Below are 72,089 nucleotides of genomic sequence, written 5' to 3'. Positions count from 1 at the left end.
TCCTGTGTGATTAACTGCTAAGAAGTCAACATGAAATTGATTCATTTTACTTTTTAATACACATTCCCAGTCTTGCTGTGCAAGAATCATTTGTTCATCTAAGTGAAACAGAGAAACTGGGTTGATTTTATCCAGTCTGAATTGACTAAATGATGAAATGTGGGCGTTCCCACATTTCCCTCCTGAAACATCCTTGGTGACATAAGCTGAAAAATAACATTGTTATATATGAGCAATATCCGTTTATACAACAGTTCGATGGCACGAGTGTGTAAATGCATAAAATGCAAAACGGATTGTCTTTAAAAGCAGTCTTTGTGCAGAACTACTTTGTTCTGCCATGGATTCAAATCTAAAGTTGAGCGTTTAACAGCTGAGCCCAAGCCTCCGTTACTAATGTCCAAAGCATTTACTCTTTATTTACTCAATATTTACGATTAGTTTGAATGTCCGCTGAGGAAAGCGCCATCTTTGTCATAACTTTAATATAATTTCTGAAGACAGCGGTGCTCAGTGCACTTGTTAGCTGATGTTGAAACTAAAAATAACTTCCACTTATGACTGTGTTCATTTTTTCAGTGTAGAAGTCTTTACTGCTGACTAATAAAAACAGTCTCTTGTCGACATCTAATGGCGGAATAATGTAACTAAAATCACCATCACGAACACGTGCACCATTAATAAATATTGCAATTATTTATATGAAATACAGAATTAATTACCACTATTATTTTTATTACAACAACAGCCGTCATAAAAGTTGCTAGGCAATTCAGTCAAAACTACAAAGGCAGCGCTCTGATATACAGCACTGAATTTACATAAACATGATGAGATTCTGCCAAAAGGATTTGCTCAGGAACAAATAATAGATTAATGAGACCAAAGACTTCCCATTAGATTTGCCCAAAACTAATTATATCTCATGTTTAACCACTACAGAGACAGAGCCACCGGAAAATTCCAGAAGATCTGGTTGAAGTGAGGTGCTCTCAGGTGGATTCATGAGGGCAGAACAGCTGCTGACGATCTCACGCGTCCGAAAATGTGCTTGCTGGCAAGTTTCATTGTTAAACGCGGCTAAAGTAAACATTACAGCTCGTAATCCCTAAACAGATAGGGGCGGGGCGAGCGGAGCTCATTTGCATTTAAAGGGCCCATGCAATAAAATGAGCTGATATTTTGCAGAGCTGATTTTGACAAGGTAAAAGGGTGTTTTTTTGATACTACTATTAAGACTTTTTAACCAAAGCATATTAGAGACTTTTCATTAAGACCCAAAAGAATCATATGAACTTGTGGAAAATGGGCATCCGATGACCCCTTTAATAATGCCTGAGTTACTTCTTCAAAACAATCACATAGCAATATACTGTCATTAAAATGTTAAAATAAAACATATATTTTAAAACACAGAAACAAAATCATTTTAACTTGCAAAGATTCTGAAAGCATTGAAGGAGATCCCATAGTAATTTAATATAGATATACAGTAGTAACAACAAAGGATATTTTATTATATGATATGATTAATAGCATGATGGTTTCATTCTAAACATGGTGATTATCTTTAAGATGGACACCCAACATAATATATGATATCTACCATCTGAATCTAACAATGTCAGGCCAACAAATATAAAAGTCAGCCTTCTATTAATAGCCATGTTAATTGTGCCTTTTAGTCCCAGCAGCAGGGGTGCTTTTTACCCCATACTTTTACATATTCTTTTGTTGTTTAAAAACTGAACTGAAAATCATTAAGAAGGCCTTTGTCTCAAGATATATTCAAGAATTTTAGGGGAATATTCTCATTTGCTAATTAAATCTACCACAAATATTAAATCAAGTATGCACAGAATCAGCAAAATTGCACATGTATATTGAAAAGCAGATGTTTTGGAAAGTGCTACAGCACATTTTTCTGGCATCTAGTGCTTCAGAGGAAAATAAAGCCTAATATTTATAAAATGATACTGGATTTGGGCGTCCACCATGACACTTGTAAGAAGTAGCTTACCGCAAGCGCAGTGATACAATTACAAACTGTGCAACGGCTGTTGGAGATCTGGTATCGCTCTAATATTGCTGATTTTGACTTGACTTTGAGATTCGAGAACCAGAAAGAACTGCTGTATAAAAAATATTAAAGATAAACTTTCCTTAAATGTAATAGTGTGCATTGATGAATCACACGCCGCAGTAAGAGCAGGAATGCGTATGTAAATAATAACAAGGACAGTGACAATCCAGAATTCAAAACAAGCCTGTGTCATTTTCAAAGCTCAGATGCTGGGAAATGTCATGCAACTACTAACCAGAACACTCTTGAGTGCAGCGTTCACATCTCCGGACAGTCTGACTGGATTTCTCGTAAGAATTTCTGTCACACTGACGGTTGTGTCCGTTAGAACCTACATGTGAAACAGAATGCAAACAACAGACATCAAAAGTGATCTTGTATCTTCAAGCTTTGCAAGAGTAAAAGTACATGCAGCTTGATTACAAGAGTTTTGAAGTGACTGGCATCTGATTTCTAAGTACACACTCTTACACAAATTACAGACATTTTGAAACTCAAGGGAAAAATCGACAACTTAAAAGCTGAGTAAAAAAACTCCCTACAGTCAATTTGCGTGAGTCTTACAAAGGATGCAATACTTTGGTCAGTAAGGGACATGAGGACGTTGTAATTGCCAGTTAAGTTTTAATAGGGACAGACTGACTGCTTTTAACCAACTCATCTGTTGCTTTAAACCTGCATGAATTTTCAGTTTCACAATTAAGCATGAGTGTTGCACAGCTCACCACAACCAAATGGCTTGCGAAGGTGTTTTCAATGGTTGTTAGATGGTTAAAAGAGCCAACCCCCAAGAATTTTAAGCTAGTGATGCTTGCATCCAAACACAGAAAGTGATGCAGTACAAAATTACAAGAAACTAAATGGAAGTTTAAGCAACTAACCACAGGTTTTTATTTAAAAAAAAAACACACTGGGTCATGCTTACTGTCTAAATTTGAGTGTATTTTCTTCAGACTTTACGGACAAATTAACGGTTGCAAAGCGGTGAGGTAATAATTTCTGGTAAACTACCCTCAGAAAGCTGAATCACAGGGATTGCATTTAGCTCAGTGGCTACCAGTTAGTCTACAACACAAATACGGTTGAATATGCACATATCAAATTGGGTTAAAACATGTTTAGCTATGTGTTCATGGAGGTTCAATCAAGAACATTTAACATCCATGGAAGCCTTTCAGGTTCCTTAAATTGGAAAAAGATTCTTAAAATGTTCACACACACATACACACAAAAATCCAATTTTAAAATAATGACCTAAATATGTGAGTCACTAGCAGACTAATTGCACACCATTGCACAGAATACTTTGGAAGTAGGCAGACTGTGGATTGTATTTCAGACATAAGGTAAGTGGCATAAATAAAATGGGAGTGGTATAAACTTACCATTAACGTTGACATGTAGAAATGCAAAAAACTGTAAAAGAAACACAACAGTGGAAATTTTTAGTCTGAATGTCTTACATCACGGTTAAATAAAAATAAACGTGTTTGAAAGAAATCAACCAAAGGTTCTTCCATCAGTTGTCAGATTGCATACTCAATTCACAAACAAATAGGCAACACCATAGAGTAATTCTGACCCAAAATGAACCCCAGGTAAGTGCTTTATCTCATGGGTGTGCATTTTAAAGTGTCATTTAACGGTAGGAGCTATTATTAAGAAATGTTTGTTTTGGAGGTTTGTCAACCTGTTTGTCAACCTTCTAGTTACAAATGCTTTTAACTAAAGCTAAAATCTATCATTACGTCAACCCAAGCAAGTTAAAGAGGAGTCAAAGATTGATTAGATCACAAACAGACATTCTGGGTCGCCCAATCGCAGCGTAAAAACAACTACTATCCCGTTGAGGGTCAACTAAGGTCAAGGAAAAAATGCTGTTGAGGGACAACCTGGATGTTTTGATGGAAAGCTTATAATTGCACAACAGGAGGTCTGACAAAATCACATAAGCACGTAATCAGTTTTTGTGTTTTGAGAACAAACAGATAAGAGACAGGTCACAAAATGGAAATTCTTCTACGAGAAAAACACCCACAGAGAAATTCTTATCAAGCTTGCTTCTATGGCCAGGTCACTACATAGGAAACCACATAAAATGTACAGGGAAACAAGCTGCTAGGTTTCAAAGTGGCACGGTTGTAAGTGGGTGGGATGCTTCTGCGCTGGGGATCCCTGAATGTCCTTTCTGTCAGAGTTCACCTCAACTGATCTGTTTTGAGATTTATTTTCATAGATTGGTCTTAATTTGGTCATGGTGTGATTAAACCATTAAAAGTGAGGGCAGAAATGACTGCAGACTGTTACTAGCAACTGACATGCTTTGTTTTATTACTAACCTGGAATTTCTATTGTGACTAAATTCTGAAGTGAACCAGAGGCTGAAGGCTCAGAGGGTCAGTGCACTGAAAGCGAGAAGCAGCTTTTTCCATTTGGTTGACTCTTTCATATTGACTGTTATTCATTAACATATAAATATATTCATTACAATGCAGCTGATATTCATTGGATGTCATGAAACCCCACATAAAATGGCACAAGATTGTCTCAAAACTTAAACAATAAAGCTTCTTTGGAACACGCTTCCACTCCTTAACAAGAACTATTTACGTTTTAAAATCGCTTTGAGAAGTGTCCAAGGTTGAATTACAGTTTTCTGAAAAAGCTACTGAATTAAAATATCTTTGTTAAACGCTGTCAATAAATGTTTTGGCGCTAATTGGAACCTTTATTTTGAAGCTCGCTTGGTCTTTAGAATGAATTCTAAAACTGACAATAATAAAAGTCCCTTGGTTTAACATTCATCATAAATTAACATGAAAACAAAACGCCAAGTCGAAAAGAGAAATAAAAGCCTCACTCACCAGATAAAACAGCAAAATAAAAGTGTTTCTTGTTGAGGTAGATGGTGTCATGATTAACAGCAGATGCAGAGGCTGAGCGCTGCAGTAAATGTGTCATTCAGTTTAGTCCTTTATAACGTTATTTAAAATGCGTGGGGTGCAACGAACCACTCAAACCAATAAGAGTGAGCCTTGACAACAGTGAGGAGTGTCAAGAAGACTAAACTAAAAAATGATCAGCAACAGGTTCAAAGTAAGTGCACATTTAGAAATTAATACTACCTTTCCTTACCTTTATCCATTTAAAAGCATTCATTTAATAACAGCACAGTAATGTTAAATTAACCATTAAGTCTATGGATATTAAGTAATGTACTGTAAAGTGCATTTAAGCCTTTCAAAATGTGCAATTAATGTAAGTGAACTAATGTAACATTTTAAGGTGCATTTAAATTCTATAGCTTCACATGAAGAACTTGCATTAATATTTTATTGTTTAGTTAACATTGAAAGACTGTTAAAGTCAGATGATGCAGAAAAAACTATTACTACTTTATATTCTATTTCATTCATTTATATTAAACTTAACAAGCATGCCATTGGTAGTCAACAATTCACATGTTCATACAAAATTATTAATGTTTTCCATTATTACATGTTACAAAAATGCAATGTGTCACAATCACTCATTTGAGTAAATCCAGAAAATGGATGCAGAAACTGTGTTTTGAACAACTTCGGCAATCAGTCAAGAGCGTGAGAGCCGCCGTGGGGTTCTGGCCTCTTTGGATCTGAATGCTGAAAGCGATACCGTGGTAAACGAACCACATTTTGAAGCTGGTCAGAATGGCGATGTCTTGATGCACCGGGAGAGGATGAATCCTGAAAAATTTGAATGTTACTTACAGAAAAGACGAATATGAACCGCCACGGACATCTGAATGACGTAAACGTTATTTCTAATATACAAATATGCTTCCAGGTCTTTCCTTGATTTTCTTCTTCTAGCATATGCACACAGATGTATTCTTAGAAGAGTGCAATGAAACAAACAATACAGATTTGACACACAAAATTTCCATGAGTGAAAATGCCTGAAAGACAGTCTCAGGTTTACGTTCTGTTTTTTCTTTCAAATCAATTGGTCATCTCAGTTCCCTTTTTTTTTGCCCTTGTTTCATGTTAAGTTCATTTTCTTTAGATGAGGTTTTTTCTAATTATTCTTGTGTTTGTCATTTAGGTTACTACTTATTCCTTGCGTTGATCAGATGTTTGGTTTATTTAAACCCTGTGTATTTTACTTGGTTTATCTGTCATCCAATCGCAGTAGTGTTATTATAAAATCCAAAAATCAAACCCTAGGGCACAAACTGCAAGTGTGCATAGACAAAAACACAAAGAGACAAAGGGCTCCAAGGGTTTTAATTGCACTTGTTGGAATTTCAGAAGAAAATGCTCAGATTTCTAAATAAGATTAAAAAACTTTTCCTAGAGTTTCCTGGGAAACCACACTCTTCAGATTATATTTCAGATATGCATTTTGGTTGGAACAGGAACCTGATGGCTGATTTAAGATCACTATCTAAAGCAGGTTTAATTATAAAACACATACAGGGTAAGAATATATATATATATATATATATATATATTTTTTTTTTTTTTTTTTTTTTTAAATACATTTTTTCCCTCTATATTGTCTCACCAGTTCATTGCCAAACCAGGATGAAGCTGAACCTCCTGTAGCCCCTGGTTTTGCCATGGAGCTCCGCAGATCCAGACTATTCATCTGAGAGCCGGAGTTCAGTGTAGGATTGGACCATCCGGACAAACAGTGCTGTTAAATTCGTATTTGCATATGTTATGGGTTTGAGAATAACACTGATCAATAAAACTAAAGGTGATAGGTCTATATAGTAAGTGTATATATGTACTGTGTGTGTGTGTGTGTGTGTGTGTGTGTGTGTGTGTATATATATATACATACATACATATACACAGTATGCACACATATATTATGCACAAAAAAACTTTTATTTCATATGCAATTGTTTGCAAATAATGACCTAATTCAAACACTAAAAAATATGTACTATCCATTAGCAATCCTGTCACGTGCATTATTAGTAAATGCTGATAACCTCAAAGTCTAAATAACACCAACGCAATTGGCCTGGGATATATTTAGTCTGTCACTTGAGAGTTCAGTGTTAATGCTGATTTGACTATATGAAACCTACCGAGGGCAAACCCAGGCTGTCGGAGGGATCAAAACTGCTGCGGCGATGGGCTTTGTATTTGTACGCTGGCTGCAAAGTTGAGCGAGGAATACTGACCCTGAAACAAATGCATAAAGATAGTCAGAAATGATACGAACGCTCAAACAATCACTTAACTGCACACAAACTAAAATAAAATAATCAGAGCCATGAATCAAAACTTTGTAAACTGCAATTAAAGTACTTGATAGATTTAGAATCACTAAAAAGCATTTAGTTTAAAATGAAAACATACAAGAATTTAAAATATATATATAGATTATTTTTCTCTCATGCTCACAGAGGCTGCATGCATTTGATTAAAAATACAGTAAAAATGGTAATATTGTGAAATATTATTACAATCTAAAAGAACTTTTTTCTGTTTGAATATCTTTTATAAAGTAATATATATCGGTGTCGCAAAGCTGAATTTTTCAGCATCATTACTCCAGTCTTCAGTGTCACGTGATCCTTCAGAAATCATTCCAATACGCTGCTCAAGAAGCATTTATGTTTCACGTATAAACCATTTCTCAATACTTCCGTTTCAGGGCGTTTTGATGACTAAAAGGTTCAAAGGAACACTATTCATTTGAGATAAAAATTTCGTAACATTGAAAATGGTCTTTGGAGTCACTTTTAATCAATTGAATGCGTCCTTGATGATAAAAGTAATAGTAAGTGGGCTCTCTGACACATGCACCTGATTATAGCAGGCTCTCTGTTAGTATGCGGGTGTTCAGATTTGGGCATCTTGCACACTGGACAGGCAGTCTGTGCATCCAGCGGAACCGCAAACAGTCGACTGTTTATTCTGTAGCAGAATGTGCCTGTGGACCAAGGGCCAAAGGGTAAATGAAGAAATCATCATGATTTTAAAATGCATGACAAAGCGATGTCACGCAAACCTAAATCAGCAGATCTCTTACACTGATGTGTGTCTGCAGCTGGCTGTGGCTCTTCAATGTTAAGGGTGGAAGATGCAAGATCAGCAACAGGTGGAAGTCTGTGGGGGAAATAAGCATTTGCATTAGTAAGTCATCTTTTGACATCTCGCAGGATCAAACGTATGATTTGTGAGATATAATAGATTTAGCCAGCAGTGTTTCAGTGGTTTTACTAGAGTTAAGGAACATCAAAAGTAAAGATGAATGTAACCTGACCCTGATAACAAGCTGTGGATGCAATCATCTCGATTGGTCTGACGGAAGCTGCGAAGATCGCTGAAGAATTGCTCCGAGCGATCTTCAAGAGAGCTCTCAGCGTCCAGTAGCCCTAAAAAATAAATCAAACTGTAACCTGGTTGGAAAATGTGGTGTTTTCCATCAATGCAAATTAAAACGGGAAAATCGCTCATTAATTTTTTTTTTATACGTTATTCAAATTGCCCACCTGCTATCCAATCGTAGCCTAGTAAAGGCTTTATGTTTCTCGATGATATGGTATCCATCTCCAACCCAGCAGTTGATGAGCTGTCAGTCGCTCTCTGCAGTCCCAAGAAAAGAAAAAAACCACATCTGATACTTTTGAAATGAAAACACCATGGCTAAACGGTAGCAGATGGGGATTTTTATCTACGTAAGTGTTTTTTTCACTTCTTTGGAAATCATGCAAACCATCAGATCTCCATAAAGATTTTGTAAATGTTTTTTCTCTGCTGTATGCTGGTTACCTGGCGCCATCTAGCAAATATGATCCAAGTCTTCACCAGTTGACTAATGTCCTGCGAAAGTGCACATACCTGGTTACATGGGCTGAGAGCTGCAGATTTGGGCAGCATGAGTCTCACAGATCTGCTCTGTCCTTTCCAGCGACTGTTCGCTGTGTCTTGTAGTAGCGTGTGGTACGTGCTCAATTCTGAACTTTGGTTGGGTTTGGGTTTACGTGGGTCTGGCGAGGAGTCCTCAAAATCTCCAGGACGCCGTTCATCTGAAGATACAAAGACATTTTGTTAGCAAATCAGTCAAACGTTTTTTGAACTGTAAGTTTTTTAATAATCAGCTCACCAAGCCAGCAGATATTTTTATTCAAAGTACAGCAAAAACAGTGCATTTAGAAATATTTTTTACTATTTAAAACAACAGTTTTCTTTTAAAATATGTTTTAAAATGTAATTCCTGTGCTTCAAAGCTGAATTTTCTGCATCATTACTCTAGTCTTCAGTGTCAGATGATCCTTCAGAAATCATTCTAATATGCTGATTTGCTTTTGTAGAAACATTTTATTATTATTATTAATATTATCAATACTTAAAACAGTTGAGTATATTTTTTATCCAAGATTCTTTGATGAATAGTAAGACCCAAAGATCAGCATTTATCTGAAATAAAAAGCTTTTGTAACATTATACACTATACCATTTAAAAGCTTGGCGTCAAATGTGATGATATTTGTATTGTTAAAAGATTTCTATTTCAGATGCTGTTCTTATAAACTTTAAATTCATCAAAGAAACCTGATACTCATTTTTACTCAGCTGTTTTCAACATAATAATAATAAATGTTTTTTTTTGAGCGGCAAATCAGAATATTAGAATGATTCCTGAAGGATGCTAAGAATTCAGCTTTGAAATCAAGAATAAATTACATTTTAAAATATATTTAAATAGAAAACAGTCATTTAATTTAATATATAAAATAATGTAAATTATTTTAAATAGTTAAAATACTTTTTTTATTTGAATTAAACACTTTTTTACATTTTACTTCAAAATCTTACTTTTTAGTTAGTTTAACCCTTTAAAATATAATAAGAATTAGTATAAGTTTTACATATTTTAATAAATACAGATCAGAATTTAAGTATGCCGTTTCATTTTTACGTAAATCTATTTTCTCCCCTGAATTATGGTGGAACATTGTTTGACTCATATTTTGACCATTTATTTTCACAAAAGTTGTTTAAAACTTTGTGTGCGTGTGTGTGTGACAATGGACCAGAAAACCAGTCATAAGGGTAATTTTTTTAATTTTTTGAAAATCTGTAATCTGAGGGAGCAAAAAAATCTATATATTGAGAAAATCGCCTCTAAAGTTGTCCAAATGAAGTTCTTAGCAATGCATATTACGAATACAAATTTATGTTTTGATATATTTACGGTAGGAAATGTACAAAATATCTTCATGGAACATGATCTCTAGCTACTTAATATCCTAATGATTTTTGGCATAAAAGACAAATCGATCATTTTGACCCATTGTGTATTGTTGGCTATTGCTACTACAAATATACCTGTGCTACTTATGACTAATTTTGTGGTCATATACACACACAGGGGTACAAGAGAACTAAATAAACACACTGTCCGTGCATCACAGCTCAGTTTTTATATTCTAACCGTGTATGTTGAAGGTTTTCACTGTTGTCGATAGAGAAACACGCTGAGGCTGCTCTCCGTTTCTCTCCGTTAAAGGCGCTCGATGTGGGCCGCTTTCCCCGGTAAACGCTTTGTTCACCGATCTATGACTTATGTCCACCTTATCCGGGCGTAAGAGAGTCAGCTGTCGTAGTTGTTCTCGTTGTTTCTTGAGTTTATCCAGTAAATCTTTGTTCTGCTTTCGCAGAGCGTCGACCTGCCCAAACTCTGCCATTCTGTCGCCATAGCAACGAGTTAAAAACCCCAACACTCGAAGCAGACTCGAGTCAAATTAAACACACAACACGGGCTAGACTACGTTCACATCTCTGGTAGCTAAATATTAGCTCATGTAAATATGTTGTGTTAAGTACGATAATATTAAAGAACAAGAGAAAGAAAACTTCCGCCACAAGAGTAAAACGGTCAAAATCAAATAGTACAGAGGAAACTCTGATTGGCTCCGGACAATTCCCACAATGCATCTGTGTGACCACTTGGGCTTGTTTAAAGGGACAAGCACATCAATCTATCTATCTATCTATCTATCTATCTATCTATCTATCTATCTATCTATCTATCTATCTATCTATCTATCTATCTATCTATCTATCTATCTATCTATCTATCTATCTATCTATCTGTGTATGCAGAACTGTGTACTATTTTAAATTTTAAAATGTATTTTAACTTTTTTAAATTTAATTAATATTTTTATAATTTAAAATAATTGTATAATTTAAAATAAATTATCTATCTATCTATCTATCTATCTATCTATCTATCTATCTATGCAAAAATACTAGATTAATTTGATTTTTAAAATATATTGTAATATTATTTAAATTATATATTTTTTATTTAACATACTTTTATAATTTAAAATATCTATCTATCTATCTATCTATCTATCTATCTATCTATCTATCTGTGTATGCAAAAATAATGGATTATTTTTAAAATGTATTTTAACTTTTTTAATTTAATTAACATTTTTTATAATTTAAAATAATTGTATAATTTAAAATAAATTATCTATCTATCTATCTATCTATCTATCTATCTATCTATCTATCTATCTATCTATCTATCTATCTATCTATCTATCTGTGTATGCAAAAATACTAGATTAATTTGGTTTTTAAAATATTAAAACTTAGATTTAATTACAGATTTTTTTTATTTAAAATAATTTTATAATTTAAAATAAATTATCTATCTATCTGTGTATGCAAAAAATACTAGAATATTTTACATTTTAAAATGTATTTTAACTTATTTAATTTAATTAATATTTTTATAATTTAAATTATTTTATAATTTAAACTATCTATCTATCTATCTATCTATCTATCTATCTATCTATCTATCTATCTATCTATCTGTGTATGCAAAAAATACTAGATTATTTAGATTTTAAAATGTATTTTAACTTATTGAAATTATATATTTTTTATTTAAAACAAGAAAAAATCTGTTTTTGTACCTTTTATTTATTAAAGAATCCTGAAAAAAGGTATCACGTGTTTCAGGAGGCACAAATGTTTTCAAAATTGATAAATCATCATATTAGAATGATTTCTGATATCAACTGGAGTAATGATGCTGAATTTTCAGCTTTGCATCACATGAATAAATTACATTTAAATTCACATAGAAAACAGTTATTTTACATTTTGATTGAATAAATGCAGGCTTGATCAGCATAAGAAACTTCTTTAAAAACATTATGTTTAATATATGAATAACAATAATTTATAGAACTTTTTCAAAAACAATATTAGCGCATTTTGGAATAAAATCCCAGCATCAATATGCTTTCATAAAGCTTATTTGCTTTTACACCATAATCAAAACAAAATTAGAGTATGCTTTAAATCTCTCAAGTTAATGCACATTTAATTGTGCATGTGCCTCTTCATCTTGTGTTTTGATTCTGAGTGTTCACTGGACTCTCAGTTAGTGCTGTCCGGACATAATGGCAGTAATCAAAGCACAGCATGTGAGCTCCAGTGAGGCCCTTAATGATATGGACGCTGTCCTGCAGCGCAGTGCACACTAGTGGCTCTCCATATTCAGAGCACGTTTCTCATGTGTTCGGAGGTGTCCAGGCAAATGCAATGACATTAGACTGACCACTGCACTGTTGTGCTGCATCCCATTAACATTAAACAGCGCTGGTCATGGAGTCGGGTCACCCCTAACTGTCCCTATAATTTCTCGCTTCACAGTTTGTGCTGTGGACAATTAATGCGTGCTGCTTGAATACTTTATAGCTCATTAATGGCGGGTCGTTTATCACGGCGAAAGGAAGAAAAACAAACATGAGGGGGAGATGTAAATAGTGGAATGAAGAGTATAGGCTGCTTTGGGTCTAACAAAACAGTTTCTTTTAAATGTTAGAGAATTATGGATATGTTTTAGTTAAAGTCGCGTTATGATTTGCAGCTGGATTTGTGTATTAGATATTCCAACAGAGGGCAGTGTTTGGCTAATTTCAGTTGGGCTGTTATGCTAATTGCTAAAAATGTTGACGTTCGATGAGAACAATTATAAGAAATATTTCATTTAGATTCATATTTTGAACTGTTTCCCATTAAAGTTAAAACGGTAAAACTCGATTTCTATAGTCCTATATTGTAGGTATATTAATGACAGGATGAAATCTTAATAGTTTCCCAATACAAAAATACACGGGAATATATAGGAAAGAGTCAGTATACTTTTTTTTTTTAATAGAAATGAATACTTTTATTTAGCAATGATGCTTTAAATTAATCAAAAGTGAAGGTAAATACATTAAAGGCACAACGGTAAAACTCGATTTCTGTAGTCATATATTGTATAGCTATAAATGACAGGATGAAATCTTAATAGTTTCCCAAAAATAACGGAAAATACTGGAAAGAGTCAGTATACATTTTTTTTATATAAATTAATACTTTCATTTAGCAATGATGCTTTAAATGAACCAAAAGTGATGGTAAATACATTAAAGGCACAACGGTAAAACTCGATTTCTGTAGTCATATTTTGCAAATAAATGATAGGATGAAATCTTAATAGTTTCCCAATACAAAAATAACGGAAAATACTGGGAAGAGTCAGTATACATTTTTTTAATAGAAATTAATACTTTTATTTAGCAAGGATGCTTTAAATTAATCAAAAGTGATGGTAAATACATTAAAGGCACAACAGTAAAACTCGATTTCTGTAGTCATATATTGTATATTAATGACAGGATAAAATCTTAATAGTTTCCCAATATAAAAATAACGGGAAAATACTGGAAAGAGTCAGTATACTTTTTTAATAGAAATGAATACTTTTATTTATCAAGGATGCTTTAAATGAATCAAAAGTGGTGGTAAATACATTAAAGGCACAACAGTAAAACTCGATTTCTGTAGTCCTATATTGTATAGCTATAAATGACAGGATGAAATCTTAATAGTTTCCCAATACAAAAATAACGGAAAATACTGGAAAGAGTCAGTATACATTTTTTTAATAGAAATTAATACTTTCATTTAGCAATGATGCTTTAAATGAATCAAAAGTGATGGTAAATACATTAAAGGCACAACGGTAAAACTCAATTTCTGTAGTCATATATTGTATATTAATGACAGGATGAAATCTTAATAGTTTTCTAATACAAAAATACATAGGAATATACTGGAAAGAGGCAGTATACATTTTTTTAATAGAAATTAATACTTTTATTTAGCAAAGATGCTTTAAATGAATCAAAAGTGATGGTAAATACATTAAAGGCACAATGGTAAAACTCGATTTCTGTAGTCATATTTTGCAAATAAATGATAGGATGAAATCTTAATAGTTTTCTAATACAAAAATACACAGGAAAATACTGGAAAGAGGCAGTATACATTTTTTTTAATAGAAATTAATACTTTTATTTAGCAAGGATGCTTTAAATTAATCAAAAGTAATAAAAAAAAAGTATACTAAAAATACTTTTGTGAATGAAATCTTAATAGTTTTCTAATACAAAAATACATGGCAATATACTGGAAAGAGTCAGTATACTTTTTTTTTAATAGAAATTAATACTTTTATTTATCAAGGATGCTTTAAATTAATCAAAAGTGAAGGTAAATACATTAAAGGCACAACAGTAAAACTCGATTTCTGTAGTCATATATTGTATATTAATGACAGGATAAAATCTTAATAGTTTCCCAATACAAAAATAACAGGAAAATACTGGAAAGAGGCAGTATACATTTTTTTTAATAGAAATTAATACTTTTATTTATCAAGGATGCTTTAAATGAATCAAAAGTGATGGTAAATACATTAAAGGCACAATGGTAAAACTCGATTTCTGTAGTCCTATATTGTATATTAATGACAGGATGAAATCTTAATAGTTTCCCAATACAAAAATAACGGGAAAATACTGGAAAGAGTCAGTATACTTTTTTTTTTTTTTTAATAGAAATGAATACTTTTATTTAGCAATGATGCTTTAAATTAATCAAAAGTGATGGTAAATACATTAAAGGCACAACAGTAAAACTCGATTTCTGTAGTCCTATATTGCAAATGACAGGATGAAATCTTAATTGTTTTCTAATACAAAAATACAAGTGAATATACTGGAAAGTAGTACTTACATTTGTCAGTATACTCATGAATATCTATATATTGATGCATTATGCGTTATAATTTTCATTATATCTACACTAGCAGTCAAAAGTTTTTGAACAGTAAGATTTCTCTTCTGCTCACCAAGCCTAATTTTATTTGATCCAAAACAGCAAAAACTGTCAAATAGTTTTACTATTTAAAGTAACTAATTTATGTTTGAATATATTTTTAAAGTGTCACATGATCCTTCAGAAATCATTCTAATATTCTGATTTGCTGCTCAAAAAAACATTTATTATTATTATTATTATTATGTTGAAAACAGCGGAATTGTAAACCTGTGATGAGTTAGAGAACAATTCTAAGAAATATTTAAGGACATTTAAATATAAGATTTATATTTTGAAACGTTTTCTGATTTCTGTAGTCCTATATTGTATATAAATAACAGGATGAAATCTTAATAGTTTCCCAATACAAAATACATGTGAATATACTGGAAAGTAGCACTTATATTTGTTAGTATGCTCATGTATTGCTATACATTGATGCATTATGCATTATAAATTTCACTATGTATATATCTACACTAGCAGTCAAAAGTTTTTGAACTGTAATATTTCTCTTCTGCTCACCAAGCCTGCTTTTATTTGATCCAAAACAGCAAAAACTGTAAAATTGTGAAATATTTTTTTTATTTAAAGTAACTAATTTCTATTTGAATATATTTTAAAATGTAATTTGTTTCTGTGATTCAAAGCTGAATTTTTTGCAACATTACTCCAGTCTTCAGTGTCAAAAAACATTTATTACTATTATGTCGAAAACAGCTGAGTAGAATTTGTTTGGGTTTCTTTGATGAATATAGAGTTCAGAAAAACAGCATTTATCTTAAATAGAAATCTTTTGTAATATTATAAATGTCTTTACCATCACTTTTGATCATTTTAAAATAAAATAAAATATTAATTTCTATTAAAAAAAAGTGTACTGACAAATTTGTGAATAGTATATTGTATAATATTACAAAAGCCTTTTATTTCAGATAAATGCTGATCTTTGGATCCATCAAAGAATTCTGAAAAAGTGTACTCAAATGTTTTAAATATTGAAATTAATAATAAAAACGGTTCTTGAACAGATAATCAGCATATTAGAATGATTTCTGAAGGATCTTGTGATAATAAAGACTGTTGTGATGATGCTGAAAATGCAGCTTTCATCACAAGAATAAATTACATTTTAATATTTAATAAAGTAGAAAGCAGTTATTGTAAATAGCAAAATATTTCACAATAATACTGCTTTTGCTGTATTTTGAATCAAATAAATGCAGAAACATTAAAAACCTAACTGTTCAAATACTTTTGACTGATAGTGTATAAATGTACAGTATATTTCCATATAAATGTGAATATGTATTACTTCAACTTTCAATATACATTATATATATATATATATATATATATATATATATATATATATATATATATATAATATTATATATATATATTATATATAGTATATATGCTCAAATATTTAATATGAATTTAAAGGTGTAACTTTTTACCAGAATAAAAGTATTTAGCATGAAAATGTGAACTTGTCACAGTGCAAAATCCTGATAAACAGTTGAGTCACAGTGATAACATCAGCCGAGGCGGTTTCTGTAGAACAGGTATCCCGATATTGAACAGGCTGATAAAAGAGCACTTTTGGGTCGATTGTTTCTGCAGTGTGCCAGATAGAGGGTGGATGTTATTAAGATAAGACGGATTAGCCGGCTAGATGAAAAATCTCAAGCAAAGTGCTGTTGAATATGGCAAGAACACACCAGATGACGAGCTCAGGGCAACAAGGTCTGACAGTTCACTTTCAGAATGATCAAAATCACTTCACTGCTATATAAGACAACAGTAAAGTGACTGTAATGATGCTAAAGAAAAATCCACAACGTGCATTTTCTGGAGAGGGGTCAACCTCGACACAAGGGAATTCACGCACTTCCTCGCATTGCCTTGGTAACATGGGCAGTAATAACAGGTTAGCAGACGCCTAAAGTACAGCATAATTATTTTGTTGTGCATGTGATTAAAAGTGCTACCGCAAGGCACTTTTGGGAAGTGCAGCTTAGTGGTTAAAGATCTTGGCTAATAACCCGAGTGTTGTGGGTTTAGACCCTGAAACCTTGCGCAAAGCACATTGTCGTACTAGGAAAATTGGAGTCACTTTGGATGAGAAAAACTCTGCTAAATGGCAAAAATCTTTTTCAGAGAATTTTTTGAAATGTTCAATCTTACAATATTTTATAGCATCACAACAGTTGGATCTGAAAAGTAGTTTGTTTATTTATTAAATTTTTTATAACAGGTGGTTGGAGAAGCTGAAAAATAAAAATTATGGATTTATGTACTTGCCGGATGCAAGGTTTTTTAAATTAAAAACATTTTAATGATGGATTTGTGTCTTACAAACATGCAGCTTTTGGCTTCACATGTTAAATGATGGACTGAAGTAGTGTGGATTACTTGTGGATTATTGTGATGTTTTTATCAGCTGTTTGGTCTCGCATTCCGACGGCACCCATTCACTACAGAGGATCCGTTGGTGAGCAAGTGATGTAATGCTATTTCTCCAAATCTGTTCCCATAAACAAACTCATCTACAACTTGAGGCCTGAGGGTGAGTACATTTTCATCAAACTGTCATTTTTGGGTGAGCTATTTCTTTAAGAAAGCAAGTAGGCTCCACTTTGGATTCAATTTATGGATTATCTACTTGCCGGATGCAAGGTTTCGGGATTAAAAAAGTTCTTGATGGATTTGTGTTTTACAAACATGCAGCTTTTGGCTTCACAAGATGTTAAATGATGGACTGAAGTAGTGTGGATTACTTGTGGATTATTGTGATGTTTTTATCAGCTGTTTGGTCTCGCATTCCGACGGCACCCATTCACTACAGAGGATCCGTTGGTAAGCAAGTGATGTAATGCTATTTCTCCAAATCTGTTCCCATAAACAAACTCATCTACAACTTGAGGCCTGAGGGTGAGTACATTTTCATCAAACTGTCATTTTTGGGTGAGCTATTTCTTTAAGAAAGCAAGTAGGCTCCACTTTGGATTCAATTTATGGATTATCTACTTGCCGGATGCAAGGTTTCGGGATTAAAAAAGTTCTTGATGGATTTGTGTCTTACAAACATGCAGCTTTTGGCTTCGCAAGATGTTAAATGATGGACTGAAGTAGTGTGGATTACTTGTGGATTATTGTGATGTTTTTATCAGCTGTTTGGTCTCGCATTCCGACGGCACCCATTCACTACAGAGGATCCGTTGGTAAGCAAGTGATGTAATGCTATTTCTCCAAATCTGTTCCCATAAACAAACTCATCTACAACTTGAGGCCTGAGGGTGAGTACATTTTCATCAAACTGTCATTTTTGGGTGAGCTATTTCTTTAAGAAAGCAAGTAGGCTCCACTTTGGATTCAATTTATGGATTATCTACTTGCCGGATGCAAGGTTTCGGGATTAAAAAAGTTCTTGATGGATTTGTGTCTTACAAACATGCAGCTTTTGGCTTCGCAAGATGTTAGATAATAGACTGAAGTAGTGTGGATTACTTGTGGATTATTGTGATGTTTTTATCAGCTGTTTGGACTCTCATTCCGACGGCACCCATTCACTACAGAGGATCCGTTGGTGAGCAAGTGATGTAATGCTACACTTCTTCAAATCTGATGAAGAAACAAACTCATCTACATCTTGGATGGCCTGAGGGTGAGTACATTTTTCAGCAAACTTTTATTTTTGGGTGAGCTATTTCTTTAAGAAAGCAAGTAGGCTCCATTTTGGATTACATTTATGGATTATGTACTTGCTGGATGCAAGGTTTGGGGATTTAAAACTTCTTAATGATGGATTTGTGTCTTACAAACATGCAGCTTTTGGCTTCGCAAGATGTTAGATAATAGACTGAAGTAGTTTGGATTACTTGTGGATTATTGTGATGTTTTTATCAGCTGTTTGGACTCTCATTCCAATGGTACCCATTCACTACAGAGGATCCGTTGGTGAGCAAGTGATGTAATGCTACACTTCTTCAAATCTGATGAAGAAACAAACTCATCTACATCTTGGATGGCCTGAGGGTGAGTACATTTTTCAGCAAACTTTTATTTTTGGGTGAGCTATTTCTTTAAGAAAGCAAGTAGGCTCCATTTTGGATTACATTTATGGATTATGTACTTGCTGGATGCAAGGTTTGGGGATTTAAAACTTCTTAATGATGGATTTGTGTCTTACAAACATGCAGCTTTTGGCTTCGCAAGATGTTAGATAATAGACTGAAGTAGTGTGGATTACTTGTGGATTATTGTGATGTTTTTATCAGCTGTTTGGACTCTCATTCCGACGGCACCCATTTACTACAGAGGATCCGTTGGTGAGCAAGTGATGTAATGCTATTTCTCCAAATGTTTTCCCATAAACAAACTCATCTACATCTTGGATGGGTTGAGGGTGAGTACATTTTCATCAAACTTTCTTTTTTGGCTGAGCTATTTCTTTAAGAAAGCAAGCAGGCTCCATTTTGGATAAAATGTTTGGATTATATTTGCCAGATGCAAGGTTTGGGGATTTAAAACTTCTTAATGATGGATTTGTGTCTTACAAACATGCAGCTTTTGGCTTCGCAAGATGTTAGATGATAGACTGAAGTAGTGTGGATTATTGTGATGTTTTTATCAGCTGTTTGGACTCTCATTCCGACGGCACCCATTTACTACAGAGGATCTGTTGGTGAGCAAGTGATTTAATGCTATTTCTCTAAATCTGTTCCCATAAACAAACTCATCTACATCTTGGATGGCCTGAGGGTGAGTACATTTTCATCAAACTTTCTTTTTTGGCTGAGCTATTTCTTTAAGAAAGCAAGTAGGCTCCATTTTGGATACAATTTATGGATTTTATTTGCCAGATGCAAGGTATGGGGATTTAAAACTTCTTAATGATGGATTTGTGTCTTTCAAACATGCAGCTTTTGGCTTCGCAAGATGTTAGATAATAGACTGAAGTAGTGTGGATTACTTGTGGATTATTGTGATGTTTTTATCAGCTGTTTGGACTCTCATTCTGACGGCACCCATTCACTACAGAGGATCCGTTGGTGAGCAAGTGATGTAATGCTACACTTCTTCAAATCTGATGAAGAAACAAACTCATCTACATCTTGGATGGCCTGAGGGTGAGTACATTTTTCGGCAAACTTTTATTTTTGGCTGAGCTATTTCTTTAAGAAAGCAAGTAGGCTCCATTTTGGATTTAATTTATGGATTATCTACTTGCTGGATGCAAGGTTTCGGGATTAAAAAAGTTCTTGATGGACTTGTGTCTTACAAACATGCAGCTTTTGGCTTCGCAAGATGTTAGATGATAGACTGAAGTAGTGTGGATTATTTGTGGATTATTGTGATGTTTTTATCAGCTGTTTGAACTCTCATTCCAATGGTACCCATTCACTACAGAGGATCCGTTGGTGAGCAAGTGATGTAATGCTACACTTCTTCAAATCTGATGAAGAAACAAACTCATCTACATCTTGGATGGCCTGAGGGTGAGTACATTTTTCAGCAAACTTTTATTTTTGGGTGAGCTATTTCTTTAAGAAAGCAAGTAGGCTCCATTTTGGATTACATTTATGGATTATGTACTTGCTGGATTCAAGGTTTGGGATTAAAAACTTCTTAATGATGTATTTGTGTCTTACAAACATACAACTTTTGGCTTCACAAGATGTTAAATGATGGATTATTGTGATGTTTTTATCATCATTTATCAGTTTGGACTCGCATTCTGACGGCACCCATTCACTACAGATGATCCGTTGGTGAGCAAGCTATTTCTCCAAATGTTTTCCCATAAACAAACTCATCTACATCTTGGATGGCCTGAGGGTGAGTACATTTTCATCAAACTTTCTTTTTTGGCTGAGCTATTTCTTTAGCAAGCAGGCTCCATTTTGGATAAAATTTATGGATTATATTTGCCAGATGCAAGGTATGGGGATTTAAAACTTCTTAATGATGGATTTGTGTCTTACAAACATGCAAGTTTTGGCTTCACAAGATGTTAGATGATAGACTGAAGTAGTGTGGATTACTTGTGGATTATTGTGATGTTTTTATCAGCTGTTTGGACTCTCATTCCGACGGCACCCATTTACTACAGAGGATCTGTTGGTGAGCAAGTGATGTAATGCTATTTCTCCAAATCTGTTCCCATAAACAAACTCATCTACATCTTGGATGGCCTGAGGGTGAGTACATTTTCATCAAACTTTCATTTTTGGCTGAGCTATTTCTTTAAGAAAGCAAGTAGGCTCCATTTTGGATTCAATTTATGGATTATCTACTTGCTGGATGCAAGGTTTTGGGATTAAAAAAGTTCTTGATGGATTTGTGTCTTACAAACATGCAGCTTTTGGCTTCGCAAGATGTTAGATGATAGACTGAAGTAGTGTGGATTATTTGTGGATTATTGTGATGTTTTTATCAGCTGTTTGGACTCTCATTCCGACGGCACCCATTCACTACAGAGGATCCGTTGGTGAGCAAGTGATGTAATGCTACACTTCTTCAAATCTGATGAAGAAACAAACTCATCTACATCTTGGATGGCCTGAGGGTGAGTACATTTTTCGGCAAACTTTTATTTTTGGGTGAGCTATTTCTTTAAGAAAGCAAGTAGGCTCCATTTTGGATTTAATTTATGGATTATCTACTTGCTGGATGCAAGGTTTCGGGATTAAAAAAGTTCTTGATGGACTTGTGTCTTACAAACATGCAGCTTTTGGCTTCACAAGATGTTAGATGATAGACTGAAGTAGTGTGGATTATTTGTGGATTATTGTGATGTTTTTATCAGCTGTTTGGACTCTCATTCCGACGGCACCCATTCACTACAGAGGATCCGTTGGTGAGCAAGTGATGTAATGCTACACTTCTTCAAATGTGATGAAGAAACAAACTCATCTACATCTTGGATGGCCTGAGGGTGAGTACATTTTTCAGCAAACTTTTATTTTTGGGTGAGCTATTTCTTTAAGAAAGCAAGTAGGCTCCATTTTGGATTACATTTATGGATTATGTACTTGCTGGATGCAAGGTTTGGGGATTTAAAACTTCTTAATGATGGATTTGTGTCTTACAAACATGCAGCTTTTGGCTTCGCAAGATGTTAGATAATAGACTGAAGTAGTTTGGATTACTTGTGGATTATTGTGATGTTTTTATCAGCTGTTTGGACTCTCATTCCAATGGTACCCATTCACTACAGAGGATCCATTGGTAAGCAAGTGATGTAATGCTATTTCTCCAAATGTTTTCCCATAAACAAACTCATCTACATCTTGGATGGGTTGAGGGTGAGTACATTTTCATCAAACTTTCATTTTTGGCTGAGCTATTTGTTTATTATTTATTTAAGAAAGCAACTAGGCTCCATTTTGATTTGACGTTGACTTGGAACATTGTTCTTCAGAGTGTTTTGACCGCTAAGCTTTGGGATCTTAAGCAATAGGATTAGAGGCTAGATTAATGGTTTTCTGAGATTATTCATGAGCTAATTGGCCGAACAAAAAGTTATGTTCCGATTACAGGGTGTACTGTGACTGATGGCCTCTCGCCGTCTCCTTGTTTTGCACCTTCTGTTCCTTGTCTGATGAGTTAAACTCGAGCAGTAAATCTCCTTATGGGAACATAGCAGTCGATCAGCAGTAAAATGAGTGTGCGGTGTAGGGCAGGTCACCACACCATGACTGAGGCCCATGAATCTGCCAAGAGCTGTTGGCACTAAAGACAGACGTCTTAAGCATTCGTGTCGCTCACCTCCAAGCATGCAATTCCTTATCGTTAACTTAAAGCCATTATAGTAAGTCACACTGTTAGTTGGACAAATTTGTTTTATTTTGATTATGTAAGATTGGGAGGAATTCATGTATTGCACACTAAAAGATACACTAAAATAAACTTTCCCTTTTGCACTATAAAGAATCTGTTGTTTAATGAAAAGCTTCCATGGATGTAAAAGGGATAGTTCACCCAAAAATGAAAATTCTGTCAATAATTACTCACCCTCTTGTTGTTTCAAACCCATAAGACCCTCATTCATCTTTGGAGCACAAATTAAGATATTTTTAATGAAATCTGAGAGCTTTCTGACCCTGCACTGACAGCAACGCAACTGAAACCTTGCCTGTGTGCATCAAAGACTGACACAGAAGAGAATAAAAGTCTTTATTTTTGTTTTCTTTGCGCACAAAAAGTATTCTCAAAGCTTCATAACATTACAGTTGAACCACTGATGTCACATGGACTATTTTAAAGATATCCTTACTACCTTACTACTATGACAGAATTTTCATTTTTGGGTGAACTATTCCTTTGAAGATTTTGCATGGAACCATATGTGCCAATAAAGAACCCTTTTTAGAGTGTAAAAATGTATAAATTGGCGCCATAATCTAAGTGCATGCAATGTTATGTGCTGGTTAAATACTTAGTCTTAGAAGTGATTATGCAATATTAAACTTTATTGCATAATCATGCATATCATGCATTCTTTATACTACAGACATGATCTTTTTGCCTGCTGGATTTCAGACCCTGAATCTTTGCTCAAAGCACTTTGTTGTACTAAGAAAATTGGAGTCACTTTGGATAAAAAAAGACTCTGCTAAATGGCAAAGTCTTGTGAAAAAAGATCACACATTTCACTTTTGAAATGTGAAATCTTACTATATATTTTTAGAATCACAACTCTTTGATTTTTATATAACATGGTTGAAGAGGCTGAAAAATAAAAATTCTGGATTATGTAATTGCCGGAGGCAACGCTTTGGAACTAAAAACATTTTAATTATGGATTTGTTTCTTACAAATATGCAGCTTTTGACTTCCCAAGATGTTAACTGATTGACTGGAGTGGTGTGGATTGCTTGTGGATTATTGTAAAGTTTTTATCAGCTGTTTGGAATCTCATTCTGACGGCACCCATTCACTGCAGAGGATCCATTGGTGAGCAAGTGATGCTACATTTCTCCAAAAATAAAAAATAAAATGCATGACAATTCGTTTAAGGCCAGTTAAAATAGGAGAAAAAAATTACTAATAGTTATCAACAAACTTCCCCAGTTCATCAATTATTTTAGGAATTGCATTTTAGGAATGCAAGTTTTCTGAAATGTTATGTTTAAATATAAAAATGAGGCATTGACTGTTTAAATATACACTTCTTTGCATACATTTCCAGAACAGAAATCTTATCATTTGGTAAAGTTTTAAAACTCTTGTTTCATTATGACATTATTAGAATTAAATCTAATTGATGTCCCTTTTTATCACACCATAAATTAGAAAATACTGTCAACAGCCAACATACGGTTGAGGTCAAAAGTTTACATTCACCTTGCAGAATCTGCAAAATTTTAATTATTTTACCAAAATAAGAGGGATCATACAAAATGCATGTTATTTTTTATTTAGTACTGACCTGAATAAGATATTTCACATAAAAGATGTTTACATATAGCCCACAAGAGAAAACAATAGTTGAATTTTTTTTTAAATGACCCTTTTCCAAAAGTTTTCATACGCTTGATTCTTAATACAGTGTTGTTACCTGAATGATCCACAGCTGTGTTTTTTTGTTTAGTGATAGTCATGAGTCCCTTGTTTGTCCTGAACGGTTAAACTGCCTACTGTTCTTCTGAAAAATCCTTCAGGTCCCACAAATTCTTTTGTTTTTCAGCATTTTTGTGTATTTGAACACTTTCCAACAAAGACTGTATGATTTTGAGATCCATCTTTTCACACTGAGGACAACTGAGGGACTCATATGCAACTATTACAGAAGGTTCAAACACTCACTGATGCTCCAGAAGGAAACACAATGCATTAAGAGCGAGGGGTGAAAACTTTTGAAAAGATGTGTTCTGTCTCTTAATGCATTGTGTTTCCTTCTGGATATAACATGCATTTTGTATGATCCCTCTTATTTTGTTAAAGTCATTCACATTTAGCAGATTCTGCAAGGTGTATGCAAACTTTTGACTTTAATTGTAGCTAAAGAAATATAATCAAATGTAATAAAATAAATAAATAAAATGATAAATGAGCAAACCCCTGTAGCTGGAAATTTATTTGGAAAGTTTGGTGTATGTAAGTGCTGCAAAAGTGAAGAAAAAAAAATATTTTGAGAAAATAGCCTTTAAATATATGTATTGTAATTAAAATCTATAGAATAAAAAACACATAAAAGCGTTTTTTAGATGTTTTCTTTCACTAGTCTGAAATAAAACTGACCAGTGCATGAAAAACAATGTGTTCTTTTTTCTGTAGTATCTTGCTTTACTTTAAATTGAAACCACTTCACAGTCGTGAGTTTCACACAAGCACATTTTCTCGGGAAATGTCAAAATCCAGTTTGATTGTTGCCATTTAAAGAGCATATGCCTGAGTGTTGACCTTAATATATGCTTCTGTACGGCGGCGATTTCCTGGAACCAAGATGCATGTTTATTAAACGTAAAATCAGCAGAATTTCCGAGCGCTATCGTGCGCCGTTGCACTTTAATCTTATGCAGCACACTGAACTCTCTTATTAAAATAAAACCTCTCCTGCATATAGGCTTTAATGTGAAGTCGTGCTTCTGCCTCTGAGTTGCAGCTGATACGCGAACCCGCGGCCTCTAATGTGACACGAAGCAAAGATGAATGCTCTTGGTCTCAGATGTCTGCTTGCACTTATTACTGGCTTCATGGCTTGTCATCTGAATGCTCAGGCACCTGGGAGCAGACTGAGGACTCGGCTCTTCTTGGCAAAACGTGTCTAATTGTGTACCGGTGCAGGGAGAACAAATTCAGTCATTAGACATTTATTTGCCATGCTGTGTAAGACCGGGGATTGAGTACGCGCAGGTAAATACTTCACTGTCTCAATGATTAGGAACATAGAAAAACAAGCTTTGAAAGCTTTTTAATTAAGCCGTTAAAGTGGAACTCGTATCTTAAAACAGCAGCTTAGCTAATATTTGCTAAAAGCCCATTATTTAAATGAGCTTTCTGCTGATGAACTAATATTTATTGCAATGATATTTTGCTCTCTGAGCAGCAGTAAAACATAAAATTCTGCTGGGTTTTTATATGACAAATGTTGAGATGATTCAAAAATTCATATTTCACTTTTGCTGATGCTTTTAATTGCTTTTTAGTTATTATTTATTGGAGGCAAAATTGCATTCAGATTGACACAATTCTGGTGTTTAATGCTAACTGAATTAACTCCCACCCCCAATTTTTTCCCCTATCAAATGTGTTGTCAAAACATCTGCTTTTCAAGATTCACGTGCAAATTTGGCTGATGCTAGAAGCAAAGTCGATTCTCCATAAATGTTAAATACAAACGTATATATTTTTCTGCAGTCATACACTCTGGGTACTGTGAAAAGCACTTTTTTAGGGTATTTTTTACTTCTGTTGTACCCAACATTATTTTAAAAATCCGCATTGTTTTATACATATTTTGGACTAGGGGAGCCATTATTTCAATTATGAAAGAAATGGTTGCACTTGGTAAGCTACTAGCGCGACCTGTTGCTATTTTCACCACAAAACATCTGGGGAATTCACAACTTGGCAAGTAAAATACTAATACAATGCCACATTGTGCGGCTTTTGGATGTAATTTTTCAGTCGAAGGTCAACAAGAGAGCGATGTAAGTCTTCACTGCTTTTATAGCAATAATAAGAGGAGAAAAGAATGGGAAGATGCTTGTTGACGAATAAAACTTCCTAAAGACCTGTGGTTTTGTTCTCTCCACTTCAGTCGTGATACCTTTGAGGCTTTTAGTAGACCACAGCTACTGAAAGAGCTTAAAAACGGCAGAGACAAGAAACGCTAGATGCCATCTTTGCCATGATGCCACAGCCACTTGTAGTTTTTTAGCATGGATTTCACTTGATATCTGATGTGTTTAGACATAGATGGTACGGCATTTGGTTTAAGCCTACGCTTATATCAATCGCCACCTGTAAGCTCTTTCAGTAGCTGTGGTCATTGTATCAGTATGGAGTGTTTTCACGACTCGTCATTAATTGGCCGTATTGGCAGCACTGACAGAAACAATACCACTGAACCCGAACAAAACTTGCATATTTCGCTGATTATTGCTGCTGAAAATGGTCAATTATTGTCATGTCTTGGGCTGTACTAAACAGTCAGACTGGAAAACAAATATTTGGAGTGCTATAGACTGACAAAAGTTATAACAAATCAAGGAGAAGAGTGCAAAAAACTGCTGAGGAACAAAAGGCATTTGTGGTTGGCCAAACTGAACCAGGATTTCCAGGGCAAGAATCTTTTTTGTTCTTATCATTTCTGGTGAGGTAGGTGAAATATTATGCTAATCTTATTTAATACTGCTCGTATGTATCTTTATCACCTATTAACTTTGTTTTGTCAAAATATTGTGCCCCTTTCTGCTTCCTAAGTCCTTCCCTATATGATTTAGCTGTTTCCACTCATTTTATCCATGGTTTAGACAGCATAAATTAGCAGAACAATGTATTCAGTAGTACACTAACCATGCAATCCATGCTGTTGTTTACATCCGAGTATCTCCAATATAGCTGCACATCTGGGTAACTGACCAACTTGTGATGTAAGTGCAAACCAAAAAATTTTATTTTCCGAGTTGTGCTGCAGTAAAAATAACAACTGGTAGCACCAGTATCTCACTGAGTGCAACCATTTCATGTCATCAAAATAATGGCATCCCCACTATAATCCAAACTATGTATAAAACAATGTGAATTTCTTTTTAAATAACATAAATCTTTCATGGGTTTTCTACTACATATGTGACCCTGGACCACAATTTTTTTTTTTAATTAAGATTTATACATGCTAAATAAATAAGTTTTCCATTGATGTAGGTTTGTTAGGATAGGACAATATTTGGCCGAGATATAACTATTTGAAAATCTGGAATCTGAGGGTGCAAAAAAAAAACGAATACTGAGAAAATCACCTTTAAAGTTGTCCAAATGAAGTTCTTACCAAAGCATATTACTAATCAAAAATTAAGTTTGAATATATTTACAGTGGGAAATGTACAAAATATCTTCATGGAACATGATCTTTACTTATCATCCTAATGATTTTTGGCATAAAAGAAAAGAAAAATAATAATTTTGACCTGTACAATGTATTTTTGGCTGTTGCTATAAATTTACCCATGCAACTTATGACATATTTTAGTAATTCATCAATTCATCAGTTTACACAAACATGAAAATCTGCTGAAAACGTACTCACCCTCAGGCCATCCAAGATGTAGATGTGTTTGTTTCTCCATCAGATTTGGAGAAATGCAGCATCACATCACTTGCTCACCAGTACATCCTCAGTGAATGGGTGCCGTCATAATGAGAGCCCGAACACCTGATCACAATAATCCACAAGTAATCCACACCACTCCAGTCATCAATTAACATCTTGTGAAGCAAAAAGGCTGTGTGTTTTTTTAGGCATTTCAACTTAAAACCATCACTTCTGACCAAAATTTTGCATTATGAATAAACCGTGTATAAATATGAAAGGAAAATCTACTTTGTGTTCAACAAACTCGTCGTGTTTCTATATGCCTGCGAGAGCTAAATCATCTTTAATGGACGCCTGTAATTAGCAGCCATTCACCCATGTTCCCTATTGTGAGCGAAAGGTTGTTCTCATTCTATTCTGGTCTCTAGCATTTATCCCTCGACTTGTGTTATGATGGGCTAACTGATATGGACAGCTGGGCAGTTCTGCACCAGTGCTGATCGCCGCCACCGGTGGCTCTCGCTTTCTCTAATATCAGCTAATTACAGTGGTTAATCAGGCTGGTAATGAGTATGGGCACCATGCCATTTCAATCTGACACCGGTGGGAGTGAAGCTCACTTCCCCGCCAAGCTGATGTCAGTTCCTGCCAGCTCCCCGACTGCGCTGCCATCTTCAGTCCACCTGGCTTGTGAATAATGAGAGGCCAGCGGACATTAACCTGTGTGCTCCTCTTCCAGATTTGGACGGCCTCTGTTTAACAGGTGCTGGGGAGGTGAAATAAAGATGGCTAATAAAGAAGAGCTCTGGGATGGTTTTGTTACATTTACTGTAATGCTATTAAAGTATCAAACTTTAGCTTGTAACATTTAACAAGCGGTTTTAGAACATTGCTAGGTCCTTAGCACTTTAGCAACTGCATAAGTTTTGCACAGGAAAGCACTAGTCAGGTTTTTAACAGAAAATGTAAAACTCAAGTTTAGTTTGTGATTTTTTCTGTTTTCTTGTGGTTTTGGTTTAGGCTACATTTATACACTTTAAGTCAAAAGTTTACATACTTTACAGCTTGCAGAATCTGCAAAATGTGAATTATTTTACCAAAATAAAAGGGATAATACAAAATGCATGTTGTTTTGTTTAATTAGTACTAACCTAAATAAGATATTTCACATAAAAGACATTTACATATAGTCCACAAGAGAAAATAGTAGTTGAATTTATAAAAATAACCCTGTTTAAAAGTTTACATACACATGATTTGTAATACTGTTGTTGTACCTGAATGATCCACAGCTGTTTTTTTTGTTTGTTTGTTTGTTTAGTGAGTCCCTAATTTGTCCTGAACAGTTAAACTGCTCGCTGTTCTTCAGAAAAATCCTTTAGGTCCCTCAAATTCTTTGGTTTTCCAGCATTTTTATTTATTCAAACCCCCTTCCAGCAATGACTGTATGACTTTGAGATCCATCTTTTCACACTGAAGACATCTGACGGACTCATATGCAACTATCACAGAAGGTTCAAACGCTCACTGATGCTTCAGAAGGAAAACCCATGCATTCAGAACCGGGGGTGAAAACTTTTGAAATTTGACGATCAGGGTTAAATTTAACTTAATTTGTCTTCTGGGAAACATGTTAGTATCTTTTGTAGTTTCTGAAGGGCAGTACTAAACGAAACAAATATGATATTTAGGCAAAATAAGACAAATGCACACATTTTCATACTGCTCAAAAGTTTTCACCCCCTCTTAATACCTCGTTTTTTCCTTCTGGAGCATCAGCGAGCGTCTGAATCTTCTGTAATAGTTGCTCAGCTGTCCTCAGTGTGAAAAGATGGATCTCAAAATCATACAGTCATTGTAAAGGGTTTTAAATTGACAAAAATGCTGGAAAACCAAAGAATTTGTGGGAACTGAATGATTTTTCTGAAAAACTGTTCAGGACAAACAAGGGACTCATGAACAACTATCACTAAACATTTAAAAATATATATTTCTTTATATATATATATATGATTTATTTACTTTCACTGATACATCCATCTGTCGCTCTTCTAAATAGCCCCTCTTGGTTTCTCCTCAAAGCGTCAGCATCAGGCACAAATAGCGCCTTGATCGCCCCTCCTCCTTCACATCCCTCCCTCTCTCTCTTCCTCTCTTCTGCATCTCCCTCACTCACTCACTCAGTCAGTCAGTCAGAGGAACATCAGCACAGACAGCCGCTCCGACATCCAGCTGTCCGGACGCTGATTCATTTCACCACACACCAGCTCTGGGTGCAAACTCAGAAGGGGTGTTTGGGAAATTGAAAGGCGTCCTAAGAGGGCCAAACAAGGACTCCATCATCAGAGAGGTACAGCTTGCATATTCTACAGTGTGAGGTGTTGAAATTGTAAAATTGAATGGAATAGTTTCTCTGTAGTTTACAGGTGGAGTTATGCGATGCTTCTAGAGACGGATGCAAACAGCTAGACTTTTTAATTGATTTAAGTGATTTAGTCATCGGTTAGAATAATGCAGCTTCTTGTCTGTTGCTTTTTCTCGACTAGATTGTTTTATCCAAGGCATTGCTGTATGCGACTCTATAGCTCTAAGCTATAATTTTCTCTCTAAGAAAATGAAACGGCTAATTGTCCTAATGCATACATGTAAATGAACCGTACTTATTAGAGTCAATGGTTTGGACATGCATTAGTCACCGTTTCAAGTGATAATGAAAATGATAAATGAAAATTGCATGCATGCATAAAATCTAAAACTATTTCTAATAGCTTTTTAAACAGTTTATTATTAATAAATATGAAGTTGTCATTCTAATTAAGAGTCTACATGGAATATTTCCACTTTAAAAAATGCAATTGACCTTTTGACCTGTAGAAATGTTGTGGGAAATGCTAAACATATACTATGGTTACTAGTATCAAAAAAGGGATTTGATGCAAAAAAAAAAAAAAATTGAATGCATGTCTAATAATGAATACACTCCAATTTGTGTGCATTCATCAACACGGTTAATAAGAATCCAAAAGCACACATCGTTTTTGCCTTGTGCACACTAGCTGACAGCTTTAAAACTAAGGTCACTAAAAACCCAATATAAAAGTTACTCATTTCTAGATGAGCCTGTTTTCTCCGATTATTGTTTTGCCTTCAGACATCAAATGAGTCAGGAAATTAAAATTTTACAGGAAAATTTATCAGCACTTTCCAGCTTCCAAGACGCAGAAAAAGTGCTGACGCCGATACGAGGCAAAGCGCCATTTCATAAACGCTTCAGGTTGCCACAGATTAAATACATTTTCTGATGTGCTGGGGTAGGAGACGTCTCAAGAACGCCTCGTATATACCTCTGTTTGAATCTAACCGTCATTAAAAATGAAACGAGAACAAAGCTGTTACTCTTTCTGAGTGCATTAACTGAGTGCATTAACTTTTTTATCGGCTACATTAAGTGCCTCATGTGTTGGTTCTCTAATGTCTTCGAGTCAATATGAAATCAAATGGTCCTATTTGCTTTCTTAATATGCATTTCTGGTCTTTTTGTTAATGATTAATCACTGCAGGCTATTCAAGAGAAAGAAAAAAGCTTGCGCCACCTGTATTGCATTCAGATTTGCAAATTCTGGTGTATAATGGCCGCTCTTCTATGGAGGACAGTTTCAGCCACAGGCTTAACTCACAATTTGGACTTTTTTCTTGCAATTCTGAGAAAATAAAGTCAGCATTGTGAGATATAATCTTGCAGTACTATGGATTTAAAAAAAAAACATTTTTGCAATTAAATATTTTCCCACCACTGAATAAAAAATAAAAAGTTAATTACGTTTTATCTCAAAATTTGACAGAGTTACTTCTGGTATGAAGGTCTCAGCTTTAAAATGTTGTCATTTTTTGAGAAATTCAAACAATAAATACTATTTGGTGGCTCTTTAATGTGTTGTGTACTTAAAGCACGAAAAAAAACATGAATGAACATCAGAACGTATTTTATTTCTACCGCAGAAAGACATCAATACACATTTTTCAAGCAGTGTTGCCAACTAATTTTCTAAAAAAAGTTGCTAAAAGTTGTGATGTCATTGCGCGATGACATCATTATGTAATCACAACGCAAAACTGCATAAAATACACAAAATAGATCACTCAAATGTCAGAATTGTGCATATGATTTGAAATGTTAATTTAGATTTGTTAGTAAAACTAAAAAAACGAAATATAATAATATTAAAATATAAATAATACCAACTAGTAAAACTAGTAGACATTCTGAACAATTATATTTTAAGCAGTCTATTGATAGTTAATATGCAACACTTTATATAAATAGGGCACTGTACTGTGTTAATTTGAAGGAATATTCTGTATAAGGATTTCTGTATTGATTGTATTTTGTGTTTTCAGGTTACAAATACATTTTAAAAATAGTTAAATTTGTTGCTAGGTGCTTTTTGAAGAAAACATTGCTAGGGTAGTCTAAAAGGTTGCTAAATCTAGCAACAAAATTGCTAAATTGGCAACACTTTTTAAGTTTAAGTCCACTTAAATTAATCAACTCTCCTGTCGGATTTGTTTGTCGGACACAATGGCAGATTCGGCATTGTGATTGGTCAGTTCGCCTGTCAATCAAGCGTTTTGCCAACGGTCAACTCCGAATTTTCTTACAGTTCTGACATTGTTTTTCCTAGAATTGCAAGAAAAGAAAGAGAGAACTGTTAGATAACTTAGAAAAAAAGTCAGAATTGTAAGATATAAAGTCCCAGTTACCTTTTCATTTTTTTCTTATCACATGACGCAACGGCCTTCCATATATGGTCAGATCAATCCACGAATGAATTCAAACCCCGCCCTCTTTTCGTGTTAAATTCGTGCTTTCATTATCAAAGTAAAACGGGTTGTAAATGATAGTTCACGTTGTTTTTAATGGTTAATTTTGTTATTTTTTTTTTTTACAAACATTCACCCTCTAGATTTATCTGTGCGGGTTTATTCTTCAAAAAAAAAATTTTTTAAATAACGAGCGACAAAAAAAGTCAAACTATGTATTCGGTTCGTTTGTTTAAAATGTGTTATTGTAGCTACACCGCTTCCACATTTAAAAACAACAACCACAACAACAAAAAACATTTTTTGAGTATAAAGTCAAAAACAGCATACACGGATGCTGATTTCGAAGGAATATTCTGTATAGATTTCTGTATTGATTGTATTTTGTGTTTTCAGGTTACATGCTGCTAAATCTAGCAACAAAATTGCTAAATTGGCAATTTCAAGTTTAATTCCATTTAAATTTATTTTACTCTTCTGTCTAATTTGTTTGTCGGACACAATGGCGGATTCGGCATTGTGATTGGTCAGATCGCCTGTCAATCAAGCTGTTTGCAAATGGTCACCTCTGAATTTTTTACAGTTCTAACTTTGTTTTTCTCAGAATTGCGAGAAAAGAAAGAGAAAACTGTTGGATAATGCAGATTTTTAGAAAACATATAAAGTCCTACTTTTATTTGTTTTCTTATCACATAACCAGAGCCGGCCTTCCATATATGGTCAAATCAATTTACGAATGAATTCAAGCCCCGCCCACTTTTCGTATTGAGTTCGTTCATTATCAAGGTAAAACGGGTTGTAAATGATAGTTCGCACAAAATCACAAAATTATTTTTTAAAAATCACGAGCGACAAAAAAAATGTCAAACTACGTATTTGGTTCGTTTGATTAAAATGTGTTATTGTAGCTACACCTCTTCCACATTTAAAAACAAAATAACAACAACAACAACAAAAACATTTTTGGAGGATAAAGTCAAAAACAGCATACATGGATGCTTTAAATCCACTTAAATGAATCTACTCTCCTGTCTGATTTGTTTGTCGGACACAATGGCGGATTTGGCATTACGATTGGTCAGATCGCCTGTCAATCAAGATTTTTCTTATAGTTCTGACTTTTTTTCAGAATTACCAAAAAGAAAGAGAGGACTGTTGGATAACTGCTTGGAAAACAGTTAGAATTGTAAAATATAAAGTCCCAGTTACCTTTTAATTTTTTCTTATCACGGCCTTCCACATAATGGTCAAATCAATCCATGGATGAATCCAAGCCCCGCCCACTTTTCGTATTGAGTTCATCCTTTCAATATCAAGGTAAAACTTGTTGTAAATGATAGTTCGCATTGTTTTTAACGGTGAATTGTGTTACTTATACAAACATTCACCCTTTAGATTTATCTGTGCCAGTTTATTCTTCACAAATTTTTTTTTTTTTAAATCACGAGCGACAAAGCGATTATGTATTCGGTTCGTTTTTGTTTAAAATGTGTTATTGTAGATACACCGCTTCCACATTAAAAAAAAAAAAAAAATTTTTTGGAGGATAAAGTCGAAAACAGTATACATTGATGCTCACCTGTGGCTCTCCGGCTCAGACGCACGTTCATGCGCAATTACGCGCGCCCTCTCCACAACACTTCGATACTCTATTTCCACAGCTCCAAGAATGGGAAAATCAGAGAGCCAAATGGATATCATGGAGAAAAGCACTAAACCGAGGAAACATCGCTGGACTGTAGTGGAGATCGGACTGTCTGTCATTGTGCTTCTGATGAGCTGCGCTCTGGCTGGACTCATAGTGCTCTACACTTCAGCTCTGAGAGGTGGGAAACAAATCAGGATTATTTAGGATAATATTCATTCAGACCCACCCCAAAGACACAAACACGTTCAAAACGTGAAGAAATAACCTGCATTCATTTATTTATAGCCCACGTGGAGCAGCTTTTCTTTTATTGAAGTCTCTAGAAAACCAGAAATGTTTAATTATATTTATTTATAAATATGAATTATTATAATTAACATTACTGTTTTAACACAGAAAAAATATTTGTAATATTTATAAAATATTTAATTAGTGTTTATATTTATTTTAATTATATTTAATAATTAAATTATTTAATATAGTATTAAAATAAAATATTTAAGATTAGCATTAATTAATAATATTAATATGTATATATTTTATTTATTAATAATTACCCAAAAGAATCATCTAATGAATCAAAAGGTTCTCATTGAACACATATCTGATTAGAGATCTTGTATTTTCCTTTTATATTTCAGAGCGTTTTAACATAAATGATTCTTCGAAAGGTACAGTATGCTGTGAAGTTGTTCATAAATATCACATTTTGTGTAGTTTGGCATCTTTTATTCACAGCATTCGTTTCATTCTGCTGCTTTTTCTTTTTTTTTTGAGTTTTGTCCTACCATAAATCCTTTATAATCACTCCATATGTTGACCAACGTTTTATTATTGATAAAATGTTTGATATTTTAAACTAGTGCGAACAGGACACTATAGTTAATTTATGTAAGTGAGGATGGCAAAGTAAACTGTGACATTATTACCAAAAATTCTTAATACAGCTGACTACCAGTAAAGCTGATACAAATTTGGGACCAAAAATGATTGATAAGGTCATTTTGAAAAAGTTTGATTGATAAGAGAAAGCCAACTTTGTTTCAATTTTTGCATTATGTTATTCCAGTTTGCCAGTGTTAAGCTGAAGCAATAAGCTCTCACTACAGTACGTCAGTTTGCACGTGCAAGTTTGAGTGGATTATGTCACATGATCTCAGCTGTGTTTGAGATATTAACCTCATGCATGTTGTTTATCTCACCACATCACAACAGGGCTGAAATATCGATCAAACGCTGACAGCAATGTCTGTACAACCCCACAGTGTGTCACTGCCGGTGAGAACAAATGTCTGAAAGCTTTTTACACCACTTTAAAAGTTCAACTTAATAATATTCTAGATCTAAAATGTTTTGTTTTTCAATGCCACAGCGGCCCGACTGCTCCAGAACATGGACCCCAGCGTGGAGCCATGCCAGAACTTCTATCAGTACGCATGCGGAGGCTGGATAGAGCGTCACGTCATTCCCGAAACCAGCTCGCTTCACAGCGTATTCAATATCCTGAGAGACGAGCTGGAGATCGTACTCAAGGGTCAGTTATGTTTACTTCACACAGCCAAAAAGAGTATAATTGTAATATTGTTATCTGGTTGGTGCTGATGGATTATCGCACAGGAGTTCTGGAGATGGAAAAGAAGGATGACAGAGAGGCCTTCAAGAAAGCCAAAACGCTCTACAGCTCATGCATGAATGAGAGTGAGTCAATCTACATCTACTCTATATTATATTGTCGGTGTTATGATTTACCTACACTTGTGTAGGATTCACTTTGAAGCAATTTTTACATTTCAAATGGCAAGTAACACTGAATTAAACATGAAATTTGGAAGTAGAAAGACTGAAAAAGTAATCACTTGTAAAAAAAATGTTGCATTCTCAAACATTTACGTTTGTGTTAGCTTTGAATACATTGTATTTTATAACAGAACTCACTGAGTTTTATATTGCATTGTCATTTTTCATTCTGCTGCAACTCAAGAGTTTTCCCAAATGGCTTGAATTAATCGTAAAATATTATAATTTATCTCAGAGCTGATTGGTTTTAGGGTATTATGGTTAACCAAAACTAAAACTATTATTTAATGCATCAAAACTAAACTACAACTAATATTTAATGCATTAAAACAAACATTTTTGTTAACTAAAATGAAGATAAAATTGTATAAAATACTAACAGTAGATGAAAAAATAAAATAAAAAAAACAAAATGAGAAATGAGAAATTAGCAACTGAAAGTAAATAACTTAAATTGAAGTAAAATTTAAACTAAAGCTGAAATTAAAACAAATGCAACCTGAATAGTAATAAAAATAGTAATGTTTGCAAAATTGTACATTTGTACACTTTTGTAAATTTTCCTATAAACATTGAATATGTTGTATTCTCTACTTAAAATCAATGAGTTTTATATTGCATTGTCATTTTTTGTGTTCAGAACACAAAGTAAGATATTTATAATTTTTTTAAATATAAACACTAATTATACTTTTATAATACTTTTCTATAAGATATTTATAATGAAATCTGAGAGCTTTCTGATCCTGCATAGACAGCACAACTGACACATTCAAGGCCTAGAAAGCTAGTAAGGACATTGTTAAAATAGTCCATGTGACATCAGTGGTTCAACCTTAATTTTAAGTAGCTACAAGAATAGTTTTTGTGTGCAAAGAAAACAATTGACTTTTCTTTCTTGGCCTTTCTGGGCCTTGAACGTCTGTTGCGTTGCTGTCTATGCAGGGTCAGAAAGCTCTCCGATTTTTATTGCTTGAGTTGTGTTTTGAAGATTGAAGATGAACAAAGGTCTCACAGGTTTGGAATGATATGAGGGGAATAATGAATCACTTAAGTTTCTAATATGTTCTATTTGTGCACAAATCCAACTTAGTTTGGTCTCTCTGCTTCCCTCTGCAGTTCTGATCGAGCAGCGCGACTCGCAGCCTCTTCTCAGGCTCATTGACAGTATTGGCGACTGGCCCGTGGCCTCTGAGGTCTGGAACGGCACATCAGGTACTAGAGATAGCGGCCGTCGTCTCTAATTCACTCTGGCAGAGAATGGCAGCATCTCGGGCTTATCTAAATGGGATAAATGCAATCGCTCCAGCCGCGCTGTCGCTGGGTGTTGATAAGGCGCTAGACTGATGAAAAAGTCCAGCGGTTTCACAGAGCAGCGGCCCTCCCGCGCGTCTGTCAAGTGTAGGGAGAGATAGAGCCGTGTTGAGGACGGCGAGAGGATAAGAGAGCGACCCACTGCGATGATCGGCACTGTGGCTCATTATAGACCTTGAGAGAGAGAGCAGAATAATTAAATGTAATAGAATAAGATGGCTGGAGTACAATCTACATATGCAGACATACACTTGACTGATGTATTATGTGCTTCTAAAGCAATTAATGCTGGTTGTAGACGCAAACAGAGATGTTTAACCATAACCATAACTGGACTTTGGAAAACCATCATTGCATCTATTGGTATCTGACTTATTATACAAACTACAAGCCATTTTGATTTCAACAGTAATTTTTAAGATTCACAATTATAAATTAACCAGTCATGATATGCACTCGGTGCTAATTAAAGTCGGCCGAACTGGACTTCTGAAATGGATATTCAACAAGAAAAATGTATGCATTGCGAATTAAAAGGATCATTAACTGGAGAATGAAGCTAAAAAAATAAGAAGGCTGGCTGAAAAGTGAAGTAATTCAGAGTTAACTATAAACTAAAAACGTGGTCCCACTTTAACTACTATGTACTTACATTTAAATTAATCATTTGGTACAATGTACTTATTGTGTAGATACATGTTTTTACATTGTCCCTTACACCTTAAAGGTTGTATCAGCGATTTCTAGCCTAAAACATAAAGTGGAACACTGTTTGTTTATGTGTGGAAAGGTTGGTAGTGCCGATTGTTTTTTTGGCATATCTCGGACCCTAGGCTGACCAGAGAGACACGATTTTTTCACAGACAATTTATGGGGCAGGCAGCGAGCGGATCGTGAAGAAAGGTCAGCTGAAATTGACACTTTATGTTTTAGGCTAGAAATCGCTGATACAACCTTTAACCCAACCTTAAACCTACACTGTAAAAAGTTTTTACCAGTTTCAACTTAAAAATGTAAGTTCAGCAGCTGCCTTAAAATTTTAAGTTCAATCAACTTAAAACTACTATTCATTTCAACTCACAATAAAATTAGTTAAAATGACTTGTACTTTTAAGTTGATTTAACTTATAATTTTAATGCAGCTGCTAAACTTAAGTTTTGAAGTTGAAACTGGTGAACACTTTTTACAGTGTACCCATACCACCAAACCTGTCCCTAATCTTAACTGTATCCCACCTTAATAGAAGCAAAGGTAAGTGTACATTGTACTTATTGTACTTATACATTGTACTTATTTTATGATGTAAGTACATAGAAGTTAAGGCCACCTAATATAAAGTGTGACCAAAAACTTTTTTCCCCTTTGGAATAACATTGCGAATCATATGCAATTAATAATTTCCCAACTTTTTTCGACAAATGCTGTGTTCTGTCCCATTTTGATGTATTTTCTATTTAAGCAGTAAGTTGGTGAAGCTCTTTATTGAAATGAGACAATTGACTGCATTTGATGTATACTTTTAAAGCTTATGAGAGCATTTTTTTACTTTTTTGGTAAAAATCCTTGTAGATTAGCCTTTTCTGAAGTACTCAGACTAGCCCGTCTGGCACAAGCAATCACGCCACGTTTAAAGTCACTTCAATCACCTTTTTTCCCCATTCTGATGCTTGGTTTGAACTTTAGCAGATCATGTCAACATTGAGTTGCTGCCATGTGATTGGCTGATTAGATTTTTGCATTAACAAGTGGTTGAACAAGTGTACTTATTAAAGTGTCAGGTGAATATTGTAGGTGTATATTGCCTCAGACATGGACTAAAAACCACAAAATGCATTTTTGTTTTTAAAAGTTGATCACATTTTGATATGGCATCTAAGAACGTGGTATTCATGCATAATATGCAGAAAAAGCAGCGATATGCAGTAACCTGGTCAAAGGTGTCCACTGAACACAAATGTATGAAAAAAAATATTTGAAAGTAATGATGCATTGACAAGTTTTTAGAAACACTTTTATAGATGTATAGCATATATATTGCCTCAATGTGAACAGACATGGATTTAAAAACACAAAAATTTGATCTCACAGAGCAAGTGTGGAGTCTGGAGGACACACTGGCTGTTCTGAACGCTCGCTACAATAAGAAAGCCGTGCTTGAGATGTTCGTGTGGCCAGATGATCGAGACTCCAGCCGCTACATTATCCATGTAAGTAACTTAAAAAACTGTATAGTTTACTTTTATGTGCGACTTACAAAAATACCACAATATTTAAATTTTTTTTTTGGACATGTATGATGGAAATATAGTATGTTTTCTGGACATTTCCTAACATACTGGCAAAGTAAAAAAAAAATTCTCCAATAACATTAATAGAATGTTCATTCAGAGTTTCAGTTGAACATTCTTTAAAAAAATGTTTAAATGTAACAACAGTACTTGTTTCAGAATGTTCAGGAAACATTTAAAAGAAACATTCACATAACATTTTCAAACTGATAAAATGGATTTTTTTTAATGCTAAATTGTAGTCCATTACTGATTCCAAACTACATGAGAAAAACTGTAGTTAATAACATAATCCATAATCAGACTACTTTTGTTTGCTTTTAGATTACTTTTAATTACTTTTGTTGGCTAGGCATGGTAGTACCATGCTATTCTGTTAACTTGTTTAGACATGTATATGGTATTACCATTTAATTTGTCAATGTGTACAATAGAAATACCAATCCAATGTTGTGTTGCCAGTTTGACTGGTTTTAGTAGCACAACACCTTTGAAATACACAGAAGCTAAGTTTATTCTACCTAATAGCCCCTGATTAAAATGCTATTTGGAGCATGAGCTAATAAAACAGAGTGGTTTTTCTTTGGGTTAATTATGAATGTTGCACTATTGGATGATCTCATGCATACTCTACACAAGCAGGAATTCAGATAACAAATTGATTTTGTCATTAAACTACATCCTTTTGTTTTCACAGGTCGACCAGCCAGCATTAGGAATGCCTTCAAGAGATTATTACCTCAGCGATGGGAACTATAAAAAGGTACGTTGTGTAATTTTGTGAGATAGCTATCGTTGTTAGCGAATCCCCCGTCACGCGTCTCTTTGAGCAGGTGCGCGAGGCCTACCTGGAGTTCATGGTTTCCATAGCAAGGATTGCACGAGAAGACAGGAACTTGACCCAAGATGAAGAGCGTGTGTGGGAGGACATGACTCAAGTGCTGGAGCTGGAGACAGACATCGCAAACGTGAGTTGAACTGGAGATGGTAAAACACAACAACTGACTTTCTGAAATGTTTTTGAACATTTTCAACACTGTAAATGCATAAGTCACGTGAGTGTGTGCTCTGGGATTCAACAGGCTACCTCACCTGCAGAAGAGCGCAATGACATTACTGTGCTGTACAACAAAATGACACTGAGAGAAGTGCAGCAAACTTTCAACCTCAATGTAAGTGCAGAAAGCAATATGGGTTTTTCTCCTCAGTCTTTAGAGTAGTCAGTGAAAACTGCATCAGAAACGCTGGGAGACATTACAGATTGTTAAATGTTTTTAAAATAAGTATTACTTATAATATTATTTCAATTTAAAATAACTGTTTTCTATTTGAATATATTTTAAAATGTATTTTATTCCTGTGATACAAAGCTGAATTTTTCAGCACCATTACTTCAGTCTTTAGTGTCACATGGCCCTTCAGAAATCATTTTAATATGATTATTTGTATTTTCAATGTTTAAAAAAACAGTCACTGACACTTTTTCAATTGAATGCATCCTTAATAAATAAAAGTATTAAATTATTACAAAAATCGTTAGTTAATTAATAATAATTAATTGATTAATTCTTAATAGAACAACATAGTGGTGATTAATGGTATGATTTCTTATTAGTCTTTAGTAACCAGAATGAAGAAGTAATCATTTCAAATTTGGAGGTCAAAAGTTTACATACACCTTGCAGAATCTGCAAAATGTTAATTAGTTTAGCAAAATGAAAGGGGTAAAACAAAATGCATTTTTTTTTTATATTTAGTACTGACCTGAATGATATATTTCACATAAAATATGTTTACATATAGTCCACAAGAGAAAATAATAGCTGAATTTATAAAAATGACCCTGTTCAAACGTTTACATTACACTTGATTCTTAAGTTGAACTGCCTGCTGTTCTTCAGAAAAATCATTCAAGTTCCACAAATGCTTTGGTTTTTCAGCATTTTTGTGTATTTGAACCCTTACCAACAATGACTGTATGCTTTTGAGATCCATCTTTTCACACTGAGGACAACTGAGGGACTCATATGCAACTATTACAGAAGGTTCAAACATGCTTCTGAAGGAAACATGATGCATTAAGGGGGTGAAAACTTTTTGAATTTATAGATCGGGGGAAATTTTACTTATTTTATATTCTGGGGAACATGTAAGTATCTTCTGTAGCCTCTGAAGGGCAGTATTAAATGAAAAAAAAAAAAGATATTTAGGCAAAATAAGAAAAATTTAAAAATGTACACATTCTGTTCAAAAGTGTTCACACCCTGGCTCTTAATGCATCATTGTTTCTTCTGAAGCACCAGTGAGAGTTTGAACCTTCTGTAATAGTTGCATATGAGTCCCTCAGTTGTCCTCAGTGTGAAAAGATGGATCTCAAAATTATACAGTCATTGTTGGAAAGGGTTCAAATACACAAAAATGCTGAACTTGTGGGACCTGAAGGATTTTTCTGAAGAACAGGGGGCAGTTTAACTGTTCAGGACAAACAAGGGACTCATAAGCAGCTGTGGATCATTCAGGTAACAACAGTATTAAGAATCAAGTGTATGTAAACTTTTGAACGGGTCATTTTTATAAATTCAACTATTTTCTCTTGTTGACTATATGCAAATGTCTTTTATGTGAAATATCTCATTCAGGTCAGTACTAAATATAATAAAAATAAAATGCATTTTGTTTTACCCCTTTCATTTTGCTAAAATAATTCACATTTTGCAGATTCTGCAAGGTTTATGTAAACTTTTGATCTCAACTGTATATACTAGTCATGTTTTTTTATTGTTTATTTTATGCACCGCTTTTTCCCTGAACATTTCCTACTGATTCCTGTTTGAGCAAGGATGTTGATGCAGGAACACATCCTACTTGTCCAAATTATGGTCACTGATTGTTGATATAAAATTGTTTTTCTTTGTTCATTTTTTTTGGAGTACACACAGATCTTTTGTATCTCTTTCAGGGCTTTAACTGGACACGCTATATCCAGGGTATCATGTCCAGCGTGTCAGTCACGGTGCAAGCGGATGAACCCATAGTTGTGTACTGCTCACCTTACCTGGAGAAGCTCAGTGAAGTTCTTTCCAAGCACAGTCACAGGTGATGTTTTAGGTGCACCTGTTTGACACACGAAGAGTGTTTAAAAAAGTTAATTCGTTACTGTCATGGCAATTATGGGCATCATATGTGACCCTGGACCACAAAACCAGTCATAAGGTTAACTTTTACAAAACTGAGATGTATATAGAATATGAAAGCTCAGTAAATAAGCTTTCTATTGATGTATGGTATGTTAGGATAGGACAATATTTGGCCAAGATACATCTATTTGAAAATCTGGAATCTAAGGGTGCAAAAAAATCCAAATCCTGAGAAAATCACCTTTAAAGTTGTCCAAATTAAGTTCTTAGCAATGCATGTTACTAATCAAAAATTACATTTTGATAGGTTTACAGTAGGAATTTTACAAAAAATCTTCATGGAACATGATCTTTACTTAATTTCCTAATGATTTTTGGCATAAAAGAAAAATCAATAATTTTGACCCATGCAGTGTATTTTTGGCTATTGCTACAAATATACCCCAGCGACTTAAGACTGGTTTTGTGGTCCAGGGTCACATATGTTTTATTGAAGTATCAGCTTTGTTATCTTTGCTTCTCCTTCTAAAATTTCTAAATGAGAAACTGTTGACACACAATGAGAGCTATAAAATTAATATTGATAGCATAACTTTGAAAGAATTTGATTATGCATGAATGTTTGTGTTTGTATTTAGATTTAAAAAAGTTAATTTCCAGAACAATAACAGATAATTTATTCACCACCTTGTCATCCATGAAGTTAAAGGCTTTCTTTCTTCGGTCGTAAAGAAATTGTTTTTTGTAAACACTTGGTCGGTACTTCTTCAGCGATGTAGGGCGATTTTGAAGTTGGAGGAGAAATTGAGATTGGAGTTTTTCGACATACCCTAACTGTCATGAACCGGAATACACATAGTTCATGCAGAGCTAGAAAAGATGAGCTTAAAAAGTATATAAATTGTCTTTTTAAAAAAAAATTCATAATAATAACCGATCGCTTTGCCAAATAAGACTATTCTTCATCAGCTAGGATCGTTTAGAGCCCTTTGAAGCTGCATTTAAACTGCATTTAGGAAGTTCAAACTTGTGGGCACCATAGAAGTCCACTATATGAAGAAAAATCCTGAAATGTTTTCCTCAAAAAACTACTTCTTTACGACTGAAAAAAAAGAAAGACATGAACATCTTGGATGACAAGGGGGTGAGTAAATTATCTTTAAATTTTTGTTCTGGAAGTGAACTTCTCCTTGAAGTTGCATGTATTTGAACACAGTTTCAGACATTGTGGAGATTTCTTTCCATTCTCGCTCTATTTAATCTCATTACTGTCAAGAGACACAACCGACTTGTTAAAGAGATCTCATTTAGATCGTTTTTTTTCCATACACTATTAATATACACTTACATTTCTGTATTTGGCAGATGCTTTTATCCAAAGCAACTTACATTGCATTCAAGCTATTATAGTTTGTATTACATTTAAATTGGTTTAAATTAATTTTTATATTTTAAAATTTTAGTTTATAATTTAAGCAATTTTGCTCTGTGTTTTTTTTTTACACTTAAATATACATTTATATTTATGTATGTATGTATTTGTGTATCCAAACATTGCATGGTTACATTGCATTCAAAGTATCTATTATAGTATTTATTAATATATATATATTAAAGTATATATTTTATTTTGTATATTTCCATTTAGTTTTTATTTCAGTTTTATTTATTTATTTTCTTTATTGTATTATTTTTAGACACAACACAACAAAAGATCCCATTTATTAATTTTAATGAATTATGCATTTGGCAGATGCTTTTATCTAGAGCAGCTTACATTGCATTCAAGCTTTTGCAGAATTTATTACAATTCGTTTTTAATAAGTTTAGATTTCATTTTATTAATTTGTTTTAATAATTGTATTAATTTTTTTAAATTTTGTAATGTACTTTTGTTATTTTGATATTATTTAATATTTCTATTTTGCTTCAATTTATTTTGCTTCGATTTTAAAATTCAGTTTTACTAATTTGTCATTTTTGCTTAGTTTTTTTTTAGATTTAATATTTATATTTATTTCAGTTTTTTTTTTTTTTTTCAATTTTTTTTTTTTTAACAATGTTTTTAATAGTTGTAGGTTTTTTTGCACATTAAAATAATGCAAATAAAATGTGACCCTGGACCACAAAAAAATAGTTTTATGTATCATGGGTGCATTTGTAGCAATAGCCAGAAATACATTGTATGGGTCAAAATTATACATTTTTCTTTTTTGCCAAAAATCATTCTATAAAAACCCAGAGATGAATGTAAGAAATTAGAGATTTTAATTTAGATTTTTTTTTACGAATAATTATTTATTATAATTGATTTATTATAAATAATTATTTATTATATTTATTTGTATTTTTTATCCATGAATTTTTTTATTCTTGATTCTATAAAAACAAAGTAATGAATATAAGAAATTAGAGATTTTTAAGTAGATTTTTTTGACAATTTTATAAATAATTATTTATTATAGTTTTTATTTGATAAAAAATAATTTAGATTTATTTTTATTCATGAATTATTATGAACTAAAATTTTATTTTGTAATAAATAAAAAAAATGCTATTTTTATTAGATTTTATTAAACATTCAGTGGTGAATATAAGAAATTTAAGATTTTTATTTTATGAATAATCATTTATTATATTTATTTATTATTCATGAATTATCATAAAATAAAAATGTCTTAGGATATTAAGTAAAGATCATGTTCCATGAAAATATTTAGTAAATTTTCTACCGTAAATATATCAAAACTTAATTTTCGATTAGTAATATGCATTGCTAAGAACTTTAGAGAATATTAGAAGATTATTTTCAAACTGTTGTATCTCTGCCAAATATTGCCCTATCCTAACAAACCATACATCAATCGAAAACTTAGAGGATGTATAAATCTCAAAATTGCCCCATATGAATGGTTTTGTAGTCCAGGGTCAAATATAAGTGTACAAGTTGCACGGTATATCTCGCTGGATGGCATTAAACGGTCTGCACACATGTGATCTCTGCAGGACTCTGCAGAACTATCTGGCGTGGATGCTCATCATGGAGAGAGTCAGCAGTATGAGCCGGCGCTTCAAAGACGTGAGAGCGCACTACAGAAAGGTCAGCCTCACTCTCAACAAACACAAAACAGAGGACAGCTCTTGTGGCATTTAACACTGCTTTTAAAACTGTCCGCTACTGTTTTAGTCCACTAGGTTACATTTGTGTTTAACACAGGGGATCTCAACCTTGTTTTGGTCCATTGTGTGTGTTCCCTTAGGCTTTGCATGGCACTACAGTCGAGGAGGCGAGGTGGAGAGACTGTGTCCGTTATGTCCAGGGTAACATGGAGAACGCCGTCGGGGCTCTGTACGTCCGGGAAACCTTCTCTGGAAACAGCAAACGCATGGTTAGACCCTCAAAAACACACCACCAGACATAACAGGAACATCCTCCCTCAGAACTATTATTAGATTGACATGGATTGTTTAGATTGTTCTGATGATGGTTTGACAGTTAGTCAACTCAGTTTGAGTCAGAAGTCGAATGAATGATCCTAAACGATTTGATATAACTCTGCATTGTGTATCTAGATGTATTTGAACCAATAAGCAAAGAGCTATTTCAACTCTATGATAAAGAGTTTTAGTTTGAAGTATTGTAATGTGGGCTCTAAAATGTGTCTCTGCATTGCTGTTCAGGTGCGTGAACTGATCAAAAAGATTCAGGAAGCTTATGTGGAAACATTAGAAGAACTGAGCTGGATGGACGAACCGTCCAAGGAGAAGGCCAGAGAAAAGGTCAGATGCTATTAATGGCCACAACTGCTAATGAATAGCTTTATCCTATGAATTTCCACACTTTTTTGTCACCAGAACATCTTTAACCTAAAATGTGACCCTGGACCACAAAACCAGTCTTAAGTCGCTGGGGTATATTTGTTGCAATAGCCAAAAATACATTGCATGGGTCAAAATTTTAGATTTTTCTTTTATGCCAAAAATCATTAAGAAATTAAGTAAAGATCATGTTCCATGAAGATTTTTTTGTAAAATTCCTACTGTAAACATATCAAAATGTAATTTTTGATTTGTAATATGCATTGTTAAGAACCTAATTTGGACAACTTTAAAGGTGATTTTCTCAGTCTTTGATTTTTTTGCACCCTCAGATTTCTGATTTCAAACAGATGTATCTCAGCCAAATATTGTCCTATCCTAACAAACCATACATCAATAGAAAGCTTATTTATTCAGCTTTCATATGATGTATAAATCTCAGTTTTGACAAATTTAACCTTATGACTGGTTTTGTGGTCCAGGGTCACAAATATGTACTTAAAGTACTCTAAAAAATTTAAATATTCATATTTTAAGTTCTGATGCATGACGTGCTGATAAAAAAGTCATTTTATTTTATTAATGAGTTAAATAAAATAAAACAAAACAAAACAATGTATTTTTTTCAATTAATATATTCATTGCTATTTTTAATAGTTATACATTTTTATAAACATCTCGACTCTATTAAAACGCAGTGATGAATATGATGTATTTGAGATTTTTGTTTAATTTATAAATAATTATTTATTACATTTATTTGTTATCTTTTATTAATTAATCAAATAAAAATGTATTTTTAAATAAAATAAAAAAGTATTTTTTTCAGTGAATATATATAATGCTATTTTCCATAGTTATACAACTTTTTGATTCTATAAAAACCCAGAGATCAATATAAGAAATTTGAGATTTTTATTTAGATTTTTACCATTTTTATAAATAATTATTTATTCTAATTTATTATAACTGATTTTAATGTATTTATTTATTTATAAAAAAAGATTTTTATGTGGATTTTTTTTAAACAATGTTATGAATAATTATATATTATATTTATGTTTTATTTATGAATTGTTATGAAATAAAAATGCCTTTTCAAATTAAATTTACTAAAATAAATATATTTTATTAAAAGTTCAGTGGTGAATATAAGAAATGTAAGATTTTTTGTTTTATAAAAATAATTTATTATATTTATTTTTAATGCTATTTTTAATAGTTCTACAAGTTATACGAAGTGGTGAATAAAATAAATTCTATTTTAATTTTCATAAATAATTATTTATTATATTTATTTTTATTTTTTATTACTGAATTATTAGCAGAACTATTTCACAAACCCTCATGTTTCTGTCATGTTTCTTAAACAACAAAGTTTATCAAAGTATATTTTTTATATTACATATAATTCCAAAAAATAATTCCAAATAATCACAATTAATAGCACTTATTAATATTTGTAGTTTTTAATTTCCATTTCTGTAATGCATTTTCTGTATACCAAATCTTATATACTAATTGTACACTACAACTAAATCATATCTTTTTTATTATCATTACAAACTGGGTTTCATCTTTAATCTTATTTTATATTAATAAGGTTTTGTGTTGTTTATTGTAAAGCACTTTAATCTGAATTTCTTGTATGCAAGGTGTTACAAAAAGTTTTAATAAAGTTGTGTATTATTATTATATTTGCTTATACTATCCCACAGTCTGAGCTGTCCTCTCTTTCCAAACTCTTCTTTTTTTCCCATGTTTTGCAGGCCATGGCGATATCAGAACAGATCGGTTATCCCGACCACATCCTTGAGGAGGAAAATAAGAAACTGGATGAGGAATACACACATGTATGGAAACTCAGAGAACTTTGACCTCTGAAGAAATGACTGTCCAAACCAACTAATTATCCATTTACATAAATACAAGAATGATGACAGTTTGGACAGAAGGACATCTGTGTGATATTATCCTCATTTCCTCTCTCTGTCTGCTTACAGCTCAATTTCAGTGAGGAGAACTATTTTGAGAACATTCTGGAAAACCTAGCAGCATCAGCCCAGAAAGGTCATAAAAAGCTGAGGGAGCCTGTGGATCCTGACATGTATGGCAAACAAAAATTAATAAATAAATGGTAGAAAGACTTTTTTTTTTCTCTCTGTAAGTCATGTTTTTCTCTTTGTCTCTGTGAATGTTTTAGGTGGATTATTGGTGCGGCTGTGGTCAACGCTTTCTATTCACACAACAGAAACCAGATTGGTAAATTCACAGTCATGTAATCAGAACTATATTATACATATTCTATTATATAAAATAATTATATAATCTATAATAATCATTTTGAATAAAAAAAGTGTTCTATTCATACAGCAGAACCCAGACTGGTAAATTCATTGCCATATAGTCTGAAATAATATTTTGTTGTATAATAATATAATATAATATAATATCTCACAACAGAAACCAGATTCATAGCCAAGTAGTCAGAAATAAAATATAAAATAAATATATTTAAAAATTAAGTTGCAAAAATAAAAATGTGTAAAAACTTTGACAATAGAACCCAGATTGGTAAATTCATAGCCAAATAGTCAAAAATAAAATGAAATAAATTGTGTTGTACAAAGTATTATAAAAAAAAAATCAAAACTCAAAAATAGAAAAAAATAAATTAAATAATAAATTAATAAAAACATTTAAAAATGAAATCTCAAAAATAAAAATGTGTTTAACTCAGGAACCAGATAGGTAAGTTCGAAAGCAAATAGTCAAAAATAAAATAAAATATAAAAAAAATTATATTGTGTTGTGTATATAGAATAAAATAATAAATAAATAAAACATTTAAAAATTACATAGCAAAAATAAAAACCGTGAAACTGTTTTGTATATATAATATAATAAATTAGTAATACATTAAAAAATTAAATTGCAAAAATAAAAACGCGTTTAACTCTCACAACAGAAACCAGATTATTAGGCTCATAGCCGAATAGTCAAAAATAAAATAAAATATAATAAAATAAAACTGAGATGTATATATAATATAATATAATATATATATGTAATATAATATAATAATACATTTAAAAATGTAATTGCAAAAATAAAAATGTGTTTAGCTCTCACAATAGTAAGTTCATAGCCAAATAGTCAGAAATAATATTGTTTTGTATATATAAAATAAAATAAAACTATAAATTGATAATACATTTTAAAATTAAATTGCAAAAATAAAAACATGTTTAACACAACAGAAACCAGAGCCAGAAATAATATTCTGCTCTATAATAATAATAATATAGAATATTATGCCATATAAACTAATAATAATATTTTTTAAATTAAATTAAATAAATTGCAAAAAACAAAACAAAAAAACATTTCTCTCAAGTTTGCAGCTATATAGTCAGAAATAATATTCTATTGTATAATAAAATAACATTAAAACAAAAACTAAATTAATAATACATTTATTAATTATTAAATGTATAAGTTCAATAAATTGCAAAAATAAAAACATGTTTAATTCCCAACAGAAATCAGTTTGGTAATTTCACAGCCAGAAATAATATAATATAATATAATATAATATAATATAATATAATATAATATAATATAATATAATATAATATAATATAATATAATATAATATAATATAATAAAGAATAATACATTTAAACATTGTATACATAAAAAAATAAAAATGCATTGTACTTAATATATATTATGTAATAATTATTATTATTAATAATAATACATGTAAAATATATTTTAAATATGTATAAATTAAAAAAGGTTCACCAGCACAGACCATTCAAGCCTAAACAGATCGTTCCAGCAGAGAAGACCACAACAGCAAACTCCAACGTGGGTCTTGTGTGAAGTGTTTGTTCTGGTCAGATTTCTCCTAAGCTGTTGAGGGCTCTCAGTATAAATGCTTTCTCAGCCCATTGTCATAATGGCTCTAATGCCTGTAGTGCTTTTCTCTTGTAGATTAAACAAAGCTAGTTTCAGGCTCCACTGCCCACAAAGCTTGCTTCCAGAGATGGGCCGCGGACGCCGAGCGCACGCTATTCAGCCTGCGTTAATACAGAGATTACAAAAGCCAAGTGATTATGCAGATTTTCAGAAGGAGAAATTTCCACATAATTACTCTTAGATTGCACATTTTAATGTTCCTGGACAATCTGGGAAACACTTCAAGCTGAATTGCCATTTGAGAGACAAGAGCGGCAGCTGGAACTGCCGGCACTGTGTCATTTCGAGCCCTGCTATAGCTGGAGGACGATGCACAGCAGAGACGTTTCTGCTTCTGCTATCTAGTATACACCATTACCATCGCATTATTGGCTGTTTATTCAACTTTGGGCACTTTTGGTCATGTTGAGGCTCTTTAAAAGCACTTTTCACAGTTTTTAGTATCTACTATGTCTACTAACATGATGTCCACTAACTTTTGACATTTGTCATGTTTCTAAACCACATCCAAATCACAAACCACCATTCATATTGTGATGGAAAAGACATTTAACCCTTGTGCGTCAAAAAAAAAAGTTACACATTTACACATAAAAATATGATTAATTAATATTTTTTTCCACTTTCACTGATGTCGATTTTTTTTTACCAGCATCTGTTCTATCCATAGATATCAAACATTCATTCATTCATTCATTCATTTTTTGTAACCCTTTAAATGCTGGTTTGTTTGCATAATGCCACACATGTTTTTTTTTAATGAAAAAATAAAAAATAGTAATTAATTTCCATATACTAAATGCTAAGCAGAATTTTTTTCTTTGCTTATTAGATTCTTGGGTGTGTTAGTGAAGAACAACAACATTAATTTTGAGGCATTTATATTTTTATGTAGTGTTGATTTTTTTTTTAAATGTATATGCCAAATTTGAAAAAATGGCACAATCTAGTAAAAAATGGTAAAAATGTAAAATTTGAAGCCTTGCTGATAGAATGAATGCCTATTAGCAAATATTGCATGATTTTATAGTCAAATGGCCCTGGGTTAAAAAATTGCAGGTTTAATGGGTTTCAATGTCCTTAAGGTCCTGAGTGTGAGTATTTTTTGTACGGAGGGTAAAATTGATTTATTTGAAGGAAATGAGGGTGAAATATTTCAATAAAAATAAACACCTGAGCCAAAATTTATGCAGTTGGCATTAACACAGGCACACTTATAACAAAAAACAAAACTGAAATGGACAAAAATGTCCATAAGGTCGCACAAGGGTTAAACAAGTCCTAGTTAGAATGCAAGGGCATAGAATGCTTCTCCCATTTGCTCTTTTTACACTGACTATCACTCTTTACAGACTAATACAATCAGATACAACAATAATTCCTCAAATATTCAACACAATATATACTGATAAATTCAACATTCACTTCAATGGTATGCAAGGACTGGATGCTTACAACTTGATTTCCTTTTGAACTGTAAACAATTGAACTTTAGTGGTCAAACTATTTATAATATAGTGAATTAAGCTACAAACTCAATCATAATGCACAATATTTCCATCTAACGTGTATTTTAAGGTCTCCCTTATCATTTTAATGGAGTGTTTTCACTAGTTAGCAGCAGTAAACCTGTTAGCTTACCTGAATATGTTCGTAGATATTGTTTTGGATGTCATCTTTGGAATGAAAATAGAGATATTTTATTTGTAAACATCATACTTTTCCCGCTTTTTTCAGTTAATGTCAAAAAACTATCGAGCTAAGCCAGTAGTAGTACGGACAGGGTTGTGTAAACATGGCTAAAGACGTGAAAGGCCGAGGAACAGACAAACTGATTCAACCGAGTGAGTCATTTACGCTGGAACCACTCCGATTGATTCAAACTCATGATTTCAGTCATTCAGTTCAAGTGATTTACTAACAAAAACCAGATCAAAAGAGCCATTCATTTTCAAATGTTGCAATGCTTTTAAAAAGCACGTAGTGATGGGTGAAACGGAGCTTTTCGAAACTCTGAATCATTTAAACCAATGATTCACTGTTTTGACGCGCTCCAATCGGATCGCGTATCGCGAATCATTTGATTCAGACTGCGAGTTCAGTGCGGGTTCGCGAATCATTTGGTTCAGATCAGAACTTCGGACAGCGTATCGCAAATCTTTTGATTCAATTTGGAAATTAGAGTGGGTTCACGAATCATTTGATTCAGATCGAAACTTCGGGCGGGTTTCACAAATTGAATGATTCGCGATCTGCAATCTGAAATCCTGATGTGGAATGATGGTTCACGAGTCATTATTTAGATCAGGGCTACAAGTAAATCATGAATCATTTGATTTATAGATCGGAACTTTGGGCGTGGGGTTCGTGAATCATTTCATGAATTGAATGATTCATGAACTGAATGATTAACGATCCGCACTCCGAAGTCGCGACGTAAAAAATTCATGAATCATTATTAACCCTTAAAGACCTAGAACATTTTTGGGGCATCTGAGGCACCTGTATATTTCTTTGTTTTTTCAGACCTATTCTAGCAGTCAGTATCAATTGTCATATATCATTATAAACATAAGAACTTGAACTTTATGTCTAGCTAATTTAAAATTACAATTTTCCTTTTGTTTTCTCTAAAAATTTGTGAATTTCCAGAATTTTAGGAAAAACGCTACCAACAATTGGGTGTTTTTTACTGTGTACTCAACTAGATTTTTTTTCTTTAAAAATTTGTATTTAGGTGTTTTACACTTCCAAATAAAATTGTGTCTATATATAACATTATATGCAACATATATATATAACATATATATCCAAGCAAGTTATAGCTAATTATTACAATATTATTATAGGCGCTTTTCAGTGAAAAACAGGCCCATTTAGTTTATTGACAATATAGATCTGTCCAAAAATGTTAAAGTCATAGCAGAAACAGTGTTATATAATAGCAAAACACAGTAAAAATAATTTACTTTTTCAGATAAATATATTCTTAATCCATTATGTACTGCTGTTTTATCCTTGTTTTTGGTTTCTGTTATGTCACAGGGTTCTGTCATGAGTATTTCTGTACATTTTCAAAGAATGCTGTCATGCAAATGTGTTATTTTGCGTTTGTTTTCATGCAAGCAAGACGCACTTTGCTTTCATTTTGCGTATGTTCAGATTTGCAAAGAAACAAGCTAATCGGTGGTTCAAAAGACCAAAACCTATGTTTATTGGTTGAATAGATGACAGTTTGAACCAATCTGGGCACAGGGGTGGGACTAAGCATCAACAATCAGAGGACCGAAACATATTGATTACATCTGACAAATCAGTGCTGAGGAAATGTGATGACGTAATCACGCTCACCACGGAGCCTCTGAATATCCAAATGAGACAAATGCGATATCACCGAAAAGAGTAGACTCTGTGCATTACGAGACTTCAAAAGAGACTTTAAAAATTATTAAACATTTAAGAACAATAGTTATTTTTAGCCGCCGGTGTCTGTCTCGGCCTTTGAGGGTTAAGAGCGAGACTACAAAGCGAAGTGAAACATTTGATTTTTTAGATCGGAGCTTCAGAGTGGGCTCACAAATCATTTGATTCAGATCGGGACTTTGATGCGGGTTCGTGAATCATTTGTTTAAGATCGGAACTTCAGAGTGGGTTCACGAATCATTTGATTCAGATCGAAACTTCGTGGCGGGATCGCGAATCATTTGATTCAAATTGAATGATTCGCGATCTGCAGTCCGAAGTCCCGATGTGAAATGATGGTTCGCGAGTCATTATTTAGATCGGGACTACAAAGTGAATCGTGAATCATTTGATGTATAGATCGGAACTTCAGGGCTGGTTCGCGAATCAGTTCGCGAATTGAACGATTTGCGAACTGAATGATTAGCGATCCGCACTCCGAAGTCCCGACGTGAAATGATGGTTCATAAATCATTATTAAGAGTGGGACTATGAAGCAAGTCGTGACTCATTTGATTTATAGATCGGAACATCGGAGCAGGTTTGCGAATCATTTGATTCAGATCGAGACTTTGGACTGCGTATCGGGAATCATTTGATTCAGACTGGGAGTTCAGTATGGGTTTGTGAATCATTTGATTCAGATCGAGACTTTAGACTGCGTATCGGGAATCATTTGATTCAGACTGGGAGTTCAGTATAGGTTTGTGAATCATTTGATTCAGATCGAGACTTTAGACTGCGTATCGGGAATCATTTGATTCAGACTGGGAGTTCAGTATGGGTTTGTGAATCATTTGATTCAGATCGAGACTTTAGACTGCGTATCGGGAATCATTTGATTCAGATTGGGAGTTCAGTATGGGTTTGTGAATCATTTGATTCAGATCGGGACTTTGATGCATGTTTGCAAATCATTTGATTCAGATCGGAACTTCAGACCGCATATTGCAAATCAATTGATTAAGGGTGTTTTCACACTCTTGGTGCAGTTCGTTTGGGCAGGTGTGAATGTAGCAATTGCATTCATGTGCGCACCAAAAGCGGATCAAAGGAGAGTACTGACACCTCCCTGAAGAGGTGGTCTCGGTACGCTTTCAAACGAACACTGGAGCGGTTCGTTTGTGGTGAGAACATGATCCGAACTCGAACAGACCCAACCGCAAGAAGTAGTGCGCCTTTTTGGACTATTCCAGCTGCCATAGTCAGCTGCGTTGTGCATTATGGGACAAGGACAAGTATTTGTTGACAGTTAGAGCTTTAGCAACATATCCCCTTGGCAGCTCGCAGACAAATTTGCGGAGCCTCATAGAAATTTGGTCTGATGATTATAGTAGGTCCCAACTTTCAAAAAACTCACAAGAACACCACAATCTTCTCATTGTTTAGCAGTTTCGAAAATACATTCAATGAAACATCTGCTAAAGAGTGATGAGGATGTTGTCACATGACTGCATTTTGGTTAGTTTCAACTGGTTCGGACCCGAGCATTCAGTGTGGTGTGAAAAAGGACCCAAAACGGCAGAAAAAGGCTACAATGTATTATTTGTTGCCCTTGGTCCAGACCAAATGAACCGAACCACAGATGTGAAAGCACCCTTCGATTGGAACTTCAGAGCGGGTTCACAAATCATTTGATTCAGATCGAAACTTCGGGCGTTTTTGCGAATCATTTCAAAAATTGAAGGATTCGTGATCCATACTCGTCCCGATGTAAAATGATGGTTTGGGAGTCATTATTTAGATCGGGACTACGAGGCGAATCATGTATCATTTGATTTATAGATTGGAATTTCGGAGTGGGTCTGCAAATCATTTGATTCAAATCTGAACGTTGGACCGCGTATCGAGTGTCATTTGATTTAGATCGGAACTTCAGAGTGGGTTCACGAATCATTTGATTCAGATCGAAACTTCGTGGCGGGATCGCGAATCATTTGATTCAAATTGAATGATTCGCGATCTGCAGTCCGAAGTCCCGATGTGAAATGATGGTTCGCGAGTCATTATTTAGATCGGGACTACAAAGTGAATCGTGAATCATTTGATGTATAGATCGGAACTTCAGGGCTGGTTCGTGAATCAGTTCGCGAATTGAACGATTTGCGAACTGAATGATTAGCGATCCGCACACCAAAGTCCTGACGTGAAATGATGGTTCATAAATCATTATTAAGAGTGGGACTATGAAGCAAGTCGTGACTCATTTGATTTATAGATCGGAACATCGGAGCAGGTTTGCGAATCATTTGATTCAGATCGAGACTTTAGACTGCGTATCGGGAATCATTTGATTCAGACTGGGAGTTCAGTATGGGTTTGTGAATCATTTGATTCAGATCGGAACTTCAGACCGCGTATTGCAAATCAATTGATTAAGGGTGTTTTCACACTCTTGGTGCAGTTCGTTTGGGCAGGTGTGAATGTAGCAATTGCACTCATGTGCGCACCAAAAGCGGATCAAAGGAGAGTACTGAGACCTCCCTGAAGAGGTGGTCTCGGTACGCTTTCAAACGAACACTGGAGCGGTTCGTTTGTGGTGAGAACATGATCCGAACTCGAACAGACCCAACCGCAAGAAGTAGTGCGCCTTTTTGGACTATTCCAGCTGCCATAGTCAGCTGCGTTGTGCATTATGGGACAAGGACAAGTATTTGTTGACAGTTAGTGCTTTAGCAACATATCCCCATGGCAGCTCGCAGACAAACTTGGAGTTGTGAGGAGGTGCGGAGCCTCATAGAAATCTGGTGTGATGATTATAGTAGGTCCCAACTTTTGAAAACTCACAAGAACACCACAATCTTCTCATTGTTTAGCAGTTTCGAAAATACATTCAATGAAACATCTGCTAAAGAGTGATGAGGATGTTGTCACATGATTGCATTTTGGTTAGTTTCAACTGGTTCGGACCCGAGCATTCAGTGTGGTGTGAAAAAGGACCCAAAACGGCAGAAAAAGGCTACAATGTATCATTTGTTGCCCTTGGTCCAGACCAAATGAACCGAACCACAGATGTGAAAGCACCCTTCGATTGGAACTTCAGAGCGGGTTCACAAATCATTTGATTCAGATCGAAACTTCGGGCATTTTTGCGAATCATTTCAAAAATTGAAGGATTCGTGATCCATACTCGTCCCGATGTAAAATGATGGTTTGGGAGTCATTATTTAGATCGGGACTACGAAGCGAATCGTGTATCATTTGATTTATAGATCGGAATTTCGGAGTGGGTCTGCAAATCATTTGATTCAAATCTGAACGTTGGACCGCGTATCGAGTGTCATTTGATTTAGAACGGAACTTCAGTGCGGGTTCGCGTTTCATTTGATTTTGTGGTTACCATGGTTTAACTATAGTAACCATGTTTTTTTTTTTTTACCTTGAGAGGACACACAGGGTTAATATAGAAAAGCAGTTTTCACTGCTTTAGGATTAGCAGTACTTTGGATAGTTTCCTTGTCTAGATTAAATTTGAGTAAAAAAAAAAGAGAAAGATTTATAGCCAGATTTTAGTGAATTTTAGCAAGCAGGAAACACAAATTAGTTAAACTATATTTTCCTATATTCTCTTTTTAAGTAGTCAAACAATCCAAAGAAAACTTTATATTAGACAGAAATGTCACTTACTAAATGAGATTAGTAACATAATGCATTACTTTCCATAGAAAGTCACATAATTTGTTACATCATTTCCCCAAAACTCATTATAACACAAATTTACACAGCTTGATTGGAACTGATGTACAATATAAATATTTAGTGATATTTACCTCACTTTCAGTTTTCTTTATTACATTTATCAGAATTCATATAAATATGTTAATATATCTTGTATGCATATATATCTTGCATTAATAAGTAAATAAATACATTAGTTAGTTTCCAGTTTTAACGTGACCTTTAGAAAAATTCTACAAAAACAGCTAAAATCTAAAGTTTTAATGACAAATCTGGCATTAAAGTGTCCAAAGTTAACTATTAAAATGAGTTGTTTTCTCATATGACTCAATTAGTATCTCGAAAAATGCATTTCCTGGTCAATTACCCAGGCATTATGCTGAATTTCATGTCTTTCTATGCATCCATCTTTCTTTCAGTGTTTCCTGCTGGCATCCTCCAGCCTCCGTTCTTCAGTGAAAAACAGCTGCAAGCTCTAAACTTTGGTGGAATTGGGATGGTTATAGGACATGAAATCACTCATGGATTTGACGATCACGGTAATATGCATATCATCTGATGGATTGTACCAATTACCAGTTAGCTGTGGATGAATAAGCAATGTGGATTTGTTGATTATCTTGTTTATGTGTGATGTATTAAACTCTGTTCTGAAGGAGGAGTTTTAAATATCACGGATAAATTGTTCTCCATCGGACCAAAAGAGCAACCACAACGCTTGTCTGTTTAAAATATGACTGTTCCAAAAAAAAAAGAACAATTTATTTCCACAGGACGCAATTTTGACAAGGACGGAAACATGTACAACTGGTGGAGCAACTACTCCGCCGAACGCTTTGAGGATCAATCCAAATGCATGGTGGAACAGTACGGCAAATTCAGCTGGAAACTTGCAGGAGGCCAAAATGTAAGTTGAACTTCGCTCCGAAGGATGGAAAGAATCTGTTATGAACTTGCAGAAATGAACAAATAATAAGTAGATGGTTTGTACTTACAGTACTTGTAGTGTGTGCACATGCTTTGGGCCCATCTAAGCATTTCCACTGACCTTAAAAAAAGACCAATCTGCTGGTTGGTCAAGCAAAACTTACTTGGTACAAACACTTGAAACTAATATACATTTTTAGCCACTAAGACAATATTTTAATTAAAGATTGAGATTTGAAAATGACTCTAAAGTCATTTTTTCTAACCCTCCTGGCTTTTTCTGCTCTATTTATTGTTGTATTGTAAACACAGTACCATATTCATTACATTTTCTACATATTTTGCATCTTTTAAGGATGTTTAAATATTTTTGATGCCTTTCATAAGATATGCCAGCAGTGTCTCAAAGTGTATTCAGATTTGGCACAACATCAAAGTCTATCAATTCATCCAAAACCTGTAATATTCACCTATAATATACACACTGACAGTAAAACATTATATTCTTACATAGCATTTTTGTCTTGTTTTCTGGTATAAATACCTAAACATTTCTAAATTAAGATACATTTACTTGAAAAGCAAAATAACTTATTAAGATATTAAGACATTTTGTCTAATAAAAATATCTGCCAATGGGGTAAGAAAAATAATCTTAATTCCCAGGGAAAACAAGATTTTGCTTCTCAGGTAAACACATTTTGATTTAAGAATGTTTAGGTATTTATACTAGAAACAAAAAGACAAAAATACTGAGTGTTTGCAGTGTTATTTTTATAGCTCAGTCTGTAAACAAATCTGTTTTTATTCCTACTAAAATAAACATCTAAACGAATAAAATTAAATAAAGACTATAAAAACAATGCCGTTATTGTAAACTGAAATGTATTTTTGTTAATCAAAATATAGGTAAAATAAAATATTAATATTAGATGAAAAATCTAAACTTAAAATGATTAGAAACTTTATAAGATATACACTACCAGTCAAAAGTTTTTGAACAGTACGATTTTTTTATACTTTTGAAGAAGTCTCTTTTGCTCACTAAGCCTGCATTTATTTGATCTAAAGTACAGCAAAACAAGTAACATTTTTAAATATATATCTACTATTTAAAATAACTGTTTTCTATGTTAATATATTTTAAAGTATAATTTTTAAATAAGCCATTTTTTTTGCTTCATTACTCCAGTTTTCAGTGTCACATGATCCTTCATAAATTGTGACCCTGGACCGCAAAACCAGTCTTAAGTCGCTGGGGTATATTTGTAGCAATAGCCAGCAATACATTGTATGGGTCAAAATTATAGATTTTTCTTTTATGCCAAAAATCATTAGGAAATTAAGTAAATATCATGTTCCATGAAGATTTTTTTTGTAAAATTCCTACTATAAATATATTAAAATGTAATTTTTGATTAGTAATATGCATTGTTAAGAACTTAATTTGGACAACTTTAAAGGTGATTTTCTCAGTATTTAGATTTTTTTGCACCCTCAGATTCCAGATTTTCAAATAGATGTATCTCGGCCAAATATTGTCCTATCCTAACAAACCATACATCAATAGAAAGCTTATCTATTGAGCTTTCATATGATGTATACATCTCAGTTTTGTAAAATTTAACCTTATGACTGGTTTTGTGGTCCAGGGTCACAATTATTCTGATTTCTGAAAACAGCTGAGTAAAATTTTTTCAGGTTTCTTTGATGAATAGAATATTCATTTATCTGAAAGAGAAGGCTTTTGTAACTTTAAAGATGTCTTTATCATCACCCCCCTCCCCCCCCAAAAAACTGAATTGATGATGCTGAAAATTCATCTTTGATCACAGAAATAAATTACATTTGAAAATATATTCAAATAGAAAGCTGTTATTTTAAATAGTAAAAATATTTCTACAGTATTACTGTTTTTGCTGTACTTCGGCCCAAATAAATGCAGAAGAGACTTCTTTAGTACATTAATAAAATAAAAATTTTAAATAAAAGTTTTTTTTAAGCTTATTTTAAATATTAGTAAATACAATAATATTATATAACGAATACTCAACATTGATCATTGGTGTTTCAGATCAGTGGCATCACAACACTCGGAGAGAATATTGCTGACAATGGTGGTGTTCGTCAAGCATATAAGGTTTGCATCATTAATTCCCTTTAATCAACCACATATGAACCCATATTAACATTTTGATCAGAACATGTATAAATCTGTTGATGTGTATGTGATTTGTTGCTGTTGTGTCATGTTAGGCGTATATGAAGTGGGTGGAGAGGGAGGGCAAGGAGCCCCGTCTTCCCGGACTGGATATGGATCACAAACAGCTCTTCTTTCTAAACTTTGCCCAGGTATGTGACCATGAATGCCATCCATTTTAGGATGCCTGCCTGTGTTCACCTTGATGCCTGTGCAAGGTCAGTCTCGCAAAGAGCGTATCAAATTAAACTGACACTGCATAAAAGATACAGGTGCTGCTTAACCTCTGGAAAATACATTACCACAGGCTCTCTAATATGTGCTTAAGGCATGAAATCTGTGATTTTATCATGCCATCTGATGAGATGATTTGAAATGTTATTATTTAGACATAAAATCTGTTCTGCAAATGACATTTTAAGCATACAAGGTCAAAAATAATGTTTAAACTAATGTTAAAATGTCTTCAGTTGGCATAATATGATTATTTCATTGAATATACAAATGTCTCATGATTTTGCAGGTCTGGTGTGGTGCCTGTCGCCCGGAGTACGCCATTCAGTCCATCAAAACAGACCCACACAGCCCTCTGGAATACAGGCAAGAGCTTTCTGCAGGATTTGTGAATTAAAGATGAAAAAAAGTATCCAAGTCGCACTTTAAATGCCAGTGCATTAGATAACATAGCTGCAATAGCACAAGTTATTAAGCATGAATCAAGCAAAAAGAAACTGCCAGTAGGATAAGCAAAAAAATTATTTAGACTAAATACAGACTATAATACAAACTATACATTTTAATGGATTTTTAAAACTCAGTTTTTCATAATGTAAACTACTATTTAAAAGTTTGAGGTCTGTAAGATTATTTTTTTTAAATAAGTCAGTTATGCTTACTAATATGGGAGCTCATTTCCGCCACTGAACAAAAAATAAAAAAGGTCATTGCAATTGCAGTTCTGCCTTTTTTTTCTCAGAATTGCGTCATATAAATTTACAATTCTGACTTTTTTCTCAGAACCGTGAGATTTAAAAGCTTAATTGCGAGATATAAAGTCAGAATTGCAGGATATAAACTCACAAATTCTGACTTTTTTCTCGCAATTGTTTGTATCTCGCAATTCTGACTTTCTTCGCAATTCTGACTTTTTTCTCGCAATTGTGTTTTTATCTCACAATTCTGACTTTTTCCTCTCAATTCTGACTTTTTTTCTCACAATTGTGTTTGTATCTCACAATTCTGTGTTTTTTCTCGCAATACGGACTTTTTTCTCAGAATTGCATCATATAAACTCGCAATTCTGACTTGTTTTCTCAGAACTGTGAGATTTAAAAGCTTAATTGCGAGATATAAAGTCAGAATTGCAAGATATTAACTCACAAATTCTAACTTTTTTCTCGCAATTGTTTGTATCTCGCAATTCTGACTTTTTTTCTCAGAACTGTGAGATATAAACGCACAATTGCAAGAAATAAAGTCAGAATTGCAGAATATAAACTCACAAATTCTGACTTTTTTCTCGCAATTGTTTTTATCTCGCAATTCTGACTTTTTCCTTTCAATTCTGACCTTTTTTCTCGCAGTTGTGTTTGTATCTCACAATTCTGTTTTTTCTCGCAATACGGACTTTTTTCTCAGAATTGCACCATATAAACTCGCAATTCTGACTTGTTTTCTCAGAACTGTGAGATATAAACGCACAATTGCAAGAAATAAAGTCAGAATTGCAGGATATAAACTCACAAATTCTGACTTTTTTCTCGCAATTGTTTGTATCTCGCAATTCTGACTTTTTCCTCGCAATTCTGACTTTTTTTCTCGCAATTGTGTTTCTATCTCACAATTCTGTGTTTTTTCTCGCAATACGGACTTGTTTTCTCAGAACTGTGAGATATAAACGCACAATTGCGAGTTGGGTCTGAGGAGAACAAAAAAAATGGATACGTTAACACAATTGCGATTTTATATCACACAATTCTGACTTAATTTCTCAGAGTTTATTTCTTGGAATTCTGGCTTTATAACTCGCAATTGCAAGTTTATATCACGCAATTCTGAGAAAAAAGTCAGAATTGCGAGTTTGTATTATGCAATAAAAAAAAAAATCAGAATTGTAAGATAATATGTCGCAGTAACCTTTTTTTTTAATTTAGTGGGGGAAACGGGCTTCCATACACCATTTATTTGATTAAAAAAACAAAACAGTAAAACTATAATATTGTAAAATATAATTACAATTTAAAATACCTATTTTCTATTTGAATGTGTTTTAAAATATATTTCTGTGCTCAAAGCTGAATTTTCAGCATCATTATTCCAGTTTCCATTCTTCTAAGATGCTGATTTGCTGCTCAAGAAACATTTAGACATTCAGACATTTTTAAATGTGACTTAAAATGAAGTCAAATTAGTGTCCAAATACTTTTAGGACTGCTTTAGGTGTTAGAAAATAATAAATATAAATAATTGAGTGCCATGTTTTTGTTTTTAACAGGGTTCTAGGCTCCCTCCAGAACTTTGAGGCGTTTTCCGAAGCATTTCATTGTGCACGAGGAACTCCCATGAACCCCGAAGAGAAATGTCGAGTGTGGTAACCTGCCGCCGGAGTCACGGGAGTCTGTGTATATTTTACGAACCAGGCAGCGCTTAGAAGAGCTTGGATCATATTATGTTGTGCTGTGGCAGCTGCCTGTCTGTTAGTCTGATGTGACAGACACGACCAAGGTGTTAGACACCTACATGTGTGACTGCATAGATGTCTACTGTGAACTTTCAAAATGCGCACATATAACCAACCAGTGCAGGCGTCGTGAACGTGCACAGTGAGGGTGTTGTTTTTCTGAAAAAGAGGCATGCTTTTTCATTATCTATAGCAAGGTCCTGTTTGCCTGTTTACAGGTTTCTTTTGACACATTATTAATTTTGGCAACGAAAAACACATGTTGATAAAATAGTTTCATCGTAACGACAGGGCTTATTGATTTTTCCAGATTATGTAAACGGATAAATCCCTCGGTTGGCTTTCGATTCTGTCGGCTCTCCAAGAAGATATCCGTTGTGCTTGAGAGATCCCCAAATCAGCCAACAACTGGAGGCTTGGAAGCCGATAGAGATTGTGGTTTGAATAGAAACCAGTCAAGGCATCTTGTTTCGTTTCATAATAAGCAGCCTTGAAATATTTTGATTATGCTCTAAAAAATTATTTTTTCTTTTCTAAAGCATGCAGCGGAAAGAGTCCTATTGAGCGGTGTTTTCCCAAAAAATCCTAATGTATGTGCTAGCTACACTATACAGTATCGTTTTTTAAAAGCGAGGGCTTAGCGTTACATAAACGGCCCGTGTTGACAATTACCTGACAACCTTAAGACTGTTAAAACCATATATCGCTTCAAGCTTCGTGTGTTTATGTCCATAAATAGCTCCGATTCATGGCTGCCTTGCAATTACACGACAGACTTCTGTTAAAGCCAGCAGATAATGGCAGGAAGCTGCTGCAATACGGGAATGAATTGGGTACAACGGGTCACTCAGACTGTTTGTTTGTTCTGCCAGGGAGCATTTCTGTATGTTGTTATAGTTAACATGATGTTTTAGGATGTTTAGGGGCAAGAATCAGATCCTAAAAGACACATATTAACACTGAAGGGCCTTTATCTGTTCAGTCATTGCAGCATTAGTAAAACAAACAGATGTTTAAAATTTGATTTAGATCATTTTTCTGAAGCAACACATTTGGTAACCAATATTTGTTCACAAATTGGTTTTAATACTCTACAACCATTGATTATGGTCATTGGTGTAAATGTTCATGTTATATAACTCTGCTGGAAAAACAGGCTATTCAAGTTTTAAGTGATTAAGTTGGATTTTAGAACATGGTAGCTGATTTGTCACTAGTCTACCAACTCTAACCTTTACCAGGTCAAAGTCCAGCTGATGAACCATCTAGACTAGCTTGAACCATTTTTTGCTTGTATGGTTATTGGTGTGAATGTTCACTTCATATAAACCTGCTGGAAAATACAGGTCATAAGATGGTAAAGTAGTTAAGTTGGGTTTTAGAAAATGGTAGCTGGTTTGTTATTGGTCTACTAACTTTATCCATCTTGGCCAAGATGGTCCACCAGGTCGAAGTCCAGCTGATGAACAATCTAGACTAGTTTGAATCAACTATAAAATCACATTAAACTACCAACTTCTTTTTTTCAGCAGGTTTGTTGCTACTCTACCAAATGTAGTTGGTTTGTTGGGGGTCTACCAGCTCTAGTTGGTTTGTTGGTCTACCAACTCTAGCTGTTTTATCGCTGGTCTACAAACTCTAGTTGCTTTATTGCTGATCTACCAACTCAAGCTGGTTTGTTGCTGGTCTACAAACTCTAGTTGCTTTTTTGCTGGTCTACCAACTCCAGTTGGTTTATCACTCGTGTACCAACTCTAATTGCTTTATTGCTGGTCTACCAACTCTAGCTGCTTTATTGCTGGTCTACCAACTCTAGCTGCTTTATCGCTGGTCTACCAACTCTAGCTGGTTTGTTGCTGGTCTACCAACTCTAGCTAGTTTGTTGCTGGTCTACAAACTCTAGTTGCTTTTTTGCTGGTCTACCAACTCTAGTTGGTTTATCACTGGTGTACCAACTCTAGTTGCTTTTTTACTGGTTTACCAACTCTAGCTGGTTATTTGCTGGTCTAACAACTCAAGTTGCTTTATTATTGGTCTCCCAACTCTAGTTGGTCTGTTGCTGGTCTACCAACTTTAGATGGTTTGTTGTTGGTCTACCAACTCTAGTTGGTTATTTGCTGGCTCACCAACTTTAGTTGGATTGTTGCCCCTCTACCAACCCTAGTTGGTTTGTTGCTGGTCCACCAACTGTAGTTGCTTTATTGCTGGTCTACTAACTATAGTTGGTTTGTTGCTGGTCAACCAACTCTGGTTGGTTACTTGCTGGCCCACCAACTCTAGTTGCTTTATTACTGGTCTACCAACTCTAGCTGGTTTGTTGCTGATCTACCAACTCTAGTTGGTTATTTGCTGGTCCGCCAACTCTAGTTGCTTTATTGCTGGTCTACCAACTCTAGTTGCTTTATTGCTGGTCTACCAACTCTAGTTGCCTTTTTACTGGTCTCCATGCACTAGTTGGTCTGTGGCTGGTCTACCAACTGTAGTTAGTTAGTTGCTAGTCTACCAAGTTTAGATAGTTTGTTGCTGGTCTACCAACTGTAGTTGGTTAGTTGCTGGTCTACCAAGTTTAGATAGTTTGTTGCTGGTCTACCAACTCTAGTTGCTTTATTGCTGGTCTACCAACTCCAGTTGCTTTATTACTGGTCTCCATGCACTAGTTGGTCTGTGGCTGGTCTACCAACTGTAGTTGGTTAGTTGCTAGTCTACCAAGTTTAGATAGTTTGTTGCTGGTCTACCAACTGTAGTTGGTTAGTTGCTGGTCTACCAAGTTTAGATAGTTTGTTGCTGGTCTACCAACTCTAGTTGCTTTATTGCTGGTCTACCAACTCCAGTTGCTTTATTACTGGTCTCCATGCACTAGTTGGTCTGTGGCTGGTCTACCAACTGTAGTTGGTTAGTTGCTAGTCTACCAAGTTTAGATAGTTTGTTGCTGGTCTACCAACTGTAGTTGGTTAGTTGCTGGTCTACCAACTTTAGATGGTTTGTTGCTGTTCTATCAACTCTAGTTGGTTATTTGCTGGCTCACCAACCTTAGTTGGATTGTTGCCCCTCTACCAACCCTAGTTGGTTTGTTGCTGGTCCACCAACCGTAGCTGCTTTATTTCTGGTCTACTAACTATAGTTGCTTTATTACTGGTCTACCAACTCTAGTTGCTTTTTTACTGGTTTACCAGCTGTAGTTGGTTATTTGCTGGTGCACCAACTCTAGTTGCTTTATTGCTGGTCTACTAACTCTAGTTGGTTTATTGCTGGGTCTACCAACTCTAGTTGGTTTGTTGCCGGGTCTACCAACTTTAGTTGGTTTGTTGCTGGTCTACCAACTGTAGTTGTGGTTACCAGCTTGGCCAAGATGGTCTACCAGGTAAAATTTCAGCTGATGAGCCATCTAGAACCAACTACGATATCACACAAACCATGATTCTCCAGCAGGGAATATGTAATTTTGTACACAGTGGTGTCAAACACACAAAACATCAAAAGGATTTGTTAGGCTAAGGTTTCGCCCAAGGATCTGTCGGCCAGTGGGTTGGTGATTTTAGGTGAAGTCATATCTCGTGATTTCATAAATTGATTCAAGATGTGGGCTAATGGGGCGGCAGGGGTTCATGTGTTAGCTGGAGCGTGGCGGATGAAGCGACAGCCAGCAGTTGTCTCTCAAATGGACACTTCAGAGGAAGCGGCCCTCTCATTAGAGATCCGGTCAAGGCCGGTGACTGTTATTTTCCATCTTGATTAAGCAGTAATGACAGCAGGACTAAAGAGCCGTACAGCACGGAAGAAAAATGATAGAATGAGATGATGGAAAAGATCAAACGGACGTCAGGAGAAGAAATGGATTGTCGAGTTCTCGGAAAGCTTAGCGGAGTCAATATTGGTTTGCCTTGGGTTATTGATTATGACTGTTATCTCTCACGACAGAGACTTTGATCATTTGAATGTTCATATCTGCCTTTGAAGCTTCATCGCTCGCCAATCTAAACCTCAACACCACTGTAATGGCACGTACTGTTTGATGCACGCGAGGCGAAAGATGTATTGAATGCAAGCAACTTCGGAACAAATTAAATACTAAAACCTAGGCGGCGGAAAGGGTTTTATAGTGATGAAATGGCAAATAAAACATAATCCCTGAATTATTAGTGCATGCATTTTCCAATGCAACACCCTGCCAGACAAGCAATGCAGCTCTGGCTCTTCATAAAAAAATTAAATTGGAAGGATTTGAGCTTTTACAAGGGCAGATAGTGGCGTGGACAGAAAACGGTGTGATTTAGAAACAACATTAGAGCAAATAATGCACATATGTTATGCTCCATAGCTATATATAACGTGCAGTGTTGTAATGTTTTATGTACAGTATTAACACTGTCTGGGTTGAATGACGTCAGTGCTATCAAGGTGCCAAAATGTTACATATGAAAACGCAACACTATCAATTCCATAATAGCACGCATACATCAACCAGACACCCGTTTGTGCATTTTTATCTAGCCTTGAGGCTTTTATTATATTGAGAACCAATAAAACGAGGCGTGATGTGAACTACCTGTTCTTTATACCACATTAAAGATTGACTTCTTTGTGCCAAGGATTGTTGATGTGCTTTTGAGCAAATCTCATTTTAAAATAGCTATTTTGTATCCTGTGAAATTAAAATATAACAAATCGCCCTCGTTTATACGACTGCCTTGAAAAAATTTGAACTGAAGGAAATATAAAATACTTTGCCAAGTGTGAATTGTACAACAGCATTTGTGTGCGTTTTTAGTGTCTTCAGTCTGTAGTTGGTTTTAAAGGTGTTTAATTAGAAATAAGCATATGATGATTAATTACAAAGTCAGGAATTATGTACTTTCTTCAGCGGACATTGCCAAGAACTCGTCAGACACAAGAATGATTCACAATTCAGTTTTACTGTTGTTATTTTTTACATTTATATTTCAGTTCACAGATGTACCTCATGAAAACATGTCCAGGTTACATTTCGCCATACAATCTAATGAAAAAAAAAAAGTAGTTGGCATAGATTTATGGTGGATTAAAGGTTGAAATATGACCTGGACATGTTCTTTGCAGGTTTTGAGATTCTCCCACATGACCACAGATGCTGCTATATGAATATGTCTGGGGCTGGTCTTATTCTGTACATAGACTCGTTGACTGTTGAAAGGTCTCGGTTAATATTTACTGACAGAAATACTCTTGATATTATATGGGGTCCATGTTTGATTGAGACCATATATGTTTTAACGACTTTCCAAGTGAATGCTTTGTAATTATATTGTTCTGCCAATACTGATTGTTTGAGCAAAAATATATGGCTTAAAAATGTTATTTAGCTACTTAAACATTGAAATATTATGATATATCAGAGAAAATATGTAATCTTCAAAAATAAACTTATATAAAGCAACAAATATATTCTACATCTGTTTTGTTTTCTTTAAACATTCACATTCATACATTAAAAACACAAACATACTTCAATAAAAGTTTTAATGTACACAGTGAATCACATTTTTCAGTCTCATTTGGTCAGGCGTGTTTGGAAAAATCATAATAAATATACGTTTATAAAAGAATCATATTAAAGGAGTATGTTTTAGCTCTTATGCAAAGCTTAAAGTACAAACTTGTATTATTTTTTAAACCAATTTTAATGGTTGATTGACCAATTTAAATGCATTTGTAAAAAAAAAAAAAAAAAAAAGCATAATTAGTAGGGCTGGGACACGATTAATCGCGATTAATCGCATCCAAAATAAAAGTTTATGTTAACATACTAAATGTGTGTTTACTGTGTATATTTATTATGTATATATAAATACACACACATACATGTAAAGCCTTTAAAAAATACTTATATGTGTGGATAGTTATATTTGTATTTAATTTAGATTATATATAGAATTATAAATATTTTATTTATTTTAATTTCATTTTTATTTTCAGTTTTCTTTAATATACATGTTTGTGTGTGTATTTATACATACATTATATATACACACAGTACACACACAAACAGTATGCAATCATAAACTTTTATTTTGGATGCGATTAATCGCGATTAATCGTTTCCCAGCCCTAATAATTAGTAATCAGCAATGCATTTATGTTAAATGTGACCCTGGATGACAAAACCAGTCTTAAGCAGCACAGGTATATTTGTAGCAATAGTCAAAAATAAATTGTATGGGTCAAAATTATTTTTCTTTTAGGCTAAAAATCATTAATATCATTAATAAGTAATATGCATCACTAAGAACTTCTTTTGGACAACTTTAAAGGCGATTTTCTCAATATTTTGATTTTTTTGCACCCTCAGATTCCAGATTTTCAAATAGTTGTATCTCAGCCAAATATAGTGCTATTTATTCACATTTTAGATGAGGTATAAACCCCAATTTAAAAAAAGAAATTGACCCTCATGACTGGTTTTGTGGTCCTGGGTCACAAATGTTCTTATTTCCTAATTGTATGATCAGTGCATTATTTTTTGTGTGTGTGTGTATATATATATATATATATATATATATATATATATATATATATATATATATATATATATATATAATATAAGCATCATATAAAATGTAAAGATGATTTGAGGTCAGATTAGTGGGAACATAGCATTGGATAACCAGAAATCACAGTCCATTCTTTCCTGAAGAATTTTGAATCCTCTTATCGTGTGCATACATCTTCATTACACTGTAAAGGACACAAAAATGATGAAATCATTAAATTGGGTGATGTTTTGAATTATTAAGACATGAGTATTATATTGGATCTTTTATTGTATGGACAAAGGAAAGTAACACTGACACATTTTTTAAGATATCTTTATGTGCGTTTGAAGGTTTGGAAAGACAAGAATTTCCTTTCCTTTTAATGAATGAAAGTCAAAGTTAAACCTGGATTCACAGGTCAGTTTGTCAATGCATTTACGGCCGTGTGAAAGTCACTATCGCATCCCACACTCCAGAGGAAATGGCATCGGTGGCTCAAAGACGATAAAGATGACGCCGGTGGTCTTTTATGGCTAAACAAGACCTGTGACACATCCTGTTATTGAACTTCAAAGCAACATCTATTCTAAAAGAACAGCTGTGGTGCTTTTTTTTGCTTAGTTATATTAATAGATATTTCACAGTCACCATATCAAGCTTATGCATTTATGACAAACCAATAACATTGTATTTAGAGATTTATCTAATGGTGGAATACAAAAAACTGGATTGCAAAGAATCAAATGTGCACAGAAAATCAAGTGACCTTTGTTTATAAAGCGCTTTATACAATACAAATGTATTAAAGCAGCTTCACAGTAATAAATAGGAAAATAACAGAATCAATGAAGCAAAGTTAATCAATTCAGCTGTAAAGCAGCTTGTTTGTTCAGATTAGTTCAATAACTGTAAAGTTCGTCAATTATGAAATGTGACCCTGGACCACAAAACCAGTCCTAAGTTGCACGGGTACATTTGTAGCAATAGCCAACAATACATCATATGGGGCAAAATGATCAATTTTTCTTTGTTCCAGGAAGATGTTTTGTACATTTCCTACTGTAAATATCTTAAAACTTAATTTGTGATTAGTAATATGCATTGCTAAGAACTTCATTTGGACAACTTTGAAGGCAATTTTCTCAATATTTAGATTTTTTGCACTTATCCTATATCCATATTGTCCTAATCCTATCCTAACAAACCTTACATCAATGGAAAGCTTATTTATCCATTTGTATAAATCTCAATTTAAAGATTTTTTTTTGTGGTCCTGGGTCACAA

At 33.9% G+C, this 72,089-nt stretch overlaps 3 protein-coding genes and 1 long non-coding RNA gene across 5 annotated transcripts in view; 1 reads left to right on the top strand and 3 right to left on the bottom strand.

Moving 5' to 3' along the window:
* The window catches only part of LOC141293641 (uncharacterized), a 4,453-nt gene extending 847 nt beyond the window's left edge, over window positions 1-3,606 (bottom strand). The window contains exons 1-2 of the long non-coding RNA XR_012340787.1: window positions 3,469-3,606; window positions 2,319-2,414 (exon numbers count right to left, since the gene is read on the bottom strand). This is a non-coding gene — a long non-coding RNA (uncharacterized lncRNA). The remainder of the gene's footprint in view (window positions 1-2,318; window positions 2,415-3,468) is intronic.
* Window positions 3,607-5,417: 1,811 nt separating this feature from the next.
* miip (migration and invasion inhibitory protein) lies at window positions 5,418-10,944 on the bottom strand. Its single transcript, XM_073826307.1, has 9 exons — window positions 10,523-10,944; window positions 8,926-9,113; window positions 8,577-8,670; window positions 8,348-8,459; window positions 8,114-8,190; window positions 7,888-8,014; window positions 7,164-7,260; window positions 6,629-6,760; window positions 5,418-5,808 (listed from the first exon to the last, which is right to left on the bottom strand). The coding sequence occupies exons 1-9, from the start codon at window positions 10,773-10,775 to the stop codon at window positions 5,671-5,673; spliced, it is 1,218 nt and encodes a 405-aa protein (XP_073682408.1). The 5' UTR covers window positions 10,776-10,944; the 3' UTR covers window positions 5,418-5,670.
* A 24,005-nt stretch (window positions 10,945-34,949) lies between these two features.
* Window positions 34,950-69,715, top strand: mmel1 (membrane metallo-endopeptidase-like 1). 2 transcript variants are annotated; one of them, XM_073825583.1, is made up of 23 exons: window positions 34,950-35,187; window positions 35,651-35,680; window positions 36,225-36,287; window positions 36,382-36,543; window positions 36,627-36,707; window positions 37,926-38,021; window positions 40,210-40,328; window positions 41,107-41,172; window positions 41,243-41,377; window positions 41,492-41,581; window positions 43,369-43,505; window positions 46,553-46,646; window positions 46,807-46,935; window positions 47,228-47,326; window positions 49,135-49,218; window positions 49,369-49,472; window positions 49,569-49,627; window positions 58,909-59,028; window positions 59,263-59,396; window positions 61,491-61,556; window positions 61,673-61,768; window positions 62,140-62,216; window positions 64,111-69,715. In XM_073825583.1, the coding sequence occupies exons 1-23, from the start codon at window positions 35,031-35,033 to the stop codon at window positions 64,208-64,210; spliced, it is 2,298 nt and encodes a 765-aa protein (XP_073681684.1). In that variant the 5' UTR covers window positions 34,950-35,030; the 3' UTR covers window positions 64,211-69,715. The 2 variants fall into 2 exon arrangements, with proteins under 2 accessions (XP_073681684.1, XP_073681685.1); XM_073825584.1 differs by lacking the exon at window positions 35,651-35,680.
* Window positions 69,716-70,799: 1,084 nt separating this feature from the next.
* The window catches only part of prxl2b (peroxiredoxin like 2B), a 19,517-nt gene continuing 18,227 nt past the window's right edge, over window positions 70,800-72,089 (bottom strand). Inside the window, exon 7 of the mRNA XM_073825585.1 lies at window positions 70,800-71,007. Within this exon, the coding sequence (XP_073681686.1) occupies window positions 70,981-71,007 (27 nt within the window). The 3' untranslated portion in view covers window positions 70,800-70,980. The remainder of the gene's footprint in view (window positions 71,008-72,089) is intronic.

The sequence above is a fragment of the Garra rufa genome, chromosome 20, assembly GCF_049309525.1.
Source record: "Garra rufa chromosome 20, GarRuf1.0, whole genome shotgun sequence".
In the NCBI taxonomy this organism is placed as follows: Eukaryota; Metazoa; Chordata; class Actinopteri; order Cypriniformes; family Cyprinidae; genus Garra; species Garra rufa.
The sequence above is the reverse complement of the archived record's forward strand: the minus strand, read 5'-3'. Positions and strand labels throughout refer to the sequence as shown.

Excerpts from the sequence above, each read along its gene's own strand:
- miip (XM_073826307.1), bottom strand. The coding sequence starts at position 10,775 with ATGGCAGAGTTTGGGCAGGTCGACGCTCTGCGAAAGCAGAACAAAGAT. Across the intron at positions 9,114-10,522 it reads GAAAACCTTCAACATACACG|ATGAACGGCGTCCTGGAGAT; the intron begins GTTAGAATATAA and ends TTGTATCTTCAG. Across the intron at positions 8,015-8,113 it reads AGCTGCAGACACACATCAGT|GCACATTCTGCTACAGAATA; the intron begins GTAAGAGATCTG and ends CTTGGTCCACAG.
- mmel1 (XM_073825583.1), top strand. The coding sequence starts at position 35,031 with ATGGGAAAATCAGAGAGCCAAATGGATATCATGGAGAAAAGCACTAAA. Across the intron at positions 41,173-41,242 it reads GCGATGGGAACTATAAAAAG|GTGCGCGAGGCCTACCTGGA; the intron begins GTACGTTGTGTA and ends CTCTTTGAGCAG. Across the intron at positions 49,628-58,908 it reads ACACAACAGAAACCAGATTG|TGTTTCCTGCTGGCATCCTC; the intron begins GTAAATTCACAG and ends TCTTTCTTTCAG.